General features: G+C 38.0%; 1 protein-coding gene across 1 annotated transcript; it reads left to right on the top strand.

The window, feature by feature from the left end:
* The first annotated feature begins 12,601 nt into the window (after positions 1-12,601).
* On the top strand, positions 12,602-47,751 carry SLC35F5 (solute carrier family 35 member F5). The gene is made up of 17 exons (XM_035331128.1): positions 12,602-12,744; positions 15,207-15,277; positions 17,405-17,480; positions 21,314-21,455; positions 22,597-22,740; positions 24,877-24,939; positions 26,439-26,520; positions 27,846-28,036; positions 29,503-29,584; positions 30,343-30,430; positions 30,707-30,771; positions 31,108-31,212; positions 31,623-31,782; positions 34,296-34,386; positions 38,467-38,621; positions 39,072-39,160; positions 40,086-47,751. The coding sequence occupies exons 4-16, from the start codon at positions 21,321-21,323 to the stop codon at positions 39,151-39,153; spliced, it is 1,443 nt and encodes a 480-aa protein (XP_035187019.1). The 5' UTR covers positions 12,602-12,744; positions 15,207-15,277; positions 17,405-17,480; positions 21,314-21,320; the 3' UTR covers positions 39,154-39,160; positions 40,086-47,751.
* The last annotated feature ends 24,338 nt before the right edge of the window (positions 47,752-72,089 follow it).

Consider the following 72,089-nt stretch of genomic DNA (forward strand, 5'->3'; position numbering starts at 1 on the left):
AGGAGGCCATTTCTGAATCAGGATCATAAACTGCTCACAGTTCCCTATATGAGAGACACCATGCTGCTATTTTCTGCTGAGCATAACTATAGTATGTGGGTTATTAGCTTCACCCCTCCCAGGCTTTCATACACAGCAACATGGGAAGCCATACTCTTCCCCTTTCTGTCACCCTCTCTTTCTTGTAGCAAAAGCACATAAACCTTCAGATGAGATAAGGTCATACCCTTGCCCACAACAGAGTAAATGAGATGACAGAAAAGAGATGAATAGGTAAATCAAATCAATGTACACTCGAACTACAGGACTAACAGAATTAGCTGTCAGCTGGAAATGATGATAAATAATGAGGGTTGGCTGTGCAGCTCACCCTACTCCCACACTCCTTTTGAAATTTTTTTCATCCCAAACAGGGCAAGAATGCACCCTGTTGGGGTTTTGGCTGTCAGATGGAAAAAAATAAAAACTGTTCAATGGATCACTATTTTCCTTCTCTTCCCACCTTTCACAGTCCTTCAGGCTTTGAAGCAGACTTCTGTGTCTACCAGATATGGCCCAATTCTTGCCCCATGGTATACTGTAGCCACACATTTTTTTGTTTGCTCTCAAAGTATTTTAATATTTTCGCTATTCTGATATTGTGGCTTTCAGGTATTTTTAGCTTGCTGCTACAGCTGTGGCAACATGGAGATGTGGGTTTGATGTTGTAATCTGATGTCGCAACCAAGACATATTTGGTTGCCCATCCAGAGGAGTAGCTGTCAGGGCTCAGAGTGCACTAAATGGCCTTAATGGCATTAATCTGCCTCATCTGAGGCTTCTACCCCACACTCCCTCCCTGTGATGGTTTTACTCGAGTGGGCAGCCGAGCTCCACCACAACCGCTCTCTCACTCCTCCCCTCCTCAAAGAGGAAGGGGGAGAAAAGACAACACAAAGAGCTCGAGGTTTGAGATGAGAATGATTTAATTAAGGAAAGGGGAATGGGGAGAAAGAGAAACAAAAGAAACAACAAGGCCGCGCGGAAGCACAGAGAGAAAGAAAAAAAAGTTATTCTCTACTTCCCATCAACGAGCGATGTTCGGCCACGTCCCGGGAAGCAGGGCCTCAAAACGCGTACCGGTTGTTCAGGAGAGACCCTCCCCCATGAGAGCCCCCCTTTTATTGCTCAGTGTGACATCAGGTGTTATGGAATATCCCTTTGGTTGGTTTAGGTCAGCTGCCCTGGTGATGTCCCCTCCCCATCAATTGCCCACCCCCAGCCTGCTGGCTCTTGGGGGCCTGGAAGGAGTTCTGATGTTGTGCCAGCACTATGCAGCAATAGACACAACACTGGAGTGATACCAGTGCTGTTCCAGCTATGAGTGCAGAGCACAGCACTGTGTGGGCTGCTGCAGGGAAAGGTGACTCCATCCCAGACAGACCCAACACACTCCCCTGAGCACAGGAGCCACACTGAAGCCCTGGGCTCTTAGCCCTTGTTTGAGTTATGGGCAATGTGTGTGGTTCCAGTCTTGCTTCCTGGCCCAGTCTTGGGCCTACTTTGCCCCTACAGACCTCCCTTCTGGTCACCATGCTGCATCTGATGTTATTTTCTGTTATTGTCACCATTTCCTGGTTTGCAGACTGATCTTCTGGATTGACTTTGGACCTGTTTCACCGTGTCTCATGAACTTGTCTGATGATGTGGACTCTTGGTTCAACCTGGTCACTGCGTTTGGTTCTGCCCAACTCGCCTCACCTAGGTGCTGCAGGACGTGCTCTGGCTGTTACTGCACCTGGCTCCATGTCCCTCAGGGAAAACACCAACCCTCAATGCATTCTTTCAGTGGTCTTGCTTCTTTGTCCAAGCATCGGTACTCCTCACTTAGATTAGTTATCTTTGAATAAGGACAGCCTTGTTTCCTGAGTTGGCTCTATTTTAGGGTTAGATAAAGGTCAGGGCCAGTGCTAAGGGAAGGGCTAAGTACATGCTATTCAGGTTGAGATTGGAGGGCACAAAAACATCTCTTCATGTAGCAGCTAGACCAGTTCAGTTGTGAAGTCAAGCTACCATCTGGCTTCTGTGGGCTGCCAGAGTTTCCTGAGGAACACAGGCAAGGAATGGAGATACTCAGAACATTAACATTTTTATTTTAATATCAAAGTAAAATATGAATAGAACATAATGAGTCAGTTTGAAGATAATGAAAGGGATTTCTGAAAAATATTCTGTGGGCTGTGAGCTATCTTCTGCTAGAATGTGAAAGATGAATATCTGACAGATTTTCAGAGAAAGTGTAAATAGTCCCCTTCTAATGCATATGCCCATGTATGTGTGCATAAGTACATATTTATCTAAAATAAATACAGCTAGTTTATAAAGTACTGTGTGGACATTTCACTTTCTTCTTGGTTTTATCACCTGGCATTCAGGGTTATACGTGCACCAATACAACTGCTACATCTGGCAGATGGAGCCCTGGAGTGAGAGAGCAGCTGAGTGCTCCAGTTGCAGGAGTTCACGTAACCCCAAAAAGGGGAATGAGACAAGGGCCAAGAAGATGTGTTGCAGAAAGCGTGGAGCTGGCAGTTTTTGTCTTTGCTGTACAGCTTGAGGGCAAGGCACAGAAGGGATGAGCACTGCCTAGTTAGCATGCCTAGCTGTAGTTTTGGTTTGGGACCGTGTAATTTTTAGTATGCCATGGCTGACTATAATTTATTACCTAATATCTCCAAATGATACTCTGTATTAGTCTAGTTAAACTTTGATAGCAAAGTCGGAAGACAGAGGTAGTAGAACTGCTCTAAAAGTATGCTGATGACTTTTTGCTGACAGAAGAATCTATATTCATACCATATCTATATTCTTCTCTTGCTATCAGTTGTGCTCTTCTGGAGTTTGTTTTAAGAATGATATTGAAAAAGAGCATTGCGTTTTTTTTTTTTTTTTACTAAATTACTGTGGCATTTACAATTGAGAATACAAAGACTAGGACTTCTTTCAATATCGAGGTGCCAAGCCAGTCGATGTTTTGCAAGGGAAGGAGCTGAAAGACTAAAGTCTCTGGCCATGAGCTCTCAAGTTTCATTTTATTAGTCTTTCCAGATGCAGCTCTTCAGGTGGCTGTGGACCAAGGCCCCAGTCCAATAAACTAAAGGTGCAAGATTTCTCTCTAAGTAATATTATCTCACCTCGTTGTACCACAAATATTTTTGCTGTACTGCTCATCAAAATTCAAATACATCAATTTAAATTTCAATACTGATTCCTTTGCAGACCCTTTGTAGTTTCATGGATTGGTACCTCAATTATCTTTGTAGATATTTTTACTGTAGGAGTCTTGTCCTCAAATTACAAAATTGAGCCTATAAAGCTAAAACTCAGCTAGACCCAGCAGGACTGCAGTGATGAATAATATACTTCAAAACTTTCTTGCATTTAAATGTTTCCCAGCCCTTATTTATTTATTCAGTACAGGAGCAGTAGGAAAGGACATTTTGTCTCTTTGCATGCTATAATTTTCTGAATCTTTTCATTCTATTTTGGCCAAAAGTCAGTTTGAAACATATGCAAAGCTTTTAGCTGTTTCAGGATGTACCACAAATAGATTTTTTAATGTGTAGAAGCAATGTCTTAGTATGTTCTCAGTCTCTCCAAAGGAATTGGAATAAAACCCCAAATTGTTTTTATCTGGAACTGTCCTGTACAGCAGCCATAATTCAGCAGTATCATCATCCTATGATGCACAACTGTTCAGCTTTTATAAGCACGGTTGGATTGCATGTAACCTTTTCCTGAATATCCATGATAAGAGAAGTAATTATCATTGGAGAGAATACTCCTTGTGTTGCTTTTAGGCAGTTTACAATGTAAATAGAGAACAAGAGAATGCAGATAAATAAAAATGCATAAGCAATGAAAAGAGAAAAGTTGAGGAGTAAAATGTTCCTATTAGTCAACAAGTAAACATGGGAACAATCTAACAGTTTGACTCAGAGGGAGGTAATTTTCAGACAACATTCTGCAATTTTATATATATATATATATAAAAGCCTTTGGACCCCAACCTTTTGCATGAAGTGGGCACGACTTACTAGCTCTGGCAGCATTAGATATTTAAATTTTGCAAGTCCTTCAGCCTGGAGAAATGCAGATCTAGACAAAAGCATTACAGATCACGTACTGAACTTAGTGGGGAGCTTTTCAGCATCCTGCTCATTCTGGATCATTTTCACACCTGCCCTTGTGCATGCAGAAAGAGACTGTGATTTCACATATAGATTAAGGCTCAGGAAGCAAACTGAAGTGCAAGGAACAAGAAGAAACAAAAGGAACTAAAGTCGCAGGGATGCAGCAATTTTGGAAATGCCCAGGAGAGTATGATTAAAACAAGCTGAGAATCTGAGCTTGCCCGGGTCAGCATGTTGCCACTTAAAGTGGTATAAATTGAACTTCAAAGGTGGGTTAATTTCCAGTACATCACACTGAACATACCTGAAGGCCAGGAATGACTGACAATAAAAGCTAGAGAAACAACCAAGATAAATCAGGTCTCAATTGTCCATTAGACAATATTCACTTTATTGCATGCATTTCTTATGAAGTACATCGCTTAATGATTTATCCATCATGTTCTGAATATTTTATTATAAGTAAGTTTTAGCAATTGTTGGTGAACTAATACAGAGAGCTAAACAGGAAACCTCTTTAGGGTGATATTTGACATATGTAGATCTCTTCCAGGAAGGGCCACAAGCAAAATTACAATGTTACTGGTTGATTTTGGCATAGTTATAGTAGCAGCCATATGGGAGGCATGTAATTTCATGGAACTGCACATGGTGAAGTCATGGCAAATTATCAGGATCTCATTTGATGTGGCTGCTCTCCAAGATTTCTGACTTAGATGAACTAAAAACATTAACTTTCAAAATATATTTAGTCCAATGATATTTTTTCAAAGTAATGAACAGGAAAAAAAGCCTATGGTCCTTTATACACTGAAACAAGTAAGGAGAGAGAGAAACTTACAAACAGGAGCCTGTTTATGCCCCTTGATTATTAAGGTGATGACACCACTACTGCCTATTATATTTGCTAGGAACAGCAACAAAATATGCATCAAAAAATAAACCAGAAAATACAAAGGAAGAAGTAGACTTAAAATGTGGTGACTTAAATAGGAACTCAGTTTTCTGGACAGAGCCAAAATCTGCAAAAGTCACGCTGTCTGGAGAAACACTGAATTCCCATTAAAGCTTGCTTTTGCCTTCAGAAATATTTGTTTGTATCCTACTATTCTGTGACTTCTCGTAACAAGTATCTCTTGTTCCTTTAGAAAAGTTTGTGTGAGGGCATTAGCGGAGTGATGCAGCAGTATTCTGGCAGCCAAGTGCCGTCTGATTCTCCTTTGTATTGTACCCATACCGCACAGACTCCACGCATTCACACCTGGGAGATGAGGAATAAAAGCACAGACCTTGACCGTGGTCAGGAAATCTGTGCTTTCTTGTGTAATAGAGCTATTCTTACATGTTCTGAGTTGTATCTACTTTCTTGGCTGGAACAAATTTGCATTACTACCTTCTTCATAAGACTGCTAGAGAGTACACACTTAAGAGAAATGAAAACTTCAAGCAATCACAGCTGAAGAATCTACTTACCTTAGCAGATGTATGGAAGGCATCAACTTCCATGTTCACCATGTCATGAAAAACTGATTTGACTAAAACTCTTATCACGCAGACATGTAAAACACTCTATTTAACTTAGTGGTTTTCATATTATTTAAAAATGTCAGTCGTGTTAAATCACACCAGGAAGTCTGAAGTTTAGCAGGCACTGCAGGTATCTGTAACCACTGAGATTTCCAGCAAAGCAAAGAAGCTCACTTCTTTGTAGTAAAACCTCACTTCTTTGGAGTAAAACCAAGCCTCGAAGAAGTGACAAGTACAATTGCAGAAGAAGTACCAGATCACAGATTCTTAGAACACAGGAAATAAGTATCCAAGAGGGCCACCTCAGGAATGCAGGAGCATGATGAGTCATAGAGCATGCAATGATGCCATGGCTTTTTGAGCAAAAGCCCTGCTGCGACAAGCCTTTGGAGTTACTCAAACATTTGAAGCTGAAAGCAGTTGAATCTGTGATAGCTAAACAAGTTAGTCTCTGTTCTGAAACACTTGTTCAGACTTCAACAGATGTTCACCAACTTTTGAGAAGGTTTTGCTGCCAATATTTGACCTCCTATTCTAAATTGCTTTTCACATGAGGATGCTTTAGAAACACTCACATTATACCTTTTGGGTATTTTTCCTTGCGTTGTGGCTTTTGAAAAAAAAATATATATATATATGCTCTTCAGTTGATCCAGACTACTGACCTTTCAGATTAGCTTTTAGAAGAAAAAAATAAAAATAAAATAAAGACCACAAATATCCTTGTAGTGCCATGTTATTCATTTTGTATTTAGTTCAAGAAACTAGGGGAGGAGAGTTTGGAGCTCACATAGACAGATGCCCTTCTCTGGATCAAGCGGAGTGCTAGTGAAAAATGGTCCCAGCCTTTCCAATCGGCTGGATATTATAGCATCCACAGCTCTATTGGCTAAGCCATGAATAAGCACTCCCTAATTTGCTTCAGCTAAAATGAGACATAACTAAAAATATCCTCTCTGATGGGTTAAATAATGTGTCTGCTTCCTCTCTAGGAGCATAAGGAATGCTCTCTCCAACAGAGCTGGGGGCATGCAGCATCTTTTTCAATTATCACAACTATGTGGAGCCCAAGTTTGACTATTAGTCAAGTAGGTCAACAGTGGAAACCCTTCAAAAAAACTGTGTTCCTTACAAAATAAATCTATTTCTAGTGACAATGCTGCATGCGTAAAAGTGGAAAAAATTTCAAGGCACTATTTCTGAATGCTCAGTACTTCTACAATAGGTTTATTCAGTCTATTTGGTAATGCATAGAGAAAGAAACTCTTAACACATTTCTGTGAACTTAACATTTCTTGCTTGTCCTGCTGAAAGACTGCAGGAAGTTTTCCAAAAATAATACCTTAATCAAACATAAAAATAATAAAAGTTGATTTGCAGTTCTACAATGTTGTGTCAGACATCATCAGGATTATAAGGACGTCTTTGAAGAAGACCACAGAAAATTTGTGAGAATGTGCTCATGTGCAGTATCTTAAACATAACAAAACCCAACAAGCATTTTATCCAAGTGTTTCACTCGCTCTTCTGCTTTTGAAAAACTGTACTAGGCAAATGCCATGCCAAATGATATTAATGAATGTGTTAAGTTGGGCAACATTTTATAGACAAGTGGGTAACATGAATTGTGTTAGCCCTTACTGTAAGAACGAGGACATTAAAATACTTATTTGGAGCATACAAGCTTTTTCAAGTTGGTGTACTAGCATGAAAGCCTGCCAACTTGAAAGCCAGCTAGCTTAACCTTTAATGACAAAATATTTTGAAACCTTACTATCTGAAGACAATGCTCTGGCAAAGCCCAGAATCCATAGCTCTGTCAGTGCAGTTTTTCATCTGATAAACTTTTGGTTTTGGTGTAACTTCAGAGTCTGCACTGAAAAGACTATAGCTACATTTTACTTTATAGGATGTGAAAAACAGAAACTTCCCTGGATTTTCCTGCAGAATAACTTCCAGCTTAATCCCTTTGCATATTCTACATTTAGAACCTGCATACACAGTATGCTTCCCATGGTAATACAGTGAGAATCAGTACAGAACATTAGTTCCTTTTCTTTAGGCCATTTTTATGAGAATGCCTGACTTATCTTGAGTATCATGCATGCCCAGCAAAGGATCAGTTAACTATTAGCATATTGGGCAATCCTTCAATTCACTTTCAATCGTACCTTATGTTGCAATTAGCCTCGGTGAATCACTGTGATTATTCATACAGGAATGTACAAAAGCACAAATATCAAAATCTGTTCTGTGTTCTCTTGAACATACAGGGTCAGATTATATCCAAACCATGTAGCATTGTTCTAAGGAAACTGCCTGGCTTGACTTTAAGAAAGTTGCTTTTAAGGAAATATTCAGTGTAAGTAAAAATCACATTCGACTCTCCATAAAGAAACATTTCTTTTTTTTTTTTTTTTTTCTGATTGAATCTCCAGACAGAGCAGGTACCCACACATGCACTTCAGCTTACTTTGGTATTCAAATGACTCCCTTCTTGCCAACATGTGTGAAGGTTATGCATGTGGTCCCTTCCTAAGCTTAATATTTTTCTCAATAGCATGGTGAATGTGGGATTCAGAGCACTTCTGAAGGCTTATTTTTCCATTTACTTTTTGTTTTGCTTGGATAGGCTTCCAAATGGTCTTTTAAATTACCTTTTCTAACAAATTAATTATGATCACAATTTATCAACTGAAAATAATCGAGTAATAGCAATTTCGTAGTGTTTCCAGTTTGGGAAATCCCATTACCAAAAATAATAACAATAATAATAAGTCTGTAAGAGTAAAGACACTCAAGTAAGTGATAACAACTATGCAAGACAAGTTGTTTCCTAGTCTGTAATCTTATTAGTAGATAATATTTGCAAGTAATGTTCAGTAGGAAGCAGAGAAGGCTCTGGAGTCCAGTTCATTTTCTAAAGCTATTAAAAGCAATACCTGATAAAAAGCTACATTGCAAAAATATTTGTGGGTTTTGCTTCTAAGACATCTGCAGCATAACATTTTTCCTTTAAGTACTGGTAGTTTTCATACTAATGAGCATACATTTTATTGCAAATACTACATTTCTAAGCACTGAAGGCTTACAGCTTTGTCATATGATGAAACAGGTAATAGGAACCACATAACAGCTCAGCAAGGGTCGAAAATACAAAGCGTTAGTAAATACATAAAAGAGGACTGAGAACAAAGTGCAAATCATAACTATCATAATCTAACTCAAAATATGCCCTGAATTTGATGTTTTAACTTCAGTATCTCCGAAACCAGATCAGAAGTCTGGGAAGGCAGCAAAGGTAGTTGAACAATAGAACCATTGCCTCAAGCAGTGGTGGTTTCATGCAAAGGGGGACTTGGGATGTGAGGACACACCAAGGACAGCTGAGGATGACTACGATGACTTTGCACCCATTAAAACACAAATGGTGCAAAGAAGGTGCAGTGGAACAACTAGTAGAAGCTATGCAATAAGATTATTAACCAGTGGGCTAAGAAAGCAAAACAAAGCACTTTCTTTTACACTGAGAAACTACCTAAATAAATCCTTAGCAGTTAATGTTTTACAGTACAACTGGGTTTAACAAAGGAATTAGACAAGTTCATAGGTCCATCAGGGGCTATTAAATATGTTGGCTGAATTACAGACTTCCAGATAAGGATGCTGTAAACCATTTATTTCTAAAACCCACAAGGATGTTCCATAGAAACAACTCCTGTGTAATTGCCCTGTTTCCAATACCCTTTTCCCAGGTATCCATTACCAGTTGTCATAGAGACCTGATTCTGAGGTAGATGGATTTTTGGTCTAACCCAACAGAACAGTGAAAATACTCTGCTGTGTTCTCTGCCACGTCTAGCCCTGCACACCTGGACTGCGTCCTTCCCCCAAGGAGAAAAGAAATTGATCGAAACTGAGTTTTTCAGCTGAAATTTTAATATAATTTCTTCTGCTGCTTTGTCCTTTACATCTTATTCATCAAAGATCTGATCCAAATCCTTCTGAAGAAAGCATTTATCTAAAATAAACAGATAAAATTTCTTTTGTAAAGTTTTAATGTGAGACTTACTGAAGTATTACATATCCTTTTTGGGATCTGATCCATTTCATCCAAATCAGCTATTTTGTTCTTGTAAGTAGAACATGCAAGAGTAGAAACTAAATTCTAATTCTCTTTATAAATGCCATTTAGCAGGTCTGTAAAATAAAATTGAGGATATTTTCTCTTATGAAAATATTACTGTGCAGCTGGGAAGTAGATATAATTTTGCCTTGCCTATAAATGTGCTATTTATGTAACTGTAAAATATTCACCACAACAGAAATAAATATGCAATATGTGTATACTGGCAATATACTTAAGAGTTTTATTACATGGGATTACTCAAACTAATTCTAAAAGGAACAGTAAAAAAGGGGAAATCATAATTTCTTTCGGAGAAGACACAAGATCATCATGTGTACTTGTACAATAGGAAGCAAATTACTTAGTCAAGAGCTAAAAATATGAGTCCTGTGATATTTCTAAGTGTAAAAAATGCAGGCCTGTGGGTTTCTTACAAAGTTGACCCATTTTTATTCAAATGCCTCAAGAACCACAGCCTAAGAGCCTCATCATGTGATGAAGAAATGTCTGGCACTCCACCTTAAGATCTGCAGTTTGCCTGCCTCAGTCTAAAAGTTTAAAACCGAAACAACACCAGCTTAGATTTAGCTGTGTTGCTGCCCTGAGGTGGGAGCTCCATAGCCTCATAAGGAAGAAAACTTGCATACAAGGGAGGACATATGAAGCTACACTCAGAAAGACAGTTTCAATTCATCATTGGGATTTCATATCCTTTCCACTAAGAGACTGAGAAGAAAATACATAAAATTGGTGTGTCTCCAGATATTTTGCCATCCCTTGCACCAGGTAAAACAAACTGAGCTAAGCTGTATTCTGCTAGGTCTTCAAAGGTGAGGTCACCTTTTCAGAGTTTTTCTTTCACCGCATGATCAGGTAGGACAGAAAACACTGAGAATATGCGCCTTCTGTGTTGCCATAGGTGCTCTCTCTGTTCACATCAACATATGCAGCTTGATTTTAGTAAAGTAGAGAACAATCATCCCATTTTAACATGTTGTGCATACAAATTTCAATTTTATTTTATTTTAGTAAAAGCTCCATTAGGTATAAAAAGTTACTATGTGTAGTCTTTCTGTCAGTGCAGTAGTCATAACTTTTTGGCTGTCTTCTCAGGTTTTGCCACATATTAACTAAGTGACCTTGGATAAGCCACGGAAGTTTACCAAGTTCCAGTATAAATACTAAGAGGAAGGATGTGCAAGATCAAAATAAAATTAGATGCTGTGAGATGCGTACACACTTTCATAATTACATTTTATATTATTTTCAGCTCCTCCAAATTCCACAGAAAGCACTATTTCTAGATGTTTTTTTTTTTTTCCTGCAGCTTTAACTAATTAATTTTATCTATAATATCTTTTGAAAGCTGTGAAGTCAAAATTTATTAATAAAAGCGCCGTTCTGTATATTTTTGCTTGAAGGCAGAAGACAGTAAGCACTGAAACACAACAAATCAATACAGTATCATTTATAGTATATACTCAGAATATTTTTTGTAATAAAAACTTTAAACCAAGAGCATAATTCACCTTGTTTCCTGTATTGTTTAGGCTGTAAATGCTTCAAGGCAGGTATTGTTTATCATACTACTTCTAACAGTTTTATGTGGCATCGAAATTGTTGGATGTCTTTTAGTGCTACCACATGCAAATAAAAATACAGATATATAAAGAAATGAAGGCTCACTAAAAGAAAAAAAAAAGTTTAATTAGGACTAAAATTCTTTAGTTCTTTTCCTCTTAAGAAGCCGCTTTTCTTTGTATCGTCAACAGCTTATGTATCTCAAACGTAAGGTAACACTTTGCCTATCCAGTTTCACTTTTTTATTCTGTTAAAACTGTGTTGATAGCAAAGTAGCCATCTATTTTGGGAATTTAATTAGTTGCCGCTACTTCCTGGTCCTCTGAGATTTTGTATCACAGGCTGTAAAGATTGCTGTCTTCATGAAACAAAGCTTCTGCCACCTAGAAGTATTTTAGGACATTTCTCAAGGGCCTCGCTCAATGTTTTTTTTTCTTTCTTTCCTCTTTTTGACGTACTAGTTTCAAGCTCCCTCCCACTTCTCCAATCTAGATCTTTTAGCTTGTGCTGTTCCTGCGTGCGTTGCTTTGGTTTTGACCTGCTTATCTCCCTCCGGTATCTTCACTGCCTGGAAGAGACCGAACAAATGCTGGACGGTGACTTCTAACCGAAGGAAATTCTCGTCCATCGAGGCTGTTCCGTCCCATTTTTGTTCTGGGAGCAGGCTGTGGTTCTGCTGAAGCCCGCAGCCGCCCTGCTCTGCACAACCTGGCACGGCGCTTCCCAGCCGCAGGGGGGTGACCGATGCTTTTGAAGAAACTACTCAAACCCCCGCTTTACCACCCCTTTTTCCAAGCCCAAGAAATCTGGATGTAGTGCACACAGCCAGAGAAACGGCAAGGTTTCAAAGCCGTTTATTTATAATTGGCGTGCCAACGCAGCTATCACGAGGCAGGGCTCTGTTGAGCCCCTCGCAGCCCCTTCCTCCTCCAGACGTCTCCTGGAGGCCTAGCGCAGCCCTGGGGCGGCACAGAGGAGAAAAGGCCCGCAGAGGGCCGGACCGAGAGGCGACAAACCCCCGCGGCCTTCGGGGAGCCCCAGCGCCGCCATTTCGGGCTGAAGGGCGCTGCGCCCGCGAGGGGTGGCCGGGCAGGGCTGGCGGGCGGCTGGACAGGGCCGGGCGGCTAGACGCGGCCGTGAGGCTCGATGGGGCCGAGCACGGGGCTGAGAAGCAGGATGGGACCGGGAGGCTCGATGGGGCGGGACGGGGCGGTCGCTCCCGTGCTCGGGGCTGGGCTCGCTCCGCGCCTCCATCTTGAGAGGGAGGGCAGGGGGAGGGCAGCGGGCGGCGCCGCCGCCGCCGGTCGTAGCTGCGGGCCCCCCGGCGGCGCTCAGGTACCTCCGCCGAGGCGGGCAGGGGGCTGCGGCCAGCCCCCCCGAGCGGCTGCGGGCGGTGGGTGGTGAGGGGAGGCGGGCAGCGGAGCCCCCCGCCCGCTCGGCCCTGCCGCCGGGGGGGCGCCGCGGGCCGGAGGCCTCGCTCGCCCCGTGCCCGACCCGAGGGGGCCGAGCGGGCGGTGCGCGGCCGTGACCCGCCGGGAGCCGCCTTTCCTCGCCCCGGGGCTGTTGGGGGCGTCCGGCGGGGGTCGGCCCGGGGGGAGAGGCCCCCCCGGTGGTCGTGTGGCCCCTGCTCGGCCCGGCTCGGCCCCCGCAGCCGGTATCCCCGCGGTCTGCGGTGTTTGCTTTGGGAGGGCAGGAAGAGCCCGTCCTTCCTCCTCCGTGAGCCCCAGGCTGTGTTTCTCCCCCCGCGGCCGCCCGCTTGTTGTGGGGCGGACTCGCTTCCCGCTCCTCGTTCCTGCGGCTTTCCCCCAGAGATAAGCGGGAAGGAAGGGAGGAGAAGCCCCCGTCCGGGCCGTGCACGCCTGTTGTCTGGTTTTGGTGGTTTTCCCCGCTTGCCTGGGAGGCTCAGCTTTCAGGTGGCGGTGACATGCAATCCTGAAGGCTGCTGTGCTTGTTCTTTTCAGAGGTCTGCGGCTGTTCATCCCGTGACAAAGTGCGATATGTTTAGATCTGGCAGGATTACACGGGTAACCTATGAAGTAGATGTCACTTGTAATTCTTAGCTGATATTAAATGTATAACTACAGGTGTTTAACAGATGTGTGCTGGTCTGTACATGATAACAGTTAAAGAGCTTTGGCAGCTTGACGTTATTTTTTTTCATCTATTTTTTATTGGAGGGAAGGAAGAAGCAAGGCGATGTCAATTTCACTTGTCAGCTTTCACTGCCAACCCGAAGCTGCTTTGTAATTCCTGTGGTACTTACTAGCTGTTTATGTCCAACAGGGCACAGTCATGCTGGGATGCTGGCTGACTGGACCTGGAGCTCTGTGGTTATGTGCTGCAACAGCTGATAGACACTGCTACGTAGGCAATAGATCAGTGTTATGCATTATTCAAAAATCTTGAAAAAAGTTTGCATAAATGTAGTTTTCACATATAGAAATAATAAGTGCAGAATTAGGAAACGTTTTGAAGTGTTCAAATTATACCCTAGGTACCAGGATCCAGCTGTACAATAACACTTTGAAATATTACTTATATTTTCCAGTATGGCCCACTAGCAGATTCCCAAAATATCTCTTTGCAAAGCTAAGCGCCCCCCCCCCCCCTTTTTTTTTTTTTGTAATAAAATTAGTATGTTTTCTCTGCCTATTTTGGGCTTGTATAACTTTTTATTTAGCTAAGAATGGTGATCTTTACTTGCAGTACCCAATACTAGCATGAAAAACTTGCCTTCAGGTTTCCTTTTTTTTGGTCTTTTGCTTCATTATATTCTGCAGGGAATTTACCCTGAGTGAAGATTACCAGGCTTTATGAGAGTGTGATGGTTGTGTTGCATCAGGCTCACCTTTCCATCTCTTTTTGCTTTTACTGTCATCCAGTGATACCTCTTGAAAGTTCAGCAGAAGTCAAAGTTGCTTTAATGTAGATTTCCAGATTTAGAAGGAGGGAATGTCAGCCAGTTTACTTCCAGCTTTTTTTATTTGTGATTAGTCAAAGCAGTGTCTCTGTCTTATCTTGAAAGTAATCAAACACAAAGTGAGAATCACCTGATGGTGACAGTACATATTCAAGGAGGGGGGTTGTATCCCAGAACTTGTATGATTGGAGCAGCCAGTATAACTGGAAAAACTAAAACTATTTCTTCTGTGTGCAAGCCCTATCTTGGTATGTTGTCTCTTATATTGTATGTGAAATAATCTTGAGTAAATACAAGGAAGAATTTCAAGTTGACTTGCCCGCACCATAGCTTGTGACTGAGCTTCTCTTCTGGGTCTCTTGTTGTTCTTGTTATCAAGTACTTCTTTGGAGGTTTTGTTTTCTTTGTAAAACAGCTTGGGGCAATAATCTTGTGCTCCAATGATTCTGTCAGTTTTTTTACTTGTAATGACCTCTTCCCTAATCATCAGTAAATCAAGAGTGATTTCGTATTTTGGGAACTTCATGTGGTTTTCCTTTCTAGGGTTGAACTCTTAATGTGGAAAAAACATGATAGTGTGCCCAAGGAAATATTTAGTGCTACAGAAACAAGATTGCACATGAAGTATCAGTAGTGGAGTTATATGTGATGTCCTCAGAAGTCGCTTCTTCCATTTTCAGTGTAGTAAGAGTCGGACAGACCTGTTGTGTACACACGTTGTTAATTATGTTTGAGAGACCATTTTTAGATATATTTTTTTTGAGCATCATAAATTAAAGTGTTGGTGACTCAAGTGATCTAGGATATGGTATGTTTAAAGAAACAAAATACAGCGACGTGACAAGGAACGTTAAATACTTTCTCTTTTCTTCTGCAGAAGACCTTCATGTAACTAGCTGAAAAATGGTTCTACAAGATGACAACCCCAACTCTAACACTATTGAAATGGTAAATAAAATTAAAAAGACTTAAAGAGAGCCATGCTGTTTGCTGAAAATTATAATGATATTAATAAATGCATTTAAAATGAATATTCCCTCAAATGTCTCATTACAACCAGTATCTTTAAAGTTATACCGTGTGGAAATGGTATTTCCCAGTAACGGAAACAGAAGGCAAACATAGACTCAAGTGTCTACTAGATTTAATAGGGTGGAATATTGTATTTACTTCTAAACCATCATTTCTATTTCATCCCATGTGTCTTCAGGTAGCTTAAATTTATCGTGGGTTTATGCACTTCATGAATTAAGTCTTTTATAATGGGGAAGCCATGTTTTTCAAGGGAAGGACCCTTCTCTTACATGGTTCTCATTTTAGGTCTCAGATGTAGTATTAACGTGCTAAACTGTTATTCTGAAATGAATTTATTCTTGCTAATAAGCATTGAAAGGAGTTTTGTGTGACCAGCTCCACTAGGTCTACAGCCGACAGCACATCTTGAGGGCTGGTAGGGGGTAACGTTCAGTTCTTGCATGATAACTAAATTTGGGTGTAAATTCTGAACGTGGTTACTTGAGTATAGCTAATATGGATTAAGTAGGGATGGAAAATATGCAACTAAATCGTATCTTTAGTTTAGTGATATTTAATTTAGTGTGCATGGAGAAAAGAATTTTTAAGCAACTTATTTTTTCTTTCTGTTTGTTTCTGTTAATGTTATATACAATTATTTCTTTTGGGACATAAATTAGGCCTGAACAAAATGCTTGAACTTTGTATGGATAAATATTTTCCGGTTTAGGTCCTGATTATCTGAGATGCTGATTGTCATCTCCAGTTACATTGATAGCATAAGGAAAATATGACCAGCAGCTGTTTGCATGTGAGGGCACAGAACTAGACAGGCATCAGAATGTACAGTGTGTACATTGTGTATGTGGTATGTGAAATGGATAAGCACACGCCTGTGTCTTCAAAGTACATCTTCAAAACTGTTTTGATTTGTTTTAGTCATTCAGTAAACTGTATGGTGAAGGGACTGAACTTGCTGGATGCTAAGCAGTGTGTAAGTCTTGACGAGTTCAATGGGGGCTGAATTATAAACTTATGTGATGTATCTTTATAGTCTCCCTCTTAATCTTATTTTAAATAAATGAGAAGCATCCGTTAAACTCTTGTAGGAGGTAAAAGTTAATAAACTTTAAGGCAAGCTTGAGAGGTAATCAAAGGCAAAATTTCAGCTAAATGTTTAGTGCTGCCCTTACTGCTACCTCTTCTTATATACACTAATTTGTGACTTATTAATATGGGGTGTGCATAGATGTAGGGTATATGATACAGGGAATCCCTAAATAGTGTTTAGCAACATATAAAATTGTTAGATATTTCCATGTTAAGAAAAGAAAAAACATTCCAGCACTTCCGAACAATAAAACTTGCAGCTTTATTATTCTTGTTTGTTAGTTCCGGTTTTGTTGTACATCCTTTTGTTGTGCATCATATATTTGCTAACGTCTGGATTTGCATATGGTTAGATATCAGATGGGCTCCTGATTTGTATAGTACAACGCTTTTCCTCAGTCCCTAATATATTATGTTTCTTTTTCTATATAACAATTAAAAAAAGTGTTAATAATAACACTGAATCAAATCAAGGAAAGATGATGCACTTACACCAAAAATAATGTGGAAGTGTGCCATCTGTCTGTATTTTTTAAAGGCTGAAAAGCCTATATGCTCTTCTACTGCTTTCCTAATTCTAACACTTCAATTTTTGCTTAGGAACGTAGGCTTGAGAAATAGGATCTTTCACTGCATTGCTTATAAAATTAGAACTAAGGTTGTCACCTTCTTCCTTCTCATGTGAGCCTCTTGCATTCAGTTAATAAGGAAGGGACCGTGTTCTTTGAAATAAAAATAGTAATTGATCCTGTCTTCATGCAATTCAATGTTGTCGTCGCAGCATTTTTTATGTGTACCAATTGTTGAGGTTCTATATTTGTATATCTCTAACATCTAGGACTTGAGTTGCAGTACGTGCTTGTTGAACTTGCAATTTTAGAAAATATTTTGTGAAGCTAATTGCATAATATATGCACACAACATTTTTCAAAATTTTGTCTTTCTTTTTAGGAGACTATCTTCACTGTGACGTGATGTGTGAAGTTTGTTAGCATTTTTTGTTTGTTTTTTACACTTACTGTGGAAGGTATGTATGCGAAAAATAAAGCTTATTCTTTCTGTGTTTTTTTTTTGTTGTTGTTTGTTTGTTTTTTTTGTTTTTGTTTTAATTGGAGTTCATTGCAGTCAATGTGCAGAAGCCAAATATAAAGGAATGTGTGGAATTGTTATTTCATTGCAAGTTTGGAAATACCAGTGATTTGTCAATAAGTTGGATAACGTGGCTGTCTTAAAAATTCCCCAAATACTAGTCTATCTGTCTTTGCATTCTATATGAAGTTTTACAGGTTTTAATTCTATCCTAAAACTTTTTATGTAACTTTCAGTTCTTATTTATTTGTCTTTTGATAGATTGTGGGTGAGGTATGAAAAATCAGGTACTAAAAAAGGCACTGTCCTAATGAAAGAAATGCAAATTAAAAAACAATGTTGTAGGTATTTTAGTACTGTCACTTAACCATTTTTTAGTCATCTACTAGCTTGAAGGTGCATCTTGCTACATGATCAAGAGTTGGTAGTCACCTTTTCTTGTTAAGCTTTTTTTCTTGTTATGGGAGAGTGATGCAAAAAGTGATTTATTTGGCACACAAAAATGTTAAACAGATACCTTGCAAATCAAATGAGCAGGCAGTAGCTGCTATTGCTGTAACATGCTAAACCCCTCAACTTTGAGGTGTAACTGTGCTTTTTAATTTGAATTTTAAAATCTACGTATAGGTAGAAAAGAAATGGTGTAACACATACTTAAGCTCTGAATAGCTTCATATATAACCTCTAATCTGCAGAGTGCAAGGAATTCTATTGTCCTTTATTTCACTCCCACTGAAGGATCCTAATGCTAGGAATTTGTAGGAGCCTAACGCAGCCAGGTTGGATACGACGTTCAGCAGCTACAGAATGTGCACAGTCTCTGCACAGACTATACATGCTGTATGCTTTGATGCAGTTTGTGGTGCAAACAGAAGAGCTAGTTGTGTAAGCATGTCATGTAGAGATTTCAAATCCACTAGGCAACTGCTGTTCCTTCCTGCTTCCAGCTACCTATGCCCTTTCTACCCACAGCACATAAGTGGTGAAAGGATGGAGCAGTTTCCACTTCTGCTATACCTTACCATTGTTATTTTGTCACCTGGTAGCCTGACAAGGAATGAGACTTTTCTTTTAGCTCCTTTGGAACTTCTTTATGCTCAGATTCCATTTTGGCTGCATGTTATGAAAACGTGGGTGATCTGTAGGCTACATATAATAAAATGTAATACAATGCCTTGTAGGCTATTAGTCATAATAAAATGGAGGCAAAGTTGGTAGAGCTTAGTACATAGTATCTATTAAACTCATTCTTAACAACTCAAAAAACTCACAAGCTTTCAGGCACCAAAACGTTTTTGTGTGGTTACTTGGGTTTAAAATAATGTACCCATTTATTTTCTCTTTGAAAATAAATGTTTTCTTCTTTATTCTGTATTGCATAAAAACTGCAGTTCCTTGCTGAGTCTTTCATAACGTTGCTTCTATCTACTTACAGACTTCTGCTTTCTTTTGTCAATCCCACCATTTTATCAGAAAAGCAGGATAATTAGAAGTAATGCCCACACATGGAATATATGAGCATAGAACTAGTGGTGTAATTATACTTCAGTAACTCTGATTTTTTTTTTCTTTGAAAAGAAGCCCTTTGAGAAATGGAGAAAGAAAAAGTGTCTAGATTTGAATGTGGCAGAGAATATATAGCAAAGGAGAAGCATGAGGCAAACAAAGGTGGGAAACAGTGTAGTGATCTGAAAAGCACTTGTGCACATGCAAACATATAAATAATTAATCTGAAGAACAGGCTAGTCTGAAAGAAAAACCTTGTAGCTTCCTTGCTGAAGATATTGTGGCGCTGTCTTCTTTAAAAAATGTTCAAGTAATGAAAAGGCAGTGAGTGAGGATATGTTGACATGTGGAATAAACAAAGTGTAGTGTAGTTTAAAGTCAAATAACTTTATTATCAAAGCAGTTCTCCTCTCTTTATTGGGATTTGCTCCATAAAGGTGAATTAGTTCTCAGTTCCTTGAGTTCTTTCAAAGATAGTGAGTTAGGTTTTTATGTTGATAAATGGCAAGGTATGCTATATGTTCTGTAAGGAGTCAACACTTAATGCATTTTCTTAAAATAGACCCAAAATAAGATAATGTTAATCATAGAACTGCCATATGCATATCTCACGGAGTTTCATTAGATAGTATTTGAAATAGTCTACTATGAGTGGACACAGGTATGATATGTCTGTTATATACCTAAGCTTGTATTTGAAGTTTCTAATCATAAAGTTGAAGGTTTTCCTAAGTTTGGGTCTTATAATCAGCACTCGTAAAGCTGTATCATAATTCTGAATCTTCTTCTACTAACATTAGTGAATATAAGAGTGCATGTAGGTCTGGCATGTACATGACTAGCACTTGAGTTACAACACAACCAAGATTTTTAAAAGCTCCTCTGTCTTGTTTCTATTTTTTGATCTACTTTATTGATCTACTTTATTGATCTCCTAATGTTTACTGAAGATTCTAAAATTAATGCTCAATTTAATGTGAGTTGTGCAAAGTCAAGCCCTCTAAAGTCAGGATGTGCCACTTCTTTGGCCAACCCAAACAAAAGCACTTCTGTTCTCATGTTTACTCTGTGATTTGAATAAAACAGAAGTTCTCTGCCTACAGAGAGAAAAAGAGAGCTGGTTGGTCTATGCACTGCCATAGTGCTCATCTCCTGCATACATTTTCTCTTCAGAATTTTCTATTGAGCAGGAGTAGGAGTATACTCCTACTCTTACAGTTAAAAAAAAAGAAAGGCAGTTGAGTAAAACATTTAAACTGAGCTGGGCTTTCCTAGAATTTCCTAGAATTGCTTTAATTGAGACCTTTCTATTAATACCTTGGACAAAGATTTCTAAGGTCCATGAAAAGGCCAATAGGCTTGTGTCTGTCAAAATCTGAACTTTTTGTCTTGTGATTTCTGGGAACTCTGTATGGCTTTCATAAAGCTGTACTAGATGACAAGCCTAAACTTTGTGGCTGTAGTTTTCACTTCTTAGCATATGAAGTGTTTATAAGTGATTATTCCTATGTATAATGTAGCAGGGGCACAGTCAAAATCATAATTAAAATGTTTGAGCTTTTTTATCTTAACCAGGGAAATCTTTCTGTTGTGTATATGCTTACTGTTCGTTTGAAAGTTTGTCACTAGAATTGGTGCGTGCCTGTACCTCATTAATCATGTAGATATATATATATAAATAAAAAGGTGTAAAACAATATATAAAAATAGTTCAAGAGCATGTGTAATCTGATTTTTTAAGCTTACAAGTAGGTATTTTTTTCACATTTTACATGTGGGAGAATCGTAATTTACTAAAATGTGTTGCCATATCTTCAGAAATGTTTGAATCCTAAAATTTAAGCAAGTTTCTAACTACTGTTAGTTGAATTGTATGTGACATAACATGCCAAACTAATCCCTTCTGTAAGCCTAGAGTATCTGAATTTACAGAAATGCAGTGGTTTGAAATTTTGCAGAACTCGCAGCATAAAAATTCCAGACATTTTATGCTTTACTACTTTTGCTTGTTTCAGTGGTGGAACAGAAGATAAATTCTTGAAAAGCCTAGACTGACATTTTAATTGTCTCTGTCTCTGAAAGTCTCACGCCAGATCTGTCAAAGATACCCTTTCTAACAAGTGTAAGCATCTGCTTCCAGGCATTCTGGGTCTCTTTCATATATGCAGCATTTGGTCTTTCCTACCCCCAGTGTGATTTTTTTGTACTTTTTTACATTCTTGTTTGTAATATTTTGGGTTTTATTTCTTTATTAATACTGAACAGGTTACAAATGGTGTGGGTTTTTATCATGAATCGAATGAGCTCCCAGAGCAGTTCATCCTCTCAGCGCAGGCGAATGGCTCTAGGAATCGTCATTCTTCTCCTTGTTGATGTGATATGGGTTGCCTCTTCGGAACTCACTTCTGTAAGTATTGTTCTGTGAACCTTAAAAGAAAAAAAAAGCCTATTTAAGAGAAAAATCTAGGGGGAACATGGTCACTCATGCTCAGTAGGCATTCTAGTGTAAGGTTTGACATTGTTCTCAGTACGGGGAAGATAGTGTCTGAATTTACTGAATTACTGATTTACTGAATTACTTTACTGGATTACTGAAATAACTTGTATATGCTAAACATTATGAGCACGCACAACTTGGTGACGACTTCTTTCAATATAGAAGGTATTATTGGCAATTTAAAAATGAAATAACATAAATTCATAAATGTGTACTGTAACTTGGGAGTTCCTTTTGTTTATTGCCATATTGATGAAAATAACGCCTCAACTTTTCCTGAGAAGTAATAAACGAGTTGCAGCATTACAAGTTAGGTAGTATGGTAGATTTTGGTATGGACCATCTAGAAGTCTTGGATTAAAGGACTCATAGGTCACGGAGTTAAGCCCTGTAATTGCAGATAAGCTTGTCATAAACTAGTTCATATATTCACCATCTTAAAACTGGTCTGCTATTTACTTCATGTTAAGTTTTAGGACCTAAAGTGGAGCTTTAGCTATCGAAATTGAATTTTTAATAAATTCTTCTTAAATTCAGGTTTCTGAATAGTTATGTTCTGTGACAGTTCTGAAACTAAGCATTTACAAATATATGTGCTTTCACATGCTATTATTGTAACTTTTTTTTCCAATGACCTGGTGGAAACACTATTGATTCTGAAATATTACTTAGAATAATGTTCTCTAGTTTGTGAATACTATGTTATTGCTTATAAAAGTGATATTTCGTTTAGGAAATGTTTGTATATGAGTGTATCCTTGGTCCTATTTGAATTGTATAGCATATATCACTATGTTGCTTGATAACTAAAAAGTAGCTTTCCTCTGGTGGTGTAGTGTCTTACATGATGGCATTTAAGATGCTTTGAGAGAGGACGTCTCCAGAATAGGTGGGACCACTTGTCTTTTGGTCATAGGTGCCAATACTTGCAATGTTATGACTTTGGAAACCAGAATGTCCTGGACTATATATACCTGAAACTGTTCATTCATTTTTATGAATTTGTACCTAACTGGTAATTTTGGATACTGCAATTATTTTCTTTCCACAGTATGTTTTTACGAAGTACAACAAACCTTTTTTCAGTACATTTGCAAAAACATCTATGTTTGTTCTATATCTCTTGGGATTTATTGTTTGGAAACCATGGAGGCAACAGTGTACTCGTGGGTTTCGTGGAAGGCATGCAGCTTTTGTAAGTACTTTAACTTATATAACTGTTTTTATGCTTGTAGAAGTTTGTACAGAATTATTTAAAATAAAGAATAGAAAAAGGTGGAATTAATATACTTGCTAAATAGTGCTTTAACAAAAGTAGTTACGAACTGAATCATGGCATAGGCTGAGGTGGCAATCATAATAGTAATAGTCTTGTGAGGAAAAAAATTAAAGAAAAAGCAGTATGAAATATGTGAGGAATCATAAGAAATCCTCTACTGAACCAGACCATGTGCCCATTTATCCTGGTGTTTTACCTTTGGCAGTTGCAGAGGATGATTCTTCTCAAGAAGAGCTTATGTGTCTCACTGTTGGTTCCCTTTTCTTCTCCAGCATTTATAACCAATGCAATTAGTACTTGAACATAGTAGTTGATTTTTAGACTTTTTTCAAAGAAGTTTTGAGGTTTTGGGCATCGTATTTAGGAAAGACTGCTGTTAGTGCTTACCAAATATAAGTATTGGCAACCTTTTATGCGCATGAATGGCCTTCTGTTGCCCGTCTTAGAATTGGGTGCAGTTTGTGCTAGAGTCTAAAATTATGACAGAAATAGAGGCATTTTCCAAGGAATTGAGAGATGTTGGGAAGACCTCTTGTTCTGTGCCAGTGTTTCAGAATGCTGAACAGCAGGACTCAGGAAGCAGTAGGACATTTAGCCTTATACTAATCTCACATTAAAATAACAGGAAAGGTGATCCAAGAACATGCTGTTAATCAACATGTCTCTATAGAAAAGAGCTTGTATGAAAGGAGTATATTGGATATATATGGATATATTGAGCGTCACTGATAGTGATATTTCAGGTGTAACGTACTTAAAGGTCCTTGGGCTTAATGTCATGTATAGCATGGCAGTTAAACTTGCTTTAAAAAGTTGTGTTAAACAAATGGCAATCATTTAGAGTTGGGTGATACCTTGAAATATTTTTTGGTAGGCCTTATGCTGTTTAGAATCTTCACAAGATAACTGGGAAATTAAAAGAATTTATAGGTTCTTTACTGGAAGAAATAACAAGGATGTGATGAAAGCACTGAAGGATGATTAGTTGTACAGAGCAGTTAAACTGATCAGGTTTACTAATCTAAGCAGATGAGTAGAATGAGTGGCTCTCGCCTAGCGTGAATGGTAGTGGTTACATTGACCAGCAGAATCCAGAGCAGTGCTATGTCAAAGACAGAGATAATACTTAATTCTCATATGACGTGGGCAGCAATGAGTAAGACGACTGAATCTTACATGTTTTATGTGTGGCACTCATGGGACTGCTCCTGGAATCCTGTTGTTTTCCTTTTATATTACCCTATAAAGGTAGTTTTTAATAATTTGTAGGAAATAACTATTTGCTTTTGATGTTCAGATACTTAGAAAGAACAACACAAAGGACTGTAGAGTGCATTTTAAAGTAGTATTTTTTTGCAGAGACTTTTGAAGAACTTAGTTAGATATGCAATTGCATAATTACTGTAAGTGCCTTTAAAATGCTGTGTGTTTATCAGCCTGGAACAAAAATGATGTATTTATGAATTTTTATTTCAACAGTGATTGTTTAGGTAAACACACTTTACTTTAAGCCCTCTTCTACATCAGAGGCTTTGTAGATTTATTTCCAGAGTGATAGAACAGCAAGCTGCAAGTCAGGGAACTGGGGTAGCCGTACTTATAAGGATGTAGAAAGGAAGAGGAAAAAGGATAGCTGACCTTATCCTGACTTAAGTCCTGTTAAAACTGAGGCAGAGTTCTGTGTTTTTACACAAAGGACCTTTGCCCCAATACAATAGCGAAAAAAGAGGACTATTGTAATGTCTACACAATAACTTAGTGCAATGTCTCGGTGACTGACTGAACTTCACATGCTTTGGCTTTACAACAGCCTGATCCTGCAGTGACACCTGGGTAGTTGAGTTCAGTGGGGTTCTCCAAGAGGTAAAGGGAATTACCAAAATGAAGTTCCTTACTCAACTTCTAACCCTCTTGGTTTTGGTGTTGAGGGTGTATATGTGGGGAGAATTGTGACAGAAATATGGAAAAAGGTGTTCTCAAACAGAAAAAAAAAAAAAAAAAACAAAACAGGTTGTCTTGATAAATTGTTACATTTAAGGTTCTTTTAATTAGTTTGCAGATGCTGAAGGTTATTTTGCTGCTTGCACAACAGATAATGCTGTAAACAGTTCTCTGGTAAGTTCCTTAACTTTTAAAGCTCAGTGCTTTGTAGTAACATGACACCGTTATCCTGACTTCTTGCCTTTAAAATATCTATTTACATGTAATAGTTTTTGGCAAAGGGGCTTGGTAACTCAAGTATTTTTTAAGTACTATAAATAATGCTGTTACTTATTATGAGAAATAGAGGTTCTCAACTCGATAAAACATTTACTTAAATGTTTCTGTAGTAGCTTGTGAAAGAAGTATTTGTCGTGAAAAGGAAACCTTTCTGTATTCAGCTCAGTAGCTACCAAAGCAAAATGTGGAGAGCTAGTGGTAAAGCCGAACATCTTCCAAGACAAACACACAAGAGCATCATTCAGTTGGTTGCGTACTGTGATCCTGCATTGCAGTTTGGAAGAGAAATGGACTGCCTTCTTCCATCCAGTGGATGAAGTGATTACAGTTTACTCAATCAAATGTCATTGCTGATAATTCTGCTGATAAGCCAGATGTCATTTTTGCAATGATTTTCATCATCCACAAATGATGTTTTTTTTAATGCCCCTGTTGCTCACAGACTGCTCCCTAAACTGCATGCTTAAATTGGAGGCAACATCCAGAAATGGATCCAAAACACAGAACGTTATTAAAGCTTGCACTGCTTCTGTAATAAAGTACAGGAAGACAATTGAGTGTTGACAATCTATGATACATAATTTATATTTTCTACTGAATTATTATTTGGAGAGCTTTTTTTTTTTTTTTTCAACTTGATTTATCTACATTTAAAAAATCATGTTAGTCTACTTGGTGTGTAAAGATCGTCTGACCTTAGAAGAAAGATTCACTGTTAACCTTGGACACTTTTGTGTTAATATAAACACCCCACAAAAATTCTGCTCCTAAGGAAGGAGACTAATAAAAATGCAGCTACCAGATTTTTTTAAATTATTATTTCACTCTTACAGCTTATTAATTTAATTTAAATAAGCAGCTTAACTCTTGTCTTGTCAGAAATATTTTGCTCAATTAAAACTTCTGCAAAGTGTCTTGTATACTGGAGGTCTTTTCCCAGTTTTTTTTTTTTTTGACATCTAGTTCATCAGTTTTTGGGAAATGATTATGTATTCATTTTTGTATGGATATTCTGTGTTTTATGTTTCTAGTTTAGCATTTGGACAGAGGGTATAGATCTACTGACACTTATGTTTTTTTTTTTGAGTTATTTCTAATTTTAAATCAGTAGGATTGAATTGTGGGGGGATGACCTTGGTGACCTTTTGTGTTCATGAAGATTTGCACACAGTTATTCGCATGCTACATTTTACCAGTATGTTTGATGTAAAATACAGAAAACATATGAGCATTCTTGACAAGCCTATCTGCTCTGTGTAAAAACATTCAATTAAATTTGATGCTCAATATTCACCAAACTACTATTTTATATTTATTTTCTAATAAATTAATTCTATTGCTTATAATTTAAATATCCTGCTTAACTTTATTTTACGTATACTGATTCATTTCAGAGTGAACCTTTATATGTTCCTGTAAAGTTTCATGATTTGCCAACTGAAAAAAGTGGCAGTAATAATAGTGATGCAGAGAAAAGTGAGTAAAGATTCTTTGGAATGCTGAAATGCTAGTTCTTTGATTTTATTTTTTATTTTTTCCCATTTGTTGGTATAACTGCTGTCGTGTTGCAGGACTGACCTTTTTTTTCCTCCCCATCCCCTCCCCTTAAATCTCATGTTGCATGAATTGCAGTCTCATATTTGCTTTCAGGTAGAGAAAACATAGGCCTATCGTTCAGTTTACCTTTCTTGGTCACTACAGATCCAGCCTATGTTTATCTCAAGGGACCAGCTGGGTTCAGTACTTGTGATTCTTTCCTTCTGGGCTTGTATGACCAGCAGCAATGAGTCAGCCTCTGGAAAAACAAGCTATTGTCCTTTTTAGAGCAGGAGCAAAGCAGTCAAAGTAAGAATTTTAACAGTCTATGTGCATTCTGATTTTATTTAAGCCTCACTATCTTGTGATAGTAGCTGAAATGGGCCTAACTGGCCCAGATAATAAAAGAAACGTTGGCTGTCAAGAGTCCAGTTATCTGATCCTCAGCAAAAGTCCCTGTTTATAAAGGGGAAAGTCTCTTTTAATTTCTAGATGAGAGATGTTTGGAACCACTTTAGTAGGCTCTACTGTCCTGTGATACCTGCACCAATCACATGGTGATTGAGCAAGGCTTTTACCCTTTTTTTTTTTGTATTGTTTTTTGAATTTAGGAAATGAGGTATTGTTTCATATTAAATCAAGTTAATATTTGTACGTAGCACATACTGTTTTCTTTCCATAGGAAAATAATACTAGAGTAAACTTACAAGTAAAATCTGAAACTGTCTAGTCCTGATACTCGGATTAGTTAGGGGGTAGATTTCAAATGAGAAAGCGACCTTATGATGTCTTCTAAACTTTGAGGTCTGCTGGATGCTGTCATCCTCTGAATAGAACACTATCCTTGCAGTTAGGTAGATTTGTATAGTTTTTGGTTATTTTTCTTTAGATGATTAATAGTCAATCTTATATGTACTATTTACCAATACAGAATAATTCCTACCCAAAAATCTATGATTGCCTTGTGTTTTTTTTTTTTTTTTTTTTTTTTTTTTGAAAGGGGGAAGGGTTTTTTTTTTTTTTTTTTTTTTGTGGAGGGATGGACAACTGTACTGATTCAAAACAAAAATTGTGCTTTGTCTTGGTATCAGCCTGCCAAATAGCAAAATACTACTGTAAGAAATGAAAACAGTGGCAAGTCTTCTATTTCGATAAAAAATTGTTATTATTTATGAATTATTTAGAACCATCATTTTTATTGTTTGTTGTGTTTTTTTGAACAGTTTAATGATCATGTACAACTTTTTCTCTTTTTTGTCCTTAAGCTCCCAAAAAGCCTCGGGTAAGGTTCAGTAATATTATGGAGATTCGACAACTCCCATCAAGCCATGCACTGGAAGCAAAGTTATCTCGCATGTCATATCCAACGGTTAAGGAACAGGAATCAATATTAAAAACTGTAGGAAAACTCACTGCAACTCAAGTAGCAAAAATTAGCTTTTTCTTTTGCTTCGTGGTACGTGTTCCATTCTTTCAGAAAACTATAGATGCAATTAAAGCTTGTATAATAATAGTGAAAATTATCTGTACAGTATTGAGATAAGTTGTGTTCTTCTGCCTTTTTTTTTTGTAAAAATACTGTAACTAGTAAAACCTGTCTCGTGGTAGACATAAAGGTGGAACTTCTTAAAGGATGGATAACCAAAAGAGATCTAAGGTGTGTAGTTAACTCTAAGGTCGGTTGCAAGATACACCATGCTTTTGTGCCCTGTTGTCCAACACTGGACACGTTTGATACAGCAAAATCTTGGGCTACATGTATAAATGTTAGTCTTACCTCCACTGAGACAGCATGGAATGGTTAAATGTTACTGTGGCTTCTTTCTCTGGACTGTCACAGGAAGAGAGCCAGTCACAGGAAGAGTGCCATCTTATGTGGCATTGTGCACTCTGGTAGTATGAAGAGAAGATGGTTAATTGTCCTTCAGCTCCACTGAGGGCTTTTTCTTAAGAGTCTGTTGATCATTGGTGTCTCTGCATCATGCCTCAGAGCTGGGGGAAAGAGAACGGTGGCAGGATTTTTAAGAGACAGTAAAAATGTATAGAGCAGAGCGGTGAACTTGTCTAGGAGTGAGTAGCTTCGCTGAAGGTTACATGTAGTGTGGACCTGCCAGAGCTTTTCTTCAGCGAGTGGTGCTAAGTAAACATAAAAAACCAGTAATTAGTACTGTTGATGCATGGACCAGAAAACAGCGATTAAACTTTCTGTGTATACATAGAGAATGTGCTTACAGCAGCAAGAGAAAAATGAGTCTCTTGTGAATCATTTTTTGGATGGTTGAAATACCTTTTCTTAGAAGTTATTTAGAATTATGTGTCTGAATATATTTCCATATATACACACATGCAAAATTTTCTGGAGGAAAGTCATTATGTTCAAAACTTTCTTTGTATGCCATTCATGGATGCTGCTACTACTAGAACATCTATGTATTTATTGGACAGTATACATATTCCTCTCCAAGACTTTAGAGAGTTTCAGATATATTCTCCAAGAATATATCTGGAATTTTCTTAATGAGATATTAATCAAGAATTTTTTTTTTAAAAAAAGCAAACTTGCTGCTACTTATATTTATGAAGGAATTGACAGACATGAATCTTTCCAAAACGTTTTTGAGGTATTAAACGTGATGTTTGTTTTTTATGCTGGAGATTAGGCTGACTAAAGTGCCAGGTATCACCAGAAATTCCTTCGCAGCCCTTGTGTGGTAATCATCTTGAAGCACTTACAAAACATTATAAATGTAGCTTTAGACGCTGCAGAATAACAGTTATCATTTCATTTGAATTATTCAATTATGCTTACATTTTGAAGTATGTTATTTCACTGTCACACATGTTGAATGTGGTCGGTTTAATTTTGTTCTACTTTTGCCTGCCATGTAATGTAATCACTGAATTATTTTTCTTGTCCTCCAGTGGTTCTTGGCAAATTTCTCTTACCAAGAAGCCCTATCAGATACTCAAGTTGCTATAGTGAATATCTTGTCTTCAACCTCTGGTAGGTTTTATTTACAAGATCATACTTGTGTTATAAGGCTGTTTATTCTTTTAGGTTACAGTATGCTTGTGTAATGTTTTAGCTGTGGTTTGGGGGCATTGAAACCATTGAATGCACGTATTTAAAAATGTCACTATGTAGTTGCAAGGTTTTAGGCTTTCTTTATGATTCCCTTGCTTTTTGCATTTCAGTGTGTGTGTGTAAATATAAAGTCTGTATTCCGCTCCCAGCACAGTTATTTAATATAGATTTGAAGGAAGGGTGGCATAACTTTTTGTCCAAACAGGTGCAATTCAGAGTAAAGTCCTCTTGCTAATTATTAGTTTAAAAAATAGGGCTTGAGTGTATAGAACTTAAACTGCCTAGATATTGTACATATCACTGGCTTTTTTTGAAAGGCTCAAATATGAGCTTTAAAACCAGCAAATTACGTTCATGTTTTGAGGTGTAACTTTTGTTTTATGAAATCAGTTTTAAAGGCACAATTATGCATTTTGGACTGATTTTTTTTTTAGGCTTATTGCAGTTTGTTTTGTTAGTAATTTAGCCCTTCTCAGAGTTGAGTGTGTATTTGTTCATCTGAGGATTGAGACCATGATGTTTTAGTTTTATAACAGTTCTTTTTTAAAAGTATGGATGCTAAAATCTGATAGTTGATACAAGTGTGTGAAATACAAAGAATGAAATGTCAGTGCAGTTTTCTGAGCAAACTAGTAGCAAAACTTGATTGTATAAACTGTTCTTACTTTCTCTTGCAGGGCTTTTTACTTTGATCTTGGCTGCGGTCTTTCCCAGTAACAGTGGAGATAGATTTACCCTTTCCAAATTATTAGCTGTTATTTTAAGGTAAGATAATGGAATGGAACATTTGATCAAAAACTCGCTGATGCAGTGTGAGGACAAATACAATTGTGGTATCTGTGATGATATATTGATATGCTTCTAAATCCTTGCTTCATGAATAACTTGAGGAAAGAAATGAAGAAGTCTTTTTACCAAATTGCTTGCTCGTATAGAAAATAAGATTAATCCAATTTCAGTTGGAAATACGTGGGTTTATTTTCTTTTTATTTAACGTTTTAGTGTTTTATGCAGAATTTTGTATTTCTTCTTTTTTGCTAGCATTGGTGGTGTGGTACTCGTTAACCTTTCTGGATCTGAAAAATCTCCTGGGAGAGATACAATAGGTATTCACTTACTTTTTTTTTGACCTTAGAGTATGCAGTGATGAGTACCATCTTTTGTCAACTATCAGTACATCATACATCAAGTTATGTTTCTTTGTGTAACACAACTAAAAGCCTGGCTTTGTAGTTTCAACTTCTGAAACTGGTTTATAGCTTAATTGAGTCAGTATTTACATTATTGAGCTTTCTACATTTTCCCTACTTTTCACATAGTAATGGATTCCGTAATAAACAATTTCTATATCTGTTTGACAGCTTTATAATAGGTGTGTGTTTTGTAGAGCTGATCCTAGCAACACTTGGCATGACTTAAATCAGTGTTTTTCATCTTTACAGGCTCCCTTTGGTCTCTTGTAGGAGCGATGTTGTATGCTGTGTACATAGTGATGATCAAAAGGAAAGTAGATAGAGAAGATAAACTGGATATACCAATGTTCTTTGGTAAGCATAAAAACAATGCTATTGAAAGTTTTAATTCAATGTGTGACTCAGTTGTTTGCTTTCAGGCACTTAACTCTATGTGAGTGGTTAAGGGGCTTAGAAGAGCCAAAGAGAGAGCTTATTGTTCCCGTAATTATCAGTACTTCAGAAACTAGTTTTATGAGATGTTTCTTTTTTATAGTCTCAACAAGGAAGGATTGTTGTCCTTCCAGCTGAAAGAATGTGGACAGCCCCTTTTGATTCATTGGATTTTTTTCAATTTCTAAACCTGTAAATATATGACATAACTGTTTGTCAGTGCCCTTTCCTCTGTGTATACATATTGTCAGAATAGCAGAGTTTGAGATTTTAATTATGTTAAAGCTGAAGAACATTTATTGTGATTTACTTAATATTGTTTTTATGCTCAGGTTTTGTAGGGCTGTTCAATCTGTTGCTGCTATGGCCAGGGTTTTTCCTGCTTCACTATACTGGCTTTGAAGCATTTGAGTTTCCCAGCAAACTGATATGGATGTGTATTGTCATTAATGGCCTTATTGGAACAGTTCTGTCAGAGTTCCTCTGGTTGTGGTATGTACTACTTGCTTCACGTATATTTCACAATATGAACTGTCTTATATGAGTTATCAAATGTTGAAAATAGTAGAAATTGTAGAAATAATGGGAGTCAGAATCCAGCAAAAAAGTATTCTACAGTTTATGTTCAAGTCTTCAGAGACATACTGCACCATCTCATTAGAAAATGTGTTAATCACCAAGGTATGGCAATTCATATATTAGCCTAACTTTAGTTAATTTAATGATACTATAGTCTGGATAGGTTGGCAACAGAGGATCAAACAGGAGGTTACTAGCAGAACAGCTCAAAAGCTGTAGCAGAGTTGAAAACTTGTGTATAACTGTCAAAAGGATAGTGTTTGATATGCAGTGGTTGATAAGGCGGTGTTTCCAGCCTGCAAGAATTCAGGCAGCCAAAGTTTCTTCTGGACTAGCATTAGGTTAAAATAGGAGTGTAACAGTGTAATAATTCTACAAGTTGGAAAATCATATTTTATTCTGGAAACATTAAGGAAGAGTTTCCAAAAAGAAAGATGTTTCCTGTGCCATATACTTGATCAGTGAACTAGAAGTCTGTTTCAACACTATGTTTTGAATATGTGTGGCAGTTTCTGTTGACTGAGAACCCTTAGCTTTCAGTCTCTTTTTGTGGTAGAGAGGATAGAAAACCTTGTGGGTTAGATAGTCTTAAACTGACGTATTTCTTATCCTAGGATCCTAAGTTCTTGGACAGTCCTACAACAAAAAAAACCTCAATGGAACCCCCCTTTTTGTGTGTGTATTTTCAGCTGAAGTTTAAAATTTAGGAAATTTAATTATGACTTTTTTTGTTTATTGGCAAACTTTTAGCCAGTCCTAGGCATAAATCTATTTAAAAATATGTACTTTTGTAATTTAATTTAGTTTATTTATTCACTGAGTACTTTTGTTATGTTAATGCCATTCTGTAAGACTAGTTCAGTGTTGGTTGGTAAAAAGATTAACTGCAATTTTGACATAGGCAAAATAAAAAACCAATCAACCAAACAAAAAAACTCACCTTGGCTCTTGTCCCAAAATCAAGAACCAGCACAGAAGTACGTGGGTGGGCACAGACAATTCTTTAATACACCTGCTAGTTGTGTAACTTCTCAGAATGATAATCCAGTCAATTAAAGAGCTATTTTTATTTTCAGCTACCTTTGTCTAGAATTTTGGACTATTACTAATCTCAGTTCATGCTGACTTCATTCTTTATATGTGGAGTGTGGAGCTAGCACAGTCCTTTAATCTTTCTTTGGATGTAAATACAATTTAATGCACTTCTTCGCTCTACCCAAGAGTAGCGTGCTGCCAAGTAAATAATGTGATAGATTGACCCCTTTGTTCTTTTTTTAACCTGCTGATAAATTTGGATTGGATTCTATGCTGTTTATGCATTTGTGATGTTCTAGTGGTAAGGTTCGTTCTAATTCAGTAACAGCAGTCAGCGCTGCATTAAAAAAGTACTCTATAATGCAGAAGGGGATTTAGAATATTGTGGGGGGAATTTGCAAAAAATCAGCACATGCAAAATGCTTTGTTTCAGTTCTGTTTCTTTCTCATCTGCATGCATTTTTCTTTCTTTTATAGACACAGAACAAACCAAAGTGATTACAAATGTTAAAACTTGTCATTTTTGTTTGAAAGTCAGCCTTATGGAAGGACTTAATGGCTGGGTATAGGAGTAGTCTTCTAGTTTAATTGGAGAAACGTGCACAAAATAACGTTCTGGAAAATGTTTTCCAAATATTTGTTCAGTTCTTTGTGTTTAGAAGCTGTTAATAAATTCAACCACTTCTGTGAGGTGAAAATAGTATTTTCTTTAGTCAATCACATTTAATGATTATAGTTTCAGTGATGATGCATTTGTTTAATTTTACAGAAGCCAGAGTAAAGATTGTGTAAGTGTAAAAAAAAAAAAAAAACTGAAGATTTTTCTTTAAAATTAGTTATTGGCAGAACGGATAGCAGCTCCACCAAAAAAAAAGCACAGCTAGCACTGTTTTCAGTACTTCTCAAAGATGAGGAAAAAATTGCTGTATTTAAAAAATAAATAAAAAAAATCCAGATGTCTTTGAAATAAGAGATAACAACTCTAAAGTAAACATTATTGATTTGAATTGGGTAAATACCATTTTGTTGTTATTTTCTTCATATGGTAGAATAGACCATTTCATTGCTAACGAGACTCACTTTCTGCTTGGGAATTTTTGACTTGGTCAATCATAATATGGTAGTTGCAGTTTTTATTTTGGATTTTATGATGTTCACTTTATCAAAGCGTCTCAGGCTAGTCAAATTTTATTTATAGAGCCTTTGGTTTGTATCACAGTGTAGAAGATATCAGGAGCTGTTTCACAAATCAGTGACTGTGGATATTACAACGTTTTATTAAAGATGACTGAATGTTGAGCTTAATCATATACCTCCTGCAGTTTGATGTATTACTTTAGTTCTCTTTAAACTTTGATGTAAGACTTATTTTTTAATTATTATTTTTTTAGGGGCTGCTTTCTTACCTCATCACTGATAGGCACACTTGCGCTAAGCCTTACAATACCTCTGTCCATAATAGCTGACATGTGCATGCAAAAGGTAATGTACTACTAAGTGTGAGCATTGTTAACAGACTGGAGCTGATGGTTCCTTATTTTTCCTTCCCCACCTCAAATCAATGGCAATGTTATTTTTCACAGTGTATGCAATGAGTAGTATTCACTTGTTTTAATTGTTGAACTGCACTGTAATTAATCCTCTCTTTATATTGACAATTATAGTAATTTTGCACTTGCGGGTGATCACTTGTGTACTTTAGTTTAGATCTGATTGAGATGCTGCTTGGATGAAAAGTACCCCAAGTCATCAATAATCCCTGTCAAATGCTTAACAGGCCCTTTTCAGAGTTAAAGAACAACTGCAAGTGCAGCCCATCTTTACGATTACAGAATTGCTGTAGACTGCCTATCTTCAAAATGCCCAATTAGTGATGAAATTAAAATTGTATGGGTTTATGATACAGGCATGTAGAAGCTACAAGGCTTAATTATACATTATTAGGTTAATGTGGATATTAAGCTTCCATTTAACTGTCCTGCTTTAAGGTAGTCTAGTTTCATTGTTGCTGAGCTTATAACTGTGGGAAAGACCCTGCATGTGAGGAAATAACAAACAGGCAATCAGTTTAGAACAGAAACTATATGAAGTTAGTTTGTATTACTCGTCAAGCTGTATAGCTACTTCTCATCTCATGCTGATCGGGTAGAACTTCCAGTGTTTATTTATGCATTAATTTCAACTCTGACTTTGAATATTTATTTGAATTTAATATTTAATCAGTGGCAAGGAATATCAAATTCTTAATTTAATGTGAATAATGATTATTTAGCATATTCTGCAAGCATACAATAGTATTCCTTTTTGTTTAAGTTCAGGTCATGCAACTGTTTCTGTTTTCTGAAGGCAAGATCACTTTTTTCCTGATCTTTATTTTGGATTTAAGTAATCCCTAGTGTTAAAATTTTTATTTGAAAAGTTAAGTTTTAATTTGAAAGTTAAACCACCTGTTTAACTTTTTTTTTTTTCTGAGCGACTTTTGGCCCAATATTCTCATACATCTTTGTGAGTTTAATCTTTCTTACAGTGATAATGCCTTTTTTTGGGGGACAGGGCATCCAGTACCTAGTCCAATATGGCTATAACTTTTGGTGTTTCTCGTTATAGACACAAGTGTATCTGTAACATGGCTAAACTGTAAGCATTTGCCATCACATGCTTGTTTGCATTTTGACCATTGGTAACCTGCATTACACTGATGTTAGATGCTCATATAGTTGAGTGGTATGGATAGGCTGCAGGAGCTGGTGCCAGGTGTGTGCTTTCTGGGATGAAAAGGGTGAATTGGTCAGCTTTTGAACACCTTGGCCTAGCTGCAATTTATAACTGAAATGCATGGAGTTAAAGAACTGGAATGCTAGATTTTGTGAATTAGGAAGCATATTAGTCATGGAATAGCTTAGCTGAAGATGATAGAAATTAAAATGGCAAAGCTGTCCAAACTTAGAATGGTTTAGTGGGTGACATTGGTAGTAGAGCGATGGTTGGATCAGATGATCTTGAAGGTCTTTTCCAACCTTAATGGCTGGAAAATGATTCTAACAATGGAATACTACCAGTGAAAGTTCTGAGTAGACTGGTAGTCACACTATGCCAACTACTGCTTGCTTACACTGCTTTGATGCGCTCTTGAATTCTTTAGCAAATACAGCTATGTTGAGTTTGTAAGCTCTGTACACACAGAAATGTGGAAATATGTGAAGGGAAAAAAAAAAATCTAACTTATGCCTGGAACGTAACTTAAATTGAGCATATTTTGAGTAGTGTCTTCCTTGAAGGAGATGTGGTTCATGCATCATCTGTGGTGGTACAACCTGTGACTTGTATTCAGTCACTACGTTTGAGTTTTTTTCTGTTTCTTCTGAGGTTTGTGTGTGTTTGTACAAGACTTACAAGAAACGAGGCGATAAGTCTTGCACTTAGAATGTTTCCTACCAAAAAGAAGCTATACTGAGAAATGTTTCTAGAAGGAAAGTGTCAATTCTAATGAACACTTTTTGACTTCTGAAATTTTCTGGCAGAACTGTAAAATTGTGAGGGAGGAACACCACAGAACTTGTATTTGACCCTAGCTTAATGTCAGGCAGGATGTGGGGGAAATAAAGCAGAAAAATAAAAGGACAAAAATAATGAAAGGAAAGTCAAATTGGAAAATAAAAGGGGAGACAGACCCGGAATAAATACTCTTGTAACAAACGTGAGATAAAGTATATTTCATATTAGTATTTCCTGAGTCTTTCAACATGGAAATACAGCAAAACCTTACAGCGATTCCACCTATAGTAAAGCAGTCCCTGGTAAGATAACTGCATTCATTTTGCTGTTCAAATGCCTGCAATATACACTTGGGACATAAATTGTAGCAAGAATGTAAATACTTCATGGTAGGTATTAAGGAAACAAGGAGAAAAAAACACTAAATTTCTTACCAAAAAATCACTTCAGTGAGGTAGAATTAGGTTTATATGTGAACTAGTTTTAATAGCAATTTTTTTTAAAGTGTTCATTTTATCTAGCTGTGTGTGTGCAGATAAATTTTTAGATCATATATATAGTTACATATTGATATATGAAAAGCTTGGGCTGTCTTCTGAAGTGATTCATCTAAACTTTATTCTGGAGTACAGTGAAAACTGGAATGTGTTTTTTTTCTAACTCTTTGTAAATAATTTCTTCTCTAAGCTATTTAATCTGAGTAAACACAGAGTCCAGATCTTTAAAACAAATTTCTTGTTCGTGTACACATGCAATATTGAGTTAGCTGAAGTAGCAGAATCATCTTTTAAGCTATGTTGGATGACTTTCAGTTGATCTTGGTAGCACAACAGCAACTTAATTTAACTCATTTTTATAGTTATCACTGTTTTCACTGCTAGAGTTGCTCCATGTCATATGTATTTGGTATTTATTTAAAAAAATAAATTAACTATTAATCTAACTTCCGGTACACCTTGTTCTTACTCATTTGCTCTTTTCACATTCCTTATCTTAAATCTTCACCTTCCTGTATTGTCTCAGCTTATGTGCTGGCAACATCTCTCATAATCTGAATGCCTTTTTCATTCCTTCCACCACTGTTTTCATTTGCCTACACCTGGTTCTTTCTGAGGTTCTGAAAACCTATTTGCTACCTTCTGTTTCTCTTAATCTTACTTGCCTTGTGCAAAAAGGTTGCTTTGTCTTCCTTGGGGTAAATACAAAACCTAACTATTTTTAAGCAGCTGTCCATCTGATGATTCCTCTGTCTACATCTAGCAACTGCAGTTTGTTAGATTTTGAGAGTGAGCGTCAGTACTTGGTGTTAAAACTGTGCCTTTTTTTTCCCCTCCGAAATCTTGAATTTTGGATTATTTTTTTTCCACAAGGGGGAGCTGTGCTTATGTTTCATTGCTTTGTAATACTTCAAGATGTTTCAAACAAGATTATAATTCTTGCACCCTTGATTTATGTAACTTTCTACACTTTTAACTTTAAAACTGTTTCAGGTGATCAAATCTGAGTACTACTAGTAGTATAGGTACAAGTAGAATTTAGTTTAAATCAGGCAAATATTGTGCCATGCTTTTATTATTATTATTATTATTATTATTAAAAAAATTACTGTAAGCTTCCAGTGGGGTAGTCTTATTTGTGCACGTTGATTTCATCAGTGACTGCTCAGTGACAGGATGTTCACGGTGAATAATCAGGTGTACAAATCTTCCAGGTGAGGCTTTTTTTTTGTCCAACACTTTGGAAGTGTCTAGGGGACTTCCCCATTTATAACCAACAGATGACTGCACCCTAAAAATGAGAGCATCTGTAAACAGCAGATTTCATCTGCACCACAGCACAAACAAAATGTTTGGTTGTACAGAACAGAAGTGTTGTTCACTTACTAGAAGTAGCGGTGACTGTAGAAATTGTACCAAATAACTTGCAGAAGTATTCGTAATATTTCACCCCATTCAAAGGAATTGTGCATCTTAAAATTGTAAATAGTTTTGTAAATTGTTTTATAATAACTACTTCTATTATACAGTATGCTTTTAAATGTGAATGATGTCTGTGTTTTAATTCCAGGTGCAGTTTTCCTGGTTATTTTTTGCAGGGGCAATCCCTGTATTTTTTTCTTTTTTCATTGCAACTCTTTTATGTCACTATAACAACTGGGATCCAGTGATGGTGGGAATCAGAAGAGTTTTTGCCTTTATTTGTAGAAAACATCGAATTCAGAGGTAGGGTAGTCACAAAATATAATCCTATGTATCCTTTCTGGTATCCTGTAACCTTTTGTAAGCCACAGTACGCATGCTGTATTTATTTTCATCTAATTTTGTATCAAGATGACCTCTATGGCTGACTTCTTAATTGTAGTAGTTGCCAATCCATTTATTAACCTATGCAATGTCCAGAAAAGGGAAAGATTTGAAGTCTGTTTATTTTTTTAAAAATAAGTTTCCTAGTGGCTATCACACTTGTTTATTTTTTTCTTAATGCTTGTATAATAGTTACTGTATCCAAAGCATGCAGTGAAAAAGTGCTAACTTTATGAAGTGAAGGGGGGGTTGTATATTTTTGATGGTGCAGTTCAAACCTCTGTAGCTCATTTAGTACTTATGAAATGAGTTGCTTTGATGCCATCATATTACCGTGTAATTTAAATAAATAAATCTGTTTCTTTTAAGAATGCCAGAAGAAAGCGAGCAGTGTGAAAGTCTCATTCCTATGCATAGTGTTTCACAAGATGGAGATAGTTGCTGTTCATAGACAAAAGGTATGCTAATAAACAAACTTGAAGCGATACAGTGAAAGGTGAGGATTCTATTTCGTGATGGCATTTGTTACATAAGTACACATTTTTAGAGAGCATACAGTTAATCTTGTTTTGAGTTAATGGATAGAGTTTTAAAGAATATCTTCAAAATTTGTATTTTTCTATACCAAACATTATTCTTACCGTAATGTAGTTCTTGGCCAATGGTTTTGAAACGTAAAGTAGATTTGTACTTTAATGTTTACATTTTCTCAGTGTGGGTCTGGGGGGGGAACGTAAGACAGACAGTGGGGAGAGGAGCAGGAAGAGGTGGGAAGATTTAAGTAATGTAAAAAGAAAGCACCTGTACCTTTGAAAAGTCTCATAGAAACTTAATTACTCAGTAGACGTTAATTTACTTCCCAGTACTGTAACCTTAATGAACAAATTTTACTTGAAACTTTAATTTATTTTTTTTTTAAAAAGAAGTAATATTCATAATGATGGGGGGGGGGAAGAAAACTGCCTGCAGCGGGCACAGATGTAGTATATTACAATGAGGAATACCTAGGGAGTCTGCAAAATAACCCTCTAAGGAGGGTTACACAAATCTCTAACAGGATTATTACAGATGGTTTGCTGATACTGTCTTGGAGCATGGAGATGGACTTAGGTTTGGACTGTTTTAGCGCCATGTTTAGGGGCTAGAGTTTTCAAAGAACGTATGCAGAATTTACATGATCAGAAGTGTATTTTTATTTTCTAATGTTGCTTAAATCTAATAATGAAATTAAAAATATACTTATTATAAGAGTAATTATGATGTCTTAAGCTTTGCACAAGCATTTTATTTATTAATAAGATGGAAACAAACACACACAGTGATTCTTCTTTGTAATTTTTAATTATGTAGCACTGGTAACATTTTTTTTCTTTTCCTTCTTAGTTTAAAAACAGAATGATGCCTAGCGAAGAGACAATCTTCTGGAAAAGTCCCTAAGGATTCATGTTTCAGTGCCTATTCTGAATTTTTAGTAAAAATAAGAAGTTTTGGTTCTTGTGAAACTTTAATGTTTTCCTCCTTCTTGCTTTCATCTGGTTTTATAAATGAACAAATTTACTACATGCATACCACTGTAGGGAGTCTTAGTCCATCTGAGCAACCAAACCTGCCTTACAACACTGAGCTGGTGAAGTTACTTGACAAAAATCAAGAAAATGAATGCTGTTAAGTGATTTCTTTCTCTTTTTAACTCACAATTTTGTTAAATGCTGGACAATATTGTTTTTAAAAAAAATACTTTCAAATGCGTTATGTAAATAAGTTTGCAGGTTATCACGTCTTACAGGCTTTTTGATGAAAAGCTAAATAGATATGTTACCTGTAGTAGGTACAAATTAACTTTTTTATGTTGTATAGACTATTTGCATATTAATAGAAGAAAATAGTAAAGTAATTTATTAAGTGAATTCTTGTAATTATTGAGGCAGGATCTTTGTACGGTCCTGGAACACTACATATATATTGTCTTATCCCATTTTGAGAAGCCTTGTAATGGCAACGGGTGCCGATGTTTAAAAATCTTGTATTACCTAACATTCTGGAATGTTTACAATTTTAGTGAATGATAAAATATTTCTAATGACAGTACATTTGGATATACATTCTCAAAATCAATGTTTGTTTTAAACAGACTGATTCTGTAACCCGTCATTCCGAATGATCTCATACAGAAAACTGAATTTGAAAATTTTCATTAGTACAGCTGCCAGCTAAGAAACAGATCAAATTAATTGTTAAAGTTTTCAGTCAGTGGGTTGCACTATGAAAGATAATTATATTGATTTTTTTTTTTCCAATTGCATTAATAAATTTATTCTAAAATTGATCATTTTTCTTATAACCTGTATCTTCCTTCTACTGCGGCATTTTTCCTATTTGATTCTGAGAAGTTAGGAATAATTAAGTTCAGGGATATTTGACAAAAATCAGTAACTTTTTCCAACTTCTGGTTATAAGACACTTATATTTAATAATAATAATTTTGTCTTTTGTATGATTTTATTTTTTTATAATGAATGTAGGACAGATTTTTAGCCAATAGTACTGTCTTCCACATAAGAAATCTGTTAATAACATAGGGTATTCCCGTGATCCTTCCAAGAGCAGTTTTGGTGATTTGGTGACACAACTACTAGGCTAGAGGGAATGCAAGAAAGCAACATGTTTAGTGATACAGTCATGATTGATTTAACCAGCAGCTAGAATGTAGAATTCTTTATGTAGAGAAGGGAAAAGATACTGAGGAGAAATAAATGAATCTGGGGACTGTTCTTGTTGAGTATTGCACCTTTATAAAGTTTTCCCTTCCAGTTTTTAATATAGGATGTCACTAAAAGTTGCAATTATCTGAGGCGTTTCTTTAGGATGATGTCTTAAAGTCTTTGATGAAGATGAAGTCTTTGGATACCTGAGATAGGATTTTTATTATTATTATTATTTTAATAAACTAATAAGATTATTAATTTTTCTGTAGCATTTTCAGAAACTTTCCATTTCAATTCCAAAGCCCAGTAGTAGACGGGTTGAAAATACAATGTAAATGTAAAACTGATTGTATATTTGAGTAGAATTTTCAGAGATTTCTTTGGTAAGAGGAGTTTACAGTAGGAATTTTTTTCTAAATTAGGACAAATTAGAGGATGTTAGTTTCAGCTTTTGCAATAAGTGTTGTTAAGGCTTACTGGCAATAAAAAGCTAATGTCAGTTTTCTTCTAATTTTAACGTTTCAGTGAGATCATGCCATATACTCAATACCAGCCATTAACTACAAATTTAAATCTGTTCCTTTACAACATCTAATCAGTTACAGCTTCAGCAAACTAACCTTAGGAAAACTGAGTTTGCTTTCAAATGGGCAATTACAGTATTTTTAGCTGAGTATTTTAATAATGTCTTCTGAAATTGGTCACTGATAGGATTGGAGTGATAACGCATGGCAAATGCTATTCATATTTGTTCATGACTTAAAAGTGAAAGATCATCACGGTCTCCTATGTATATGACTTCTGTTAAGTGGCATTATTATGTTAGAGAGGTTTAGAAACTAAGTACTAGGAGAGTGGTGTTCTGTCTCTGCCCCAGTCATGTTTCTGTTCAGTAGACTCAGTGTTAGGGCCTTCCCACTGCTTCTGTTTTTAACAAGAGATGTATTAATCTTTTTTTTTTTAAAGATACTTAATATTTTAATCTTATGTCACTAGGTAGCTTGAGCAGTCCTTTTGCATTAAATTGCAGTTCTTTACAGAATTTAAAAAAAAAAAAAAAGGCAAACTATCCTTCCTGAAATGCCATGGATTTTTAAACAGTGGTGCCCCTGTAGTTACAAGAAATATACTGCAGTTTTATTTACTGAAGTTATGACATGTAACATTGTTCCTGCATTTAATAGAATGTGATGAGATTTTTCTATAAAATCTTGTGATTTTTAGTACAATAATATTTTATAAATATATCGTCTTATTTGAAATGTAAATTGCATAGTTCTCTAATGGGTGCTTGGTAAATGCACAAGAGATTTAGCTTTGATTCTCAGGTACCTCTGATGTTATGGTGACATGCTGTTTTTTTCCTCATGACACAACTGGAATGTGAAGGCGCTCCCGTAAATGCTTTAACGCTGTGTGCTAGCATAAATTGTCATTGTTCCTACTGTTTCATTTGGGAATGTTTTTATTCTGACTTACTTCTCATAGGAAGTACGTACTTCAGATGCTTAAAGAATGATGATTTCCCATGCCTACAAAACGGAAAATGGGTACTGCGTGTATTGTTCTGTCAAACAGTTTAAGTAATTCCTACAGTCCTATGAGATAACCAAGAATGTCTTCCGTGTGTGATTTGAGCTTTTGAGTTGTTCTGTTTTTATATCTGGGGGAGGAAATGATGGTAATTTGCCAAATGCCATGTAGCATGTCTTAGCTTTTAGGGTTCTGGTGAGTCTTGCGTAGTTCTGTGTACTGCAACCCAGAACAAAGGAGAAAAACATTCTATAGAGATCATTTTTTTTTCTAGCTACTTTCTCTTAGGTTTCAGTCATGCCGAAAATGTGCTCACTAAGAGGGGCTGCTGTAGACGTAATACTAATTCAGCAAAGGTATGAAATACATGTGACATCACTACTCAGCAGTTACTTAGAAAGTATGGGGCACAAGAATGCCACTGAGGTCACCAGAGGCCCCATATTTCTGTTGTGAGGTGTGCACCTTTTTGCCCATGGAAAATCACTGTGGGGGACGTGACTGATTCACGCTTGAGCTAAGAGGCTGGGAGGCTAAGGCACAGCCTGGTTATCTTACTGGGGGGAGCAAAGGCTGAAGTAGGGTGTTGAACTGAGAAACCATGGTGCTGCACATGAGAGTTGACCCCGTATGCTGCTCTATGCATTGTGTACTGCCATGTAACATGGAAGAGCCTGTGAGTTGCTTTTCTTGGTGTGTGCCATTGGAATTATTCTCTTTCACTATCCCCATTGTGCCTAGGTACTCCTATTTACTAATATGATTGCCTTAAATAAGGTGGTGACTTTTTTTTTTTGTTAATTCTTAGTTCCATCTCTCATTGGGGTGAAAGCCATTCCTATTCCCTGTTAAAAAATCCTTCTATTTTAAGGAAACTAACTTGAGCTTAAACTGAGGACATCAGAGGAGGGGGGAAAAGTAGATAAACCCGGTGTCTAAAATTTATGGCCATACTTCCAAATTTCACATGAAGGTAGGCCTCATTAAGGCAGATTGTTTGTGTCTCTGTAAATGAAGATATAGGAAGTGGCATGCTCAAAATTCAAGAAACGAACTAGTGTTTAAAAGCAACGTTGAGTTATACGGCTAATTATAGGGTAGTGATTTTTAATCAGTTTTCTGTATTTGGTCTATGTTTTGAGTTAGTTACAGTTTCTGTTAGGATTGTCACAGGTAGCATCTGCAATTTAATAGCTATCTGCAATGGCATGGAAGTGTTGATGGCTCACTGACAGTAGCTATGCATGATTTTTTTTTCTTTTGAATCTAGGACTGCATTAATGGTGTATTTTGTTTTCCATGCTTATTGCATCGCATGATTTCTCAGGGAAATGTGGATGATACCATGCATTGTACGAGCTGTTAACTAATTCCTGCTTTTAAAATTGTTGCAAACTTTCAGGTTTCACTCAAACACTTGACATCGCATGACTTTCATGTTGATTTCCTCTTGTTTGTTAGGTGAATCACGATGAGGATGTTAACAGTGTCTAAAGGTGTCTGTAAAATGCACGGTGCACAATACTTCGTTAGCTTTTGGACACACATCCATTCTAAATTGATTTTGCAATTTGTGTTTGTTTGGTTTTTTTTCCTATTTTATCGCACCGTATAAATTAATAGTTGCACTGTTGATTTCAGAGCTGCACCTGAGGCATGAGAGTGACATTAACTTTCAGGGTTAGACAATGTTGTAATACTACAAGGTCTGATTATGGGGTAGAGCACCAGTATAAGTCTTCTAACATAAATATATTTATTCTGATCATTAAATTTTTACAAAGTGTGTTCACTTTGGGGATTTTTTTGTTTGCTTTTCCAGTAAAGTTACTTTGGCTAGGCTGGGATTTGATCCAAAGCCCACCAGTATCATAGGCAGCATTAATAAACTAAAACTTTATTGAAATACTCTGCAGTCAGGTTGACCTTTTATGCCTTTGCAGTATTTCTGTCTGCAGCATACATCTGAAGTAGTTTGCTCTAGGACTTCAGTAATATAAAATTGAGGGATTTTGTGCTGGGAAAAGTGGTAAACATACTATAACTGATCACAGACTATATTTCTCTATGGCTGGCATGCAGCTTAATTATTTAGAAGGTGAATTCGTCTTGCTACAAGATTTTTCTTTAAAATCATCAGTATAAGAGATGTTAACCACTTCACTTAATTGTATACTTCCAGGAGAATATTTTTTGTCAATAGTGAGAATGTGAGCATAGTGATCATAGCCTTGAGGATCAGCTTCCCCTTGATGATTTCTGTTTTGACATTTCCATTTACTTTGCAAAAAATATAACAGGACATTTCCCAGCTAGTTGAAACTTCTGTAATTGTATTTTGATTACCCTGATTCTCTCTACTGCTATAAACCTAACATAAAACACATAATTCTAACAGAAATGTAACTGGTCAGCTTTCTGTCTTCTCACTCCCTCCCAGCTGATGTATTGCATCATTACATCTGGTGTTTGTAGGTAACCAGACTTTTTGGGGAATGCCTGCCGTCATGAGGAGTGCATCCAGGCTCTTATCTAGTTGTCAATTCCTACTTTTAAAAGCATAAAAGGCTTTTCTCTGAGGATTCGGTAGAAAGCAGCTGTTTAGTTGAGCCTACAGTTAATAAAGTTGCATATGGTTTTCTTTTTTTTAATGAACTTTTGACTGTTTTGTCAGGAAAGGTGCACAAATTTTTCCACAAAAGATACATTGGAATGGCCTCAGAAATAATAGCATGGGGATATTTGTATGGTTCTTCACATATGGTTCTGAAGTTTTTCCATGGTTTATTAAAAAAAAAAAAAAAATCTAGCTGAGGAGAAAGTAGCCATATAGCAAAGAGCTAAATTTATGATATGCAAATTACCATGTTTTCACGAAATATCATTCAGTTTATTACTGATTGTTAGCCTGTCTGCTTTTCCTTGTCTGTTACAGGTGATGCTTCTCTGTTATATAAATCTGACCTTTTGCAAGTCAATTAAACTAGATCCCCTATCATGAGTGATTTCTAAAATATTTTAGAATCTCCTCCTTTTTGCCTTTAGCTAGAAAAACAACAGGGGCTTTCCAGTATCCCTTTCCTATGGGAGAAGGAAAAAAAAAAAAAAGTAAATACAATAATTTTCATTGAAAATAAATAAAACTTACTGGGCAGCATATGGGATCAGCTATAAAACCATCGAGGTAATTGCTTACATAGCACAGCTATGTACAGGATGTGTTTAGGCAATAATTGTGCATTAGATTGATCTCTCCGATCTTCATTTACTATAGAATGTACATATTTTAAGTCTCGTAATTTTGTATCGAAGCTGAATGTTTAAGCCCCATGACTGTAAGAATCGTGGAAAAATTTAGGGAGGTAGTGTAAATGATAAGGATTTTCTTGGTTGCATTTTGGGATTCTTAGGGGTTTTTGTGTGTGAGAGATGTTAGAAGTCTCACATACGATCCAGTTACAAATGAATGATCTGCTCATTAATCAAAAATCTTGAAACTGTTTGCACAAAGCTATTGTGAATGCTTAGCCCCTTGTTCAAGTTGATGTTCTCTCAGTGGAATTAGAGTAGTGTAAGAGGTGTGCACTATGGACTTCAGCACTGTACAATCGATCGAATCCTTGTAATGATTTAAAACTTACTCAGATTCTTTCGGAATGAATATCAGTAAAACAAAACTGTACCTGAAACATTTTGTTTAGATGTTTATACTGACTGATTTGTTAAACATCTAAAACTTCTGCATTGAAAGATGCACAAGCCCAATGGTTAGTAGCTTTGGTCTTTTTGGCATTAAATTCCGTACTAAATTTCAGCTCTCTGTAATTTGAAGAGAATTCTGAATATTTTTAAAGCAGAAGCTGCTTTAACTGAAAATTTAAACTGACAAAAGCTTCTGTTTGCATGAATTTGGGCAGTTTGCTGATAATTCCTTTGTGAAATACCTTATGCATAACAGTTTAACCATTTTCCTTAGTGAGATCAGAACATGAATTGCTGATGAGCATTGCATTTGCACTTAAATACCTGATTTCAGAGTGTGTTAAACCTTGTCTATTTCTGACAAAAAACACAGCATTTTCATCTAATTTCCATTTAATGATAAGTATATTCATGCAGAGAAAAACATATAATCATGGCTTGATGCAGTGATTTATGCCAAGAAAACAGCAGGATAGCAGTAGTAACTCTGAAATGAAGATGCACGTCTCTTAAGAAAGTCTAGCTTCTTGTTCTTTGCTTCCCTCTGTTCTAAACAGGTGTCTCCATTATTCCCGATTTGTACAGCTGAAGCAAGGACCAGAACTTTTACCTTTTGTTTTTTTAAAAGTGAACATTGGCTTTTGCCTGGAGTGTCTTTGTCCAATCACTTCATTTTCTGAGGGGATTCACTTCATTTTCTGAGGGGATTCAGTTAAATGAGAAGTGTAGAATAAGTATTTTTTATTAAAATCAGATTTAAGCTATTAATTATTTTGAAATTCTCAATATGAATAGAGATCTAATGAATGGAAATTATAGGCCTATACTGCAAATACCAAATACTGCTTATATATTTTTAACAAAATCAGTATATATGTGATTATTTGAAACATGTATAAAGGTGAAAATGGGAAAATCATTCTTGTGTTGATAGATTTATAAAATTGAAATTCTTAATATCCAATACCAAAACCCTATGAAAGGGCTAGTGAAAAGAAAATGTAATGTATTCTGATAAACAGCCTGTGTAATACAATCGATGGGTGTGATGTTTTTGTTCTGTATTATATTTATTATATGTAAGTAAACAATAAAGATTATAAATCGTATTTTCTTAACAGGAGTTAGTATTTGGTTGGGGTCAATGCTTAGTGTACTTCATAACATCAGTTAAGAAACTGAATGGTTGCTAAGGGTTGCTGCCTTGAGAGAGCAGCGTAGTGGTGAAAAGGCCTTGAATTAGCCCACTTAATTCCCCTCTTCCACTATTAGAGGTGAGTCTCAGGATGTCACATCTTACCTGAAGTCAGCTAGGATGCCAAAAGGTTACAATTTGGTCTCAGATCAGTCTGGTAATTAAGCAGTGAAGTACCCATTTTTAATCCATTCTCATGACTGTAGGTGGTTTTGCGTGCTAATACATGAATTATAAAATGCTCTGGAAGACTGTGCTTCATCAGCAGGGGGAGCTACTGTAGTAGCTATCCATCGCTTTCCTGAACTCCAGTGACAGAAATGACATAAACACTAAAATATACTTCACGTAGCTGTTTGTCATCCTTGATCCTTAACCTGTTAGAGTTAACCAGAACTAGACACCGGCCTTCTTTCAGGCGGTTGAACTTTCAGTGTCTTTAACTATTACAAATCTCTTGGGGATCATAGACACGTAAATGCTTACTAGAAAAGTTAGAGAAAATACTTTGCTACCATAAACTTTTCTGAGTTTTCTGAAATTTAGCTGAATTCTGTGCACTGACATAATCAGTGCACAGGTGTAGCAAGAGGCAGCTTTTGACATTAAAACAAGAGGTTACTTGCTGTGCCATATCAAAAGCTGCAAAAATTTAATATGATGCTACTGACAATGCAGGTACCAAATAAATGACAACAAGGTTTATAGCAGTGTTTGTTAGAAAAATGGTAAATGTAGGTAGAAACACACGCCAAATACAACTCACAATGTGGAGAAGGAAAAGAGTGTCACTGCTGTGTACTGATTTCTAAAATCTAATTACCTGTAATGAGCAAGCATGATGTAATCAAAACAATTATTTTATGGAAGCTGCAATTACAGTGACTGCACTGTCTTGTGAATGTTTCATTACCAGGAAGAACTATTAACATTGAAGAATAGTAGTCCTTTTTTTTTTCCTTTTTTTTTTTTTTTTTTTTTAATAGGCTAATGAATTGCAGTGAGAAACATCTCTGCTTTAAAAAGGGCTTATAAAATTCAATTGGCATTTTCACTTATGTAAAATTTATCCTTGATATCAAAAGGACAAGTATCATACGTCATTTTTGGGGGGTGGGGAGGAAGTCTTATGTCTTTCAGCACTGGCAAACAATTTTGAGAGATAGGAAATGTAGCAAAATTTCTAAGTCAAGATAAGTGCACTTCAGGACTTCATTTTTATTTATTTTTTTTATTTTTTTTAAGCTAATTAACGTAGTTCATCTGATTGATGCCTGCCAAGCAACAGGAATTCTGCAGCTCAGATTAAGAACCTGAAGCAAGCTTTTATTAACATTTTCTATACACTTGCAAGGGGAACTTGGCAATTAACATGCCTTGTTCTTACTAGTGTCCTAACTGATGAATCAATGTGTTTTTATTCCACTAGGCTAGCAAGATCTAAACTGTTTTCTGTGGTGTCTTGGCACCTCGTGCTTTTCTGTGTACAGGGGGATAAGCTAGCACAGGCTTGCTGGGTTGCTTTTCACTCTCAGGGACATAACTTGTGGGCATATTCTCTTAATCTACTCTATATTCTCTTCAGTTTTAGGAGATGCATTTCATGAAGCAGCCTTTTGCCAGAAGCTTAATGTCGCTGCTAGGGGAGGTTTAAAGCTTCTGAGATGTTTTATACCCTATTTCAAAGTTTTTTTTTTCTCCTACTATCAGTACTATGTATGTGGGAGACGTTTTTCTTGTTTTTTATTTATGTCTGCAAACTAAGTATATGCCATTTATATTGATTTAAAAAAAAGAAAAAAAAAAGAAAAAAAAAAAAAAAGGCCAGAACTTAGAGTTTCCAAAGAACCCATGGTTTGTTATCTCAGTGTGAGCTCTCCTTCCTTTTTTCCCCTCCTTCCCCCTCCTTCCTATCCCTAGTGCAAGCTTATGCAAAAGAAAAGCCATTTCTAGTTTGTGGTGTTGCAAGCTCTCAGGACTTATTTTTGGTAGGGTTATCCACTGTATTAGAATTCACATCAGCATGAAGGCGTTCATACCATAAAGATTCCCTAATTACTGAAACTGGCTATTCTTTGTGGGAACCTTACAGTGCTGTATCATTTACTAGGCTTTGATTTAACTACTAGGATCGTGCTGCCAATAACGGTAACCCCGTGCTTCCACTACAAGTGGGTGTTTACACAAGGCAAGGTAAAGACATATTCTGTCTGTAACAGCATTCACATTCAGAAAGTATTCCCAGAAGCTCATCTGCCAGTGGATTCCAGTTTGGAAAAGGAAGACTTTAAATTATGCACAGATAGTTTCTGTGGCTGTGAATGTCAGTTTGTGGTGGTACAGGCAAGCTGTGGTGCTGCGCCAAGGCAGGTTTCTGGCCATGGGACATGTGGTGGCCTGAGAGGAACAGAAGATGAGGAGGAAGTTTAATATGAGAACCACTGAAAAATGGAGTTTTCTTATGCACACCTTTCCCTGAGTCCTTCTTGCTTTTTTATTCATTTCCTTACTCACAAAGTAATGTACAGAACACGCTTTTCACCGAGTTGGCATCATCAGTTTATAACATACATATGAAATATTATGACAGTGTATTAGTAATTCAATGAATGTATTTTGCTAAAAAGATTTTGACACAAGCACTGACTTTACCTCTCCATTGTTGGGTAAAAGCGGATACGTCTGTCACTCTTCTGCATGTGACTTTTTCCCAGAATTTGCATATAATCAACCACCAGTGAATGGAAATGTGCCTCAACTTCTATAGCTAGTCCTATTTAATTGCAAGTGGCTCATTCTTGTATGCAAAGCTGCTTAAAAATGAAGCTGGAATCATTCTTCCTCATACAGGAGTGTGTCACCCACAGTGAATTTCACGTGTAGGAAAAGAACTTCCTGAATAATGTGTTCATAGAATAGAGTAAAAGAAAAAGTCTCAAAGTATTTTTTGTGAGGAAGTGGTCGTGGACTAAGCCAGTCTCAAGTCTGAGATACTAATGTGCTGTTGGGACCAGAAAAGAGGAGAAGAAAAAGAATAAAAGCAATGATCTACGATGAGCTGATGGAGAGACATGCGGAGGGAAAAAAGAGTCCTTCAGAACCGAGAGGAGTTTCACTATGTGGGGTACAGCTGAGCTCTCACAGAAGGAAGCAGCCTGAGATAAAGTTATTTCTATTCTTATCCATTCCTCTTGTACTTGAGGGTAGGCTAAGGATTGGAACTCACGGTAAAGCTCCAAGACAACACAATTTTGTGAGAATCTCAGCTGTTAAATGAATAGCAAATAAATAAGCTTCAAATTCTGATGCATGAAAAATTTCAAAACACCCAAAAACTTAAATGGCAGAAATAATTCATATTGAAACTATATATATATATTTTTTGGAAATTGCCCTGAGCGGTCTAACTTCTTTGGAGGTTTGATGACACAGGAAATAATAGTCAGGAAATAATGCTAATATTGTATTGGTTCTCTGCCAAAGTAATTCCTCAAAATGCCTCGTCAATGCTTTTAATGATGTGTCTGTGCTTTCTGGTTCTGGTCTGCCAATCCATATCCTCCCTTTGCAGATGATTTTTAAAATTGCCACATTCGTGTCTCCCTTTGTAAATTCTTCATTTTTCCTTTTTTGTTTCCACTCATAGCTTTTTTTTTTAAAAAAAAAAAAAAAAAAAAAGTTGAATGCTAAATTGTTTGCAAGATTGGCACCAGAGGCATGCTAGCAGTATAATACAGAAGCACAAGTACAGAGGATTTGAGAATACCTGCTTTGACTAATTTCTCCTGACAACATAACCATACAAGGCATAAGTTAGCCTTGAACTGTATCTTCAGGAAAGCTCTGAACAAAGCCTCTTGTATTCACATAATAGTTGGAGCTTGTTGTTTTACGTTTAAATAAGTTTTTGCATAGCTTTGTTTTCAGGGGGTAATAGTTTTGACATAAAAGTTCCATGTAAATGCAACACAAAAGAGACTCCAAGGAAACTTTATAATCTTAAATTAAACTTCTTGGTGTTCCCTCTGATTTGGCATGTACCAAAGGCTGGATCTTACATTGGGATGCTTTGAATATTGAGGGTGGACACAGTACTACTTCTTTGCCTTCCTCATCATTGTGGGTCATACTCGGGAAAGTCCCTTTTCTTTTCTCTGGTTTCAGTTTCCCTTCCCTTAAATGTTAGTGATTATAGTTTTCTTCTCTGTGAGCTGAGAACATGGTAACAGGGTGTTACCGTGAGGCATTCTTAAGGAAGTAAGAACTACAGCTTTCAGCCCGAGCCCAGCAGCAGCATTGCTATGCTCACTTTCATATTCCATTAAATCTCCTCAATTCCTCTTGCCTTGCCTTACCTGGGCTACTTGGGCAACCAGTCTGCCTCCAAAAGTTCTTGATCAGCCCTGCTGATTGTGTACCTGTACCATGCAATGTTGCTGCAATGTTGCTGCTGTACCAAGGTCCTTATCCTACCAGGAGTCCACCTACTTAGCTGTTTTCATAAAGAGTAGAGAACTCACAGAGAACATGACAAACCTGGGCCTGTCTATACATAATTATACTATGAGCTTTTTTTTTTTTTTAAAGAACTGAAATAATTTTTATGTTCACCGTCTCTTAGCCCAGACAAAACTTGCAGCATCAAAACACCCAACAATGTCTGTGTATTTTTCTGTTCTAGAAAAATCTGCATATAATAATAATAACAAAACATCCTGATAGCAATATTATTTCATCACTCCACACCCACAATCTACAGAGACTCGATTTTTGCTTCCTCTGAGCCACCTCACTGCCTCTAAACCCATTCAATGTGCCTCTAAAAATGCTTCTGCTGCAATCTGCAAATCAGCAAGCTCAGGTTAGGTAGGAGAAATTCCTCCGCTGGTAAATGGACTGATTATAGTAGTACCCTGGTGTGGTTTTTGCCTGTTTTTTAATCACGTGTTAGTCCCACAAACCTACTGCATTTTTCTTCTCCTCCTCTTTGTATGCACAAACATACCCCTAGGAGATGGTCTAGCTTCCAGAAGTCTGAAATGTGTGCCTGTTACAGAAGGGATAGATAATTGCCAACATGAAAATTGTAGTTCTCTGAAGATCTCAGAAATAAACCCTTGCCCATGTACTCACCTTCCCACTGAGATTTCTCTGCACTTTATGGGCTTTAAAAATAGGGTGTTCCTCTTTCTGTTCTTAATTTGCTGCTGTATTGGGACTAAAAAAAAAAAAAAAAAACCAAAAACAACAAAAAAAAAACTTTATTTTGCAGACAAATTGGGCTTTTGGAGAATTCAGGATAGCTGAAATATCTCAGCAGGTGTGGTGTGAAGCTCCGCTTGCTGTGAACACTGACTTACAACTTTGAGCTCAGAGGCATCCCCCTGAGTCTCTGTTCAGGTGAACAAAATCCCACTTTTTCCAAGAATGTTACAGGTTAGATCATCAGCTGGGACAAAAAAGCATTGCCCCATTTTTTTGAATGGAGCTGTGCTAATTTACATCAAATAAAAACCTGATTTTGAAGGATAACCTGCAGCTGAGTCCCACAGTGGGTAAGTAACGGTCTAGCAGGGGCTGCACCTGGGCTTCATGACACCAGGAGGATTGGGCAGGCTCTGAGGCCTCCTGTCACAGACTCACACGTGTGGGTATGGGGCTGTTACAGTGCCATGAGGAATGAACTGGCAAAGCTGTCCAACAGGCGGCTGCCTTTGAGTTTATTCTTTCCCCGTGAGGAAATGGCCTTCCCCATGCCGCTCCATGAGGGTGTCCTTCTCTGGCCTTGTCGCAGCTGCACGCCCACGGGCCCTCGCAGACGACGTGTTTTGCTTGTTGACATTAAAGTGGTTCTCAAGGACTGACCAACGCATGACCTTGAAATTGTAATCTTATTAACAGAAGCTTGTACTGGTGGTGTTTCATTTGATCTACTTAAACGTCTCTACAGACTTGCTTTGACATTGCTTTTGTCTCATCTGGACGTTACAGCATGGCTTACATAATGCCTACTAAATTTATTTTACCACTGGCTTTAGCATAATACCATCCCACAGAGCAGACACACTGTGATCATCAGCGTGACCGTGGAAATAAGCAGACATAATTGGAAAAACCTTGCCGAAATGGCTAGCTCACACCCAGTGCGTGTGCCCTCTCACAGGCCTGTGGCTTGGCCGGGCCTCCTGCCCTCAGGGCCGCAGGTACGTGCCCTCCTTGCAAGGTCTGCGCCCACCGCCGGGTCTGGGGCACCACGGCTTTCCTCGGGTGTTCAGCTGGCTGAGAGATGTTCCCCAAGTCCAGCTTGGCTCCCTGCTGAAGGATTTTAAAGCTCAGGCTGAAAGTTGAAGGTAGAGAGGCTGCCGCTGCGCCAAAACCTGTGAGTCGGAACCTGGGTTCAGTCACGTCATCTGTTGTGTTCTCTGGTTTGAAATTTAATTTATAAATGTATATTCAATTTTAAAATTCAAAACCTCTTTCTGCAGGACATGATGCTGTCTTGCAAGCCAGACCTGAGGTGAGTGAACCTGATTGCATTTTGTAAATTTTGATCAAATAAGTAGACTCTGAAAGAAGCTAATGGCTCCAATTAAATATGAATCATAATTCTTTTTCTGAAGAGAGACCTTGACTTCCTTGTCCAAAAGGAACAACAGCTACTTTAGTAAAAGGTTTTAAAGTTATAAAAGGAGGAGCTAAAGAATCTCAGATATAAAGTATTATATACAAAATAATCTAGCAATAACATACACTTTTATTTCTTTATTTCTGTAGTCTTGTTTCCCAAGAAAGAATGTGTCCATCGCATATGACAGACTCTGTGGTAATATTAGCATTGGTGTAAATGATGTAAAATATTCTGTATAAAAAGTGGAAGTGAATTCATGGGCCAAACCTGCTGTTGCTCCAGAAATGATCTTTCTTCAAAGCTAAATAAAACAGTCATACAGAATGGAACACCAAAATAAAAATATCTTGTCTAGAGTTAATTCTTGCTTGCAATCTCAGTGCTGGAGAATTACAGGGCAGCACACAGCTTTACCAGCCTCTCAGAGACTGCAAGTTTGTGAGAGCCAGGCTGCCTTAAACAGCTGCTTTTAAAGCTTCTCTCCTGGCCCACCGCTGCCAAAGGCACCGGCTTAGCAGCCTAAGCTGGACTCTCATTAGAGAAAAGGGATAACAGTGAAAAGAGTAGTTTGCAGAAAGAGAAGGATATACATCAGGGAGAGGACAATATCAGAAATTCAAAATCCACTTTGCTAGTCGTTTGTGGTTTGCTCAGGCTGCTGGAGGTAATATTTCTGATGGTTTCATCTTTCCTTCTGTGCCTGGTCAGGGCTTCCTCAAATACCAGGGGAGCTCTACCATCTGAGGAGCTCTTCAGGTTGGGAAGTCAGGAGAAGGAGCAAAATTTATTTGAGTTCATCTTTATAGGTGTGCCCAATAAAATCTTGTGTAGCTACTGCAAAGGGACTAGCAAATAACTACCACCACTGCATTTTCTGAAGAATTTATCTTAAACCTTGGCACATCACCTTTGTTCCACTGATTTTCATTATTCTTGTGCTTTCCACTTATAATCAGAACACAGTCCTTGGTATTTATTTGGATAAATTTAGTCCTAGTAATCTTTCTGTACTAAATGTTTTGACAAACTTCATCATGGCTGGTAACTGGTGCTTTATCGGCCTTTATCTGAAATAGCACCAAAGCTTAGGACCCTGTAGGCCCCAGCTGTGAAAGTGTACAAAGAAAGGAAATATAACCTGACTGAAGCTACTGAGAAAACACCTTCTTCAAAGGCAGGGATAAAAGAACAGTATTTGGGGAAATGCTGGACATCCATAAATATAAGTGCATATATTATGTCTTTTTATACATCATCTTCAGAACTAAGATGCTATCTATTAAATGAGGCTACCGTACCTGTTAAGTCCTCGTGAGATTTATCCCCTCTTAGCTCCCATTACACTGCCTCTTAGAAAATTTTGGAGTCTGGGTAAATTTCTTACTCCTAGAAACTTTGTTATGTGTTCTGCAAAGGAACCTTATTCAGCTGGCCTCTGTGGTAATGTTACTCCAGGTAAATGTGCGAGCCAAATGAATTCTCAGGCATCAAATAATGGGCTTAAGCATGCTCATTCTCGTACAGTGTGAACTCAGCTTTTCTGTATTTTTAAGAATTTGTACTAAATATCACAATGGTCTTAATTGTTCGGTAGCTATTATGAGCCGCCAAGATGAATGAGAAGCACATTTCCTACCAATGAAACGTGGAAGGATTCTCTAGGCTATATTAATGTTAATTCTTTACACTTTTTTTCGGAGCTTGAGCTTTAAGCACCACAACCGTGAAAAGATTGGACCAAATTGAGAAATGCATTTGGGCCATCGAGATGAAATTGTGAATTGGCACTTAATTGTGGAAAGTGATTCTGTAACAGGTCATTTCAGATTTTTCAATTGGTGTGAGTCAGTGAGCTTTTATGGTAACAAAATTGCACAGTAGGCTTTAATTGTGCATAATTATTGCACTGCATGGTGCATAGTGCTATATTCCAGGCATTCAACTGCATTCTGTTAATTTTTTTATTGAACTCTGTGAAGAAGTATACCTGATGGTATTTGATACATGCTTGTTTAATCTGTTCATGTTTTTGTCTTAGGAAAATGAAAACAATTATTATATATATATATGTATATATATGTATATATATATTTTTCCCAGTTTTCAGATGACTAAGTATACTGCATGGGCTACCTGTGAGCTTCTGCTAAAATTAACTGCAGTTTTATTTCTGATTTCAGCTGCAAGAATCTTATGAGAGGTCTTTGGTGTTTAGGAGCATAACTTTAAATAAGACAGTGTTTGGGGGGTGGGGAGGGGAGCGTTGTTTTTGTTTCGTTTTACATTCATCTGTGCATTCTTCAGGCTGAGTGATAGTTGGTGGACTTTCAGCTTGTTACTTCAGTAATCTGTAGCCTTTTCCAATTCAATTATTTTTCATTCCTGATCCATTTGCTGGATCTGACCAGTGCATCCAGCTAGAACACAGCCTATGGTTCAGAATTAGGAAAATTTTATTACCTCCTCTATAAGTAAAACATTTTCATCACTGTGGACCCAGTGATTACAAAATCCTGTTGTACTGTTTGTTTTTTTTCTTCCTCCTGCTAAGCTTTCGAGTCATCGGGACTGATCTGTTTTTTCCCCATCTTTTCACCAAACACGGAGCCCAGGCCAGTACTCTGTTGTCATGAATTTAGTATTACAGCTCTCATTCATCAAAAGGCCTAATTCTGATGCTTGTGGGACGTGACATTTCTGTGGCAAAACAGCTTTGGGTTGGGGGCTTGGTTTTTTTGGGGGGATGAAAAAATAGTCTGACATTTTTTGTAATTACTCTACCAAAAGATTCTGTAGTTCTCTTTCCCTGCCATGGATGAAAGTACTGTATAACAAACAGTAGCTCCTGCAGATCTTTTTCCTATCTCTATTGATGAAGGAGCTGTTGTTATAATGTAGATAACAAATCTTACAATAGTCTTCTTTCTTGTTAGCATCATCCAGCATGGCAACTTCTGTAGCTGGCCTCAAAGAACAAGCCACAGGAAGAATGAATTTTGATTGCACTGCTGCAAAGCCTTTTTTGTTCTTCTTGTAAAAATGAAGAAGCAGGAAGAGGCTTTTATTTTTTATTTTTATTTTTATTTTTTTTAATAATCTATTCTGTATTCCTCCAAAATGAATATTGTTACAGATGGGGGTAAGCCAGGCAGGATTTTTTTTCCCCTTCCAGCCTAGTTACACTTTATATCTGGTAGTTCCTATAATTCTAAAGGACCAAGTGAAAAATTCTCTAATTACTTTACAGTTCTTTCCCTAAAAATGCGTGCATTCAGGAACAATGAAGGATTGTTGGCACCCCACCCTACTCCAAACTGTTGAATTTTACCAGGGAGATGAGCTGTGCTCCTAGCTTTTATTATTTCTGCCTCACTGCTTATATCAATGGGAAGTAACTGCAAACACCAAGTCTGTCTGACGCCTGCCTTCCTGTGGTGCTCTCAGAGAGAACAGACACCTCTGTGGGAGGGTAAAGAGGAATAGCTGCTCACAGGAACTGTGAAAGGAAACATTTAAACACTGTTTAAGACCCCTTTTTTTTTTTTTTTTTTTTATATATAGGTACTAACTGTTAAGTGGGGTATGATCCGCAGTTAAATAAGGTCATTTTACAATATGGCAGGTTTAAATATTTATTTACTTCAAAAACCATTGCACTTCAATCAAGTGCAGTGATAATCAAGTTGAGATAATCAAGTCTCTGACAATGTGCCATAAAACTGCATCAACTTTAATGCTTCACTCAGATCTGTTTTTTTAATAGGTTCTTGTTTTATTTTTATTTTTTCTTGCTTTAGTTTTTAGTGGCAGGAGGAGGAATGAGCAAGACAAGAAAAGGAAGAAAATCTTACTGATTATCTTATTGCCTTAGAAGAGAATCTGGATGCAGTCCCAGATTATACATCTGCCCCTCTAATGTACATCTCAAATAATATTAATATCAAATCAGACATCTGTGTGCTAGTTGTGTTCAGCTGCTTCCATGTGTGGTGGTGCTGCTGCATCTGCAGAGGACAGCCTGAGCTTCCTCCGGTGCTTAGCAAGGAATGGCAAGAGGAAAGAGCAGCTTCCATGCCCGGGCTCACCGCCAGACTCAGAAAGGTCTGTTTAGCATTTCACTCCTAGTTTTTCATTCTTCTTGCTCTGACAGCCATAATGGTCTGTAGTTCACGTCTGCAGTCAGGTTATGCTTCAGAATTACAAAAGCAATTAAAATAAAATGGGTTTCTCAGCATATCGCTAACTGGACAGAAGCCAGCACCAAGGTGATAGGTGAGCAGGGCAGTCTTTCCATACAGAACTGAAGCTTGAAACAGAGAAAACAGCAATTGTCTGGCTTGCACCAGCTACTCAGGATTGCTCCTCTAAATGTTCTTAGCCAGTTCTGATAAATTAAGTAAATTTACTTATACATTTGCAGCCTTTGAAAGAGAAGTGAAACTTTTTTGTAGTTTGGCTGAAGGGGCAGACGGGCAGGATAGTGAAAAGTTTTACCATCTTTATTTATTCATATAAATGTATTTATATTTTTGTATTTTTCTAATATTTCTAACTATAAACTAGTGACAGAGTGGAAAGATCTTTTGTGAAATAGCTGCATTTACAATGTAAGAAAGAACACTGATATTCAACAGGTCCCTCCTTTCACGTTCCTTTTCCAAAAGACTTCATTTACAGGTTGCCAGGTAACCAGAAGTCTTTGACTTTTAAATAATACTTTATACAAGTACAAAAACTGAGATTTTTCCAGAGCTGAAATGGCAAGGGCTATCTGAAATGAACAGTAGTCTAAGCAAATGCCTACAGAGCTGACCACTGCTATGCACGAACACAAAAGTAAAAGAAGCAATTTGCTAAACTCTTCAGTGGCTGCATGGATCCAATTTCAAGTACAGACAGCATGTATTTTCCTAGCTGATTATTAAATTCAATTTGTGTATTCTTACTTAAAGTCACATTGCTGTTCAACAGGTAAACCATATTCTTCATCTCCTCCAGGAAAACCAGGTGTGTGCTGCTCCCAGTCCACTTTTACTTCTCTTCCAAGTTGGCTGGGGTTTCTGCAGTGTGGAAGAGAGGGATCAAAAAGATAGGGTAAATTGTCTGCGTTATCATGACCAGCCAAATGTCCACAGAGAACAAGGGCAGCTCTTCTTCTGCCTTCATCTTAGAAGAAGGAGCCCAGTGCTGTGGATGACATAAATTCACCCACTGAGCTGAAAGGAGTGCAGAGTGCCCCAAACAGAGCTTGGCTGGGGGTCTGCCATTGTCTCAGCCATCTGCAGGACTATGGCTCATTTACCTCTTAGGTAGCTCCCTTGTTTTATGGATCTAATCAAATATAAAACAAACACGCTTAATTACTGTCCTATAAAGGCATCAGTGAGGAGATGATGATGATTTTAGTTGTAATCCCATGTAACTGAAGCCCCCCAGCCCTGACTGTGGGGAGGGGCAGGAGAGGCCAGACTGGGACTGCAGTTTGGGCAGCAGGATCTTTACGGATCTTTCTCAAAAGCTGTTGATGCAGCCCAAGACAGAATCAACCTTAACAGCAGTTAAAGCAAGTTGTGACAGCATGGAGCTAATCTTAACAGCATGAAGCTTGAGCAATTAGGACTGTGTGAAGACTCCTCCTGCCCTAGCTGGCTTCATTGTGAAGCTTTTTCAAGAGAAGTTTTTGGTCTGCATCTTGCTGTGGTGAGTCCAAGAGGCAGGTCACCTGCCTCGGAGTGATCTCTTTGAATGATTGCCTTTCTCTGAGGCTTAGTGCAGCAGTTGCAAGGCAGCCCTGCCAGCAGGGAGCTGCCCTAGGACCAGCACCTTGTTCCACACCCTGAGAGTCCCAGAGTGGCAGTGAGTTTCTATTCTTCTCTGACCAGCTTTGAGTTTAAGCTCTCTCCACTACATGTCCCCTTTCCCTTTAAAGTCTGCGTTTTGAAAGTCATCTTCATGTACCAGCATTTTTACTGTGGATATACTGTGGAGGTCATTGTGAGATATCTCGAACGTTCAAGCCAAATCAATTATACTTCCAGAGCTTCGTCATGGCAGCAATGTAGTGCAGCAACTTAATGAAATGTTTATGGCAATGATTGAAGTTCACAGTAATCTGAGAGTGTGAAAAGACAGCTGTAGGATAAGTTATACAGCTCAGCATTGAAACATGACCATAGTACAAAGTATATTGTTTGGAAATCTATTGTAGGACATGAAATCTACTTCTGCAATTTCTGCTTGAGAATTTACACTGACAAATTCTTTATCGTAAATGAGACACTTAAAGCCATCCTTTGGGCATTCCAGTCCAATCTGAGTACTTCGGGATCAAAACTGGTGCGGAAAACACAGCCTATGTATCATTAAAAGCAGACAGACTTTTTCTAGCAGTGTTTGTGTTGGCTATTCAGACAAGGTAAAACTGGTAACACATTTATTGTGTGTTTTGCTACATCTGTGCTCTGAAGTTACAGCGTGAAGACTGCAGGTTTATTTCAGCTGAATCCCAAAGGCTTAATTCTTTCCTGTTGCACAAGCAGACAACTGTACTTATAAGCAGACTAAAACAGGACAATGCAGAGAAGAGTCCTTCCACACAGTCCCTGCAGTTCTTGGATAGTAAGTTATCTATTTGTAACTCAAAATATAATTTAGTTATGTCAAACTACAAGATGTTCAGCAACATAAAGTAGAAATTTGGCCTCCTCAGCCTGTCTTCCTCTTCATTCCTACAACAACAAAAAAAAGTAAAAAAACACACAAACCTCCCAAAAGTACAAAAAAGCCTACATCAAACCTGATACATCAATTTGCTAAAATTGCAAATGGAAATGATTCATCTCTTTCAGATACTGACTTCCTACTATTAATTCAGAAACAGTGAAGAGGTGTGGGGGAGCTGGAAAAGCCCATTTCAGTGGCTTTTTTCATTCATTATTCAGTTGGGGTTGGACCCAAACCTGTCAAAGAATTATTGCAGTTGATTGCGATAGGATTGTACTATCCATCCCTGTACTACATGTGCAGAGAAAAGAAGAGCGTAGAAATGATATACAGCCACGCAGTGCAATGGCATATCGCAAATCATAGCCAAAGCCTTCAGACACTGCTCAAGCAAAATTTTTTATCGTGATTCAGAAATATTCAATGAAGTTTTTTTGATACCACAGAAGGATGACTAAAACAAGTTTAAATTGGCAGACTTGGATGTCTTGCACTCCACAAAACTGTTTAGAAGTTTTTTTTAAATGTCATCTTAGGACTTGTGATGCTTTTTTTTTTTTTTTTTTCTTTTTTATTTTAGTTTCTTTTGTTTGTTTTGTTCTGTTTTGATTAGTTGATTGTTTTGTTTTGTTTTAAAGCATGAAGTGTGGGGTAGAGTAGCTAATGTAATAGCATATTTCAAAAGCTTAAAAAAACTGACATGGGTAAGGAACCATATTCTTAGCCTTATGTCATTCCCGGGCAAAATAATGGGAAAGTTAATAAGGGATTAAAATGAGAGAGATTCAAATGACAGAAATATAACAAATGCTAATCAGCATCGTTTTTCTGAAAAATATAGCTTATCCAGCAAACCTGATTTCAAATGAGATTATAAATGTGTTGATAATAGTGGCTGTGTAATGTTGATAATATTTTCCTCATATCCTGATGAAAAATTTTACATTCTACAGCTTCAGTGAAACGTGCGCTAAAAGTAAGCTAATGGATCAAAAATGAGATATCAATGGCAATTATTACAGAACTCTTACAGTGCTCTAGGGAGGTTGGTTCAGGAAATCAAACGAAATGTGGCAGAGAGACCGAGCAGCTAGGACTAATCACAGGTCTGGAGTCAGGCATCCCAGATGGGAATCAGAAAAGCTTGGATGTATTTCAAACAACATCTGAAACTACTGGACATTTTCATCACTAATCCAGCTGCAAATACATGAAATAAAGGCAGGGGCACGATGTAGAATGGGGGTGGGGTACCCTGCTTTGCTGTATAGGTCATTTAATAATCTGGGCCCACTCACAAATGCAACCAATGCAAAGGGACAAGCTGTAAAGTCCACATCTGCAGCAGAAATAATTTCCTGGAAAACTCTTAAAGATGTTTTAGGAAGTCAAATGAAATTCCAGGCAAATTGTTGACAGGATGCTGCACCAGAAAAGAGGAGGAAGAAAGGCACACAAACTGAGGAACAGTGGATGGGACTAAGCTGGTGAGATCCTGACTTAAAAGATGTAAAAAGTTGAACACCACGAAACAAGCAAACAAACGAAAAAGCAAATAAATGTGACTAGAGCGATGGAGGTAGCACCTTGATATAAATGGAAAAAATAATCAGAAAGACCACACACAGATGATTGATTTATATAGGTGACTGGAATAGATGATAGGTACTTTTTGTGTGTGTGTGTGTGCTGTTTAACTTTAATTAGAGTCACAACAAGAATTAGTGTCTGGAGGCAAAATGAAACAAGTTCAAATGTGAAACTGGACTTCCATTTTTAAGAAACTACAAAGAGAAATGTTGGTGTCTTCATCTCTTGAGGTCTGCAGGTTAAGATGGGAATACATATTTTAGCCAAAGAGAAGCTAATGTACTTCAGGGGAACTGGTGATTGTCATTGGATCCAACTACCCTGCTCACTTCTGATCTTAAATTTAATGAACCTATGAATGAAAAAGCAGAACTTTCATTGAAGATGGTTAAATTTTGCCTACAGAAGTAGTGCAGCGTAATTCCCATTTTTTGAAAATGGAACAAAGTTCTCGGTTCTGAATACAAATCCTGCCTTACAGTCCTGCTGTTCACACACATCACAGAATCCTCATTAGCACAGCATTATTAATCCACAACACTGAATGACAGGAGGTGTCATTTAGAGAAATCCTTATGGGAAGGATCTCATAGGAGATAAAAAGGAATTGCAGTCTTTTGGTAGACTAGTAAGACAAATCATGGCATTTTAACCCAGTTTTTAATGTTGCAAATACAGAACACTGCAGGAGAGTTTTGATTTCCAATGGGTGCTATAAGGTTAGAGTAATTATAATTTTTAACCTGTATGATATCTAACCTGGTCTATGCGATTTTTGTCTCTTCCGTTGCTTAAGTCTTTCCGATACTGTAACATGTTAGAGAATCACTGAACTGTTCAGCTCACTGTCTTGGGATTATTTTCTTTTATGCTTACTAGCAGTCTAACCTGTCAAAAACAATTATTAAATAATTTGTAATATAGTAGACACATAAATGGTCTCAAAAAGCTTATGACAAAAGAAAGAAGAATGACAACAACAACAACAAAGAGCAACAACTTGCTAGAATTCCCATATTTGTAAAAATCCGTAATAATTTGTTTCCCAAAGGTTAGAATACATGAGAAGGATTTGAAAGGTTAGAATATTTTGAAATTATCCATCTGGATTTTTGAGGATATCTCCGCTGAGATAATTGTTGCCATCTTGTGCAACGGCTTTGCTCAGACAGCAGTCCTCGCAAAGAGCAGTGACTTCAGCTGTGCGAACTGGGATCAAGTGGGGTTGTCACTCCTGGTCAGCTCGTGGCGGTATCAGACAGGAGTGCTCTTAAGAGAAACCCTCAAGTTCTTACTGACTGAGCCAGACTCACTGCGGAGAAGTGACATGGCCACATCAATATGGTGCTGATGCTGCAGAGGCAGAGCTTTCTTCCCCACTTCTCAGCATTTTAAAACTGAGCCAACCCCGCTGTCCACCCCATAGCACGTACCAGGAGAAAGACAAAGAGCTTTATGGCTCAGGGAGAGAGGGAAATCCCTCTGCCTATATGAGTCATTTTCTACATTTCTGGTAGGGATTGTGGAGAGCGCATTTCTCAAGGACGCATCCCAAGTCCCCAGGGAAGGACGTGCCTCCCCTCCATTTGAGAAGCTGGATCTGTCATCTCTCACAGCTTAAAAGTAAGAGATGTAATGCCTTGGAAACAGCAGTCTCCATGAGCGATGCTGCAGTCAAAGTGGAAATGAAACAATGGTGCTTTACACAGCACAACCAGAAAAAGGGTACAGGCTTGATACTATACTCCAAAATGTTTCAGTGTGGGAGGCAAATTATCTCAGTCAATAACAGCAAAGTGAATAAAAGAGCTTGTATTTTCACTTAACAAAAGGAAATGGCTGTTTTGACCACATTTAGCACTTCCTCAGCTCCTTCTTGCTGGGTTCATTCCATAGTGGTGCTAAAGACAAAATACTTCCATTTAATGCACTTCCAGAGAAGCAGCATTCAGTCTGGGGCTTCCTACAACCCCTGCCATCAGCCCAGAGCAGGAGAGAAACCACAGCATCGCCTGCCAAGGGTGCCAGGCCTACAGATAGAGAGGTAAGGGCCAAACATAGGAGTCTCTTACTGCAAGTCTGTTGAGCATGGTCCAAAATGGAAGATACCAATTATTATCTGACACCCACCAGAGAACCCTGTTTCTTCCTTGTTTTGCTTATTTCCCTTTGAGATTGTGAGTCCGTACACCTCACCCAGGAGAGGAGAAGGTTCATGAAATGCAGCATCCTTCCCACTCACAGAACCATGGGGTCGTACAGTGGTTTGGGTTGGAAGGGACCTTAAAGACCATCCAGTTCCAACCCACCTTTGTGGGCAGGGATCCTTCAGGTTTTCCATGTGAAAAAGCAGTCTTTGGCTCTGTCTCCCTAAGCACAGTCTTGTGTATGGATCTTCTATCAAGCATTTCTCCTGGAGAAAATTGGTGTGCAGTTTGTTTTAAATCCTGCATGGCCTCCAGAGCTGCACTGCAGCTGCAAAATCCCTGAGTCAACCATTCATTTGGAGATGTCTGCACAAGTTTCATGCAGATTTCGTAAATTCATTTTTAAATATAACTTACACATAGACAAAACCCTAGACAGACTCTCAAACTTGCAACCACCTACGTATAAAACACTTCCTAGGAGACCTTCCTGACTTAGCACCCTTTTAGGATGGAATCTTTCTTCCTAGACTGTTTTTTCTTCCTCTAGGTGGCACAGAAATCTGAGTAAAGACTTTGTATTTTTACAAACTCCAGTTCCTTCTATCTAGGTACTATCTGGAGCTAACATCTGGAGAGACTATGTTTCTAGGATAGTGTCTTCTGATAATTTCTGCTCCTTATCAAATGTTTATTTAGGACCAAACCATGCAAAGTCCACCCTGGAAGAATTATTTCCTTTGGTCTAGAGCCAAATCTTTTATCTGTTTGAATGGATGTCCTGTAAAACTAATGACTCTTAAGCAGTCTGTATTGCTAGCTCTTTCCTGCATTCAATGATTCTTCCTGATAGCTCTTAGGTCAAATTGAAGTTGAGACCGCATGCCACAATTACAAATAAATGTCACCCACCAGTTAGGCAATCGAAGTAACGTTCACAAAATGTGGAATTTATCAGCTGATGTATACACAACGATTGTATTTGTCTCACTTCCCTTCACACGCTCTCTCTACACAGGGCTGTAGATATTGCAGCTGTTATTTGTGTGATAGAATCACAGAATGGTTTTGGTTGGAAGGGACCTTAAAGATCACGTAGTTCCAACCCCCTGCCGTGGGCAGGGGCTCACAGGGAGCCCTTTTGTTGACAGAAGGAAATAGGTACTCCTAGGGCTGCAGGAATATTTTGCACATCTTCCTAAGGATGGCATTAATCAGGTTGTGGTTCCTCTGAGGAAGATCTTCATTGACACCAGGCAATCCTGGGGTGACAGTGTCGGATGTCAGGGTGGGCCTTGTGGCAGCAGGTTGGCATTTACAGCTGTTGGAAGCACGTATTTCCCTAGTAGGAATAGCAGACCGAAGAACAAGGATAAAAAATGCTGTCGAGAGGGGAGGAAATGAGGGGGAGAGAATTACAGATCCAGAAAGCAAAGAGAAAAAAGTGATAACTAAAATATTTTCACATTAACTTTATATAATTCATGCTTCAAAAACTACATAATAGCAGTTGGTTTGCTCCAGACAAAGGAGTTTCTGTATTTTTCCAAAATAGAAGAGCTCTGCTTACCCAGTATGGGAAGTCACCACAATTTATTGATCGTATATTTGTACTGAGAGGTAGTTCTGTTTGTACCTGGACAACCACTTGGACAGAATATGGTACCACATAAACGCAGGTGAAAACACCATTAAGAAACCAGTTTGGGTTCCCATTTCCTATTTATTTCCACGTTCAGTTTCAGGATTTGGGTCTGTAGGACAGTGACCGGCCAGTTTCCGTGTCAATCTTTAGTAGAAGAATTTCAGAAGTCAAGGAAGCCACGCAGATGAAATAACACTGCCAACACGTCCAAAGCAAGTGAGGAACACCCCCCACAGCCAACGTGCAGAGATACAGTAAATAAGCATGGCAAGCGTCACAAATGCCTACTCCTGTGTAAAGTCTGTGCTCTAAATTTAGAACAGCTCACTTTCACATTTGTTTGTTTTAGATCTTTGCTTGACTTAGAGCTACCAATATAGTGCTAAATTGCCAAACAGTCCCGTTACACTGTTTATATTTGCTTCTGCATCTCAAAGACAGCTAAAACACAGTGCAGAAAAAGTGCGATGCTCCCATGAGTCAATACCCGGCGGGTGTGGAAGTGTGTGGCTGCCACGGAGCTAATCTGGGACGCCGCTCAGTGCTGGTGGAGGGTGGCAACAGCACAGAGCTGCTGGGGACCGACGGGGAGCAAGGCACCGTGCCAACAGCCCCGACACGAGGCGGTGAGCTTCCATGAGCCTTCACTGCCTGTTGCTCCTGGGCCAGTGCCTCCACATTGAAGCACATGCTGTCCTCCAAAGCTTTCTCAGATTTTCCTGGCTGCTGTGAGCCCAGCGGAGGAGCAGCCTGGCATGCAGCAGTGCAGATCTCCTGCCCCAGGAAGCCCACCAGCATGTGGAGGGCACAGATGAGAGCAGAAGCAACTGGAGTCTGGCATTTCAGCTGGATAAATGGGGGCTCAGTGCTTCACAGACCCTGCAGTGATGGCATATCAGGGAGCTAAAACTCCTGAAATTCGCTTAGTGCTTTCCCTGAGAACAAAAACTGAAGCCTGTGTTCTGGCCAAATTACAGCCCTGATGGATTTGACATGTTTTACTTAGAAGCCCAGATGTGGCGTCCCCTACATCTATAAATTGCTGTGTAATGTTAATTGCCTGCTCTACCCAGAGGTAGCTGCATCATTTCAGCAATAGGTGAAGCAGTCCACTTTTTCTTACAAGCTACTTAAAATTGATTTGGTTGAAATTCCTGCAAGAGAAGGAGCTATATAATGGTAAAATACAATTTCCTTAAAGCGAGGTGTTGGTTATTTTGAGCTTTGGCATCATGTATGTATCGTTAATGAGAAAGAACAAGGTGACAGAAGTACTCTTGCCGTGGTGACACGCTGCTAGGATTCTTTAGATGCAGGTCAAAAAGCCGTCATTAGCTTGCTTCAGGCTAAACCCCATCAGCTGAGTTTTGAAGAGAGGCAAAATGGTTCTGTAATAGCTCGGCTGGGCATAGGAGTGCAAGTGCTGATGATGACAAGGTGGCAAGCACAAGAAGGGAGAAAGAAACCATTTCTTTTGCTTCTCCTTGCAATAGTAAAGCTTAATATGGTTATAAAGATAATTTTCAGGAGACCAAGAGTGAACCATCAACATTTTTTAGGCAATTCCTAGGGGTCTGAAGTTTTTTCTAGTGCAATGGCACAAGATCCAAAAGGATGAACCTCTATTAAAAGATGGGTTGGAGGAATGCACTGTGCGTAAGATTTTTTGTTTGTCAGCTTAAAAATATGTCATAAGGAACTAAGTATGCTTTTAAAAACGAGCTTTGACATGCATTTTGAAGCCATTGCCACCTATTTGGACAAGGCATTTCAGAAGTTACACGGAGAAAAATGAGATTTCATTCAGCACGCTGGGGATTGTGCCCCAAGGCTCACGGTGGTAATTTCTTGAACCAGGTGTTGTGGTGTGGTGCCACTGGGCTGCAAAGGGGAGTCTGAATGGGTTGTTTCAAGACATGTTCAATAAGGTCGATTCATGATTGTGGAGACCTGGGCTTAGCCTGTACGTGTAGTTTGTTTTAAAGTTACAGCTCTTCTGTCAATCCTGGGATATAAATAAACTCAGTTCCTCTGGTGCCTGGTTCCCAAGGGATGCAAAAAGGACCAACTAACTCCAGTAGGAGACTTGCTTTTCCCAGCCCTTCTAATAAGCTTCTCTCCATTTGGGGACACAGCTGCTGGCCTTTTTTTTTTTTTTTCCTTCTAACAGCTACAGCAGCGTCAAGCGGCGGAGACCTCTTACCTTACTCTAAAAGTGAAAAATTAACCCTTTCACTTTTTTTTTGCCAGAGAAGTGCACTCCCACCTAATCACAGCAATCCACAGACATCCTAGTGCATTTGGTTTACTTCAGACAATGATGTAGACTGTAGACAGATGTAGACTCACATGTCAGGTGAGAAATTTAGCTGAAATCCTGGTATCGGTGAGGAGGCTCAGGCATTGCACAGGTTTTCTGTGTCTTGGATAAACCATTTAGTCTCACTGTCACCACTTTCTTATCTTGTTGCTTGCCAATTTGTAAAATACACTGTACGAAGTGAGGTGCTTTGATCTATTTATTTATATGGAGTGATCTGGAGCAGAGATCACTTTTACACTGTATCCTGGAAGCATATTTGCAAACCCATTCTCTCCTCCAGATGAGCAAACACTCACAGTATGATCTTCCAACAGGATGGCATTGCAGCAGATAACTCTGTACATAGCTAAATAAAAGATGGCAGCTTTCCATATGTCACCTTTCTAGAGGTAATCTAATTAGACTAGAATTAATTATGGATATGCAGGTTACACAGCGCATCCATTGCCCTGATTGCATAACCCAGTCTCTAAAGTTGTCAGAAGAAAAGGAGCCGAGCAGTTAACAGCATGGGAATTGTTAAGACCGTGTTGCCCAAGAATGAACTCTTAAGGAAATTAAAAAGTAATGCATTTCACAAATGACTTGTACTTATATTACTAACTATCATGATAGACTTCCAAAGAAGGAGAATAGCATTCAAGAATAACTTACCAGAAGCATACAAAGGAGTCTTAACAGTAAAGAAGAGGTTTGTTAGATATTTAGAAAACCGCAGGAAACCTTGAGTTAGTTGAATGCAGTCTTTAATTATTTATATTTTTAATGAAATATAATTTTAAAAGCCAACATGAGCTGTCTCTGGCAAATTGATTTTTTAAAACATTTAATATCATTTGGGCTCCTCACTTTTGTCTGTGTTATTTCTTCCTTTTATTCCTGCAACACTTTCCCCTCTGTCTGTGCAGATCAGAGTAGCTGTCTTCTGCAGAACAGCAATCTCATTTTGTTTACCTTGTGTTTCCAAGAGAATTGAACAAGCCCAGGATTCACCTCTTCTAAACAAATACTTGCAAGACAAAAGTATCTCAGCTATTCTAAGGACAAGAGGTTTGTTGAGATGGAGAACAGTAAAGACTGGCAAGGAAAAAAAGTCAATGTGTTTTTATCTGAAAAAAAAAAAAAAGTTAATCCTTTGCACAGCCTCATTTTCTTTGCTTTTGAGATAGCTCTCCCTTTTCATTTAAGTTTTAGAGTTTTTCATCCAAAGGAAGCAAGAAACCGAGGTATTTTCTTTGTTCCTGTCAAGTAGCTCGAACAGTTTGAGAACAGAAACCAGTCAGAGCAGTGTGATTAGCGTAGCCAATTAGGATGGATTTGCATATTCACAACACGGCTATCGAGAAATAATTCTGCAGAGATAATGCAAGCGTGGCAGCGCCTGCCTGCCAATCAGAGCACCCTGGCTCCCATGCTGTATGGTAACTGAGAAATAACCGTGGAGTGATCCTGCAGATTGGGCACCCCGCGCCAATCCACATGCTGGCACTGCGCGGCTGCAGAAGAAAGTGCGTTTGCAAGGCAGTCGCTGTACGATACCCCTGCACGCTGGAAAAGGTTAATCTACACTCCATTTACATAAAATCCAGCAGCATCTGTCAAATGAGTTGTTTCTTCTAAGATTATTTCCAGCTACAACTTGTGCTAGCTTCCACTTCTGGGGTCCCAACCTCACCAGGAGTCTGGGGGACGTGGCTTGTAATGAGGTGGAAGGCAGATGAGCCCTGAGTGTCCCAGGGCTTCTCAGCTCAGCCAGGTACAGGGTACGAGGTGCAGGTGAGCTTTGCACAATGGCCTAAAGGGCGGGCCATAAAACCCTGCTTGTTTTTGCCCCATCATCAGAGTGCTATCCAACAATCAGGCAAGAAAGCAAACAGGCCTTCAGGAAACCTCGTGGGCTCTGCTGGAAAACAGACCGGGGTGGCTGATCACAGCAGCTTTATTATCTCTGAAAGTGAAAAATCGCCTTATATACTGTAGTGACAACGATCTGTGCTCCCTCTCTGCATTCCTCTGGCGCCCGCTGCTCCTCGTCTCTTACCAGCAACCATGTTGCTGCAGGCACCTGGGCGAGCACAGGGCAGAGCCCCCTGCTGCCCCGTGCCCACATAATCTGCATCTTCAGGACACCGCTTGGTTATCCAGGGGCTGACAAGTCCCTCCCTGCAGCCGTGTGTGCTGATTTTAGAAAGGCTGACGGTGATGTCTGTCCGCAGTACTCCTGACTTCCCTGGTGTGGGGGCTGAGGCCTTGGTGTCCAGTCATGGCGGATCAGGTCAGGAGGGGCGCCCCGGGGCCTTCCCTCAGGTACAGCTCCACAGGCCACGGGCACTTTCAGAGCTGCTCAGGGAAAGACAACACCACAAAAATGAGCTTGTGGGTTCTCAGGACTACGAGATATCAAGGAAAACTTTTTTAAAAAATCCCTAAAATTAGACCATTGCACAAATCATAAGATTATAACCTGGTATCATATCAACCAGGATAAAGACTATGAGCTCTCAACCTCTGTGCCACAAAGAGACATTTAGTTGGGTAGAAATGTCTCCCTCAAGGAAGATATATATTTTATGATAACCCATGATAGGGATTTTATACCCATCTCTAGAATACTCACCACTGGTTTATCTACTCCACTAACTTCAGTAAGATTTTTTTTTTTTTTTTTGGTAATGGCCTCCCTTTATGAATAACCACAATCTTCTCTTTCCTTTCTATCCCCTTTGTGGCACAAGCTTTTTATTAGAAAGTTAATAAACTTTGTGTATGTTCTAAAGATAATATTGAAAACTGCAAAACTGTGTTCTGCATTTTATAATTGGTGTGGAAAAAAGGGGGAGATCTAATCCAGTTGGGTCTTCTTTGCTCTCTTTTGCTCTCTCTCTCCCTTTCCTCCTTTGATGGTAAGCAGCAAATTTTAATTAGCTTCATTTCCACAATTCAGTCATGCATATGTAATCTTTGTTCACACTTTTATAAAGTAAAATTAAGTGAAAGAAATTGGGTAATAATAGAAAGCTTGTCTGAGCAGAACAAATGTGAATTATCAAACATAAGGAAAGATGACTGGGACTACAGGGCTTGAAGTTGTGCAAGGTTTGAGGTGTTTTTTTTTCTGAAATAGGACTGCATAAATAATGCATAGGAACAGGTGCTGATTATCCTGTTTTGGGCATCTTTTGTTCATTATGTACTT

This window comes from Oxyura jamaicensis, chromosome 7 (genome assembly GCF_011077185.1).
Source record: "Oxyura jamaicensis isolate SHBP4307 breed ruddy duck chromosome 7, BPBGC_Ojam_1.0, whole genome shotgun sequence".
NCBI classification, from domain to species: Eukaryota; Metazoa; Chordata; class Aves; order Anseriformes; family Anatidae; genus Oxyura; species Oxyura jamaicensis.

Coding starts and splice junctions, on each gene's coding strand:
- SLC35F5 (XM_035331128.1), top strand. CDS start 21,321: ATGGTGTGGGTTTTTATCATGAATCGAATGAGCTCCCAGAGCAGTTCA. Junction 24,940..26,438: donor ATGCTGTAAACAGTTCTCTG/GTAAGTTCCTTA, acceptor GATTCATTTCAG/AGTGAACCTTTATATGTTCC. Junction 34,387..38,466: donor CTGACATGTGCATGCAAAAG/GTAATGTACTAC, acceptor TTTTAATTCCAG/GTGCAGTTTTCCTGGTTATT.